We start from the raw sequence: 72,089 nt of genomic DNA, 5'->3' as shown, positions 1-72,089 counted from the left end.
CAAAATTTGAGGTTAATCGAACGTGATTTGATGGGTTTCGGCATCGAAAGTAGAAATTGAAGTTTCAAGTTCTTTAAGTTTGAATTAGAGGTTGATTCGTTATTTAGCATTGTTTGGTGTGAATTGAGGGCTCGACTAACTTCGTATGGTGTTCTAGGACTCGTTGGTATGTTTCGGTGAGGTCCTGGGGGCCTCGGGTTAATAACTTATGGTTAACGGATCAAGGTGTGGAATTGGGGAGGTGCTGAAGTTGGAGGATCGCTGGTGTAATCGCACATGCGGAATGGGCACCGCAGGTGCGAGCCAGCAGAAGCGGGAAGGAAGTCGCAGAGCGGAAAAGGACTAGAGCAGGGGGATTCATAGGAGTGGTCATTTGGGAGCACCTGCAAGTGCGAAGGTGAAGGCCGTAGAAGCAGAGAAGGGCACAAGTGCGAAGAAGACACCGCAGAAGCGGCTAATGGACCGCAAATACAAAAGTCGTCTAGGCAGAAGGGTTCTTTTAAAAATCGGGAATTGGCCATTTACCTCCCATTTTTCATTTGGTTTTGGCGATTTTGGAGAGCTTCAAGGGCATATGTTCTTCAAGTATCACAAGGTAAGTTGTTCCCACTCATTATAATTAATTACATCATTTAGATACGGATTAAAGTATGGAAATCAGTAGAAATTTGGGGTTTGAGGAAAAACCTAAAAAATTAATATTGTTGGATTTTGACCACGATTTTGGACATGAAATTGATAGTAAATTATATATTTGAGTTCGTGAGGTCGTGGGCAAACTTTATCTTTGATAAATTTCAGAATCCGGGCACGTGTGCCCGATGGCGATTTTGTCAACTTTTTGATTAGGGTTAGAAATTGTTATAAATTGGATTATTATGAGTAGTTGAGCATAAATTAATGGTTTTGCATAATTATTAGCTAGTTTTAGAGCGTTGTACATCGATTTGAGTCATCGGAAGGGCGTGGAATGCCGGTTATGGAACTTCGAAGCAAGGTGAGTCTTATTTCTAACCTTGTAAGAGGGAATTGTCCTCATAGGTGAATTAATTAGCTATGTGCTTCTATTTGTGGGGGTTGTGTACACACGAGGTGACTAGAGTCCATGCGTGGCTACTTTTATGCTTAAGTCCGGGTAGTCTAGGACCCAAAAGCATGTTTTACTTGAAATAATTGTAACCTTATTGACAGTTTAAATTGCTTTTATCGTATTGAAGTGGTAAATGATTTTCTAAAAGAGTTAAACTTCATTTTCTCGACTTGTAAAAGAGAAATTGACACCTCCTTGAATAATTGTTTCCCTGATGGAGACTTGATTGATTGTTTGAATGTGTGTTTCTATGTGTACCTGCGTCACATGTATGATTCACGAGCGGGGTGATTGTTTATTTATATTTGACCGCGTCGCATATATGATTCGCGAGCGAGGTAATAGATGCATCTATGGTTCGCGCATTTCGCCGCTCTGACAGTGATTTGCACATGCTTGTATTGCTTGCCTTGAGATTCATAGATGTTGATATTTGTTCTCCTTGGTCTGAGATAAATGTATAAATTATGAAAATGAATTTGAAAATTTCCTATTAATGAAAGAATTGTTTACTTTCCTCACGCTATTGAGTTACAGCCGTTTTTTTATAAAATTCCACGATTTACTATATTATCAGTATATTATTAGACCAGTAGTAAGTGTCAAAGTCGACCTCTCATCACTACTTCTTCGAGATTAGACGGAATACTTACTGGGTACACGTTGTTTTTGTACTCATACTACACTTGCTGTGCATTTTTATTGCACATGTACATGTATCTCTTGTGTCCTAGTTTGACGCAACGACATGGTTGATACGGAGACTTAGGTGAGCTGCACTCCTCGAGACGACCTGCAGCCAACAAAGTCTCCTTTAGAGTACTATATTGTATTTCCCTTTCTGTCCAAATTGTATTCCGGACAATTATTGTATTTTATTTTATTCCTTAGTAAATGCTCATGCACTTGTGACACCGGGGTTTTGGGATGATTATGGGATTATTCATATTAAGTTTATTAAAGACATCATTATTATTTTAGTGAATTTTTTTATTTATTGTTTAATGTATAAAAAAATAATTTCGATAAATACTAAAATGGGAATTTAATTAACTCCTTGATGTTGGCTTGCCTGACAGTGGTGTTCGGCGCCATCACGATTCTTAGCAAATTTTGGATCGTGACAATTCACATATGTAATATCACACGGCAAGACAAGTCCAGTAAATGACAATTAAAAGGTGTAAGTCAATTAAGGCAAATAGCAGTGAGTCGTTAAAGCATGGAAAGGTCTAACATTTTTAACAGGAGAAACAACAATTAACCGATAGCAAATAAAGTATGAGAGGCATTTAAAGCACATAACAATTAAGGCATGGAAGGAAATAATTAAGGAAAAACAGAAAATCAGGGAAACAAGTAATTCAGCAGTGTATAAGCACTCGTCACCTCGCATATACGCCGCAACACATGAAATTCATATAGCGCAAAGTCTGAGGGTTCCTAGTTCCCTCAAATCAAGGTTAAACTCAATACTTACCTCACTCTGCAGTCAACTCAGAACTCTACCGGGGCCTTTCCCTAGAATCCGCCTCCAAACCACTCGTATCTAACCACAATTCACTAAATAACGTCAAATATTACTAAAGGAATTAATAACCATGCATCAATTTTGGATTTCCACACTTTTTCCCAAAAATTCAATAATCAACCTCGGGCCCGCTTGGTCAAAACCCGCGGTTCAGACTAAAATCCATTTACCCATTTACCCCGAGCCCGGTTATGTAATTAGTTTCGGAATCTGACCTTAAGTTGAGGTCTAAATCCCTAATTTGTAGAAACCCCCTGTCACACCTCCTTTTTCGACCTACACCCCCAGAAGAGGCGTAAAGGAGTTTTTCCAATTAAAGGACAATCGGAACGGGATTTAGTTATTAATTATTCAAAGTCTCCACTTGGGATATTAATGGTGTCTCAAGTCACCGGTTGAATCCCGAGCTAAGGAAAAATATGACTCTGTTACAGTCTGCGAACCAAAAATCCGAGTAAGGAATTTTGTTAAACCGGGAGAAGGTGTTAGGCATTCCCGAGTTCCGTGGGTCTAGCACGGTCGCTTAACTATTGTATTTGATTTTATTGGACTTTGATACATGCTAGATTATGTGTCTCTTATTCGTAAACCGTTTTTTATCATTGTTTATTTTAAAAGAATTGCGACGTCGTGAAAACGCGTTTCGAACCACGTTGCAATCAATGCACCCGTGGTTGTCGACACATTTCGACTTCGTCGAGATTTGGATTTGGGTCGCATCAATGCGCACCCGAGTTTTAAGAAAGTAATTTTATTTAAAACACTCCTAAAAGGCCTAACGCATTGTTATCTTTAGGGAAAGCAGCGAAATTTACTAAACGGCTTATCCCGAAGTCTAAAATATTTTTAATCAACCAATTATTGAGGGCCCCACATTTATTTCATTTTTTGCTCGGTGAGGCTCGTCTTGTCGATTTTTGTTAAAATGGCCAACCTAAAAAATGACGACAATTTTCTACAATCTAAAAAAAACGCCACCGGTCTTGGGCCTCAAAGGGCCCAGCACAATTGGGAGGACAGTTATTGTGAATGCAAGCGTTGGGCCTGAAATGGCCCATAGTAATTGAGCTCGCAGAGGTCTGGGGATCGATACCCTGGATTGACAAACCACCAATTGGACCCATCTCCTAATTAAACCCATATTACATCCCCTCATTGAACTAACATGCTTTTAGACCACAAATGACGAACTGCGGTCAACCATTCGAGGGAAACCAATAACGGGAATGGAAAGAGGGATTCATGGGGGATCTATGGTGTTAATTTGGGATTGAACGGTGTAAGTGACGTTCACCGCCGGCGAGGGATTTAGGGGCGGTGCGGATTAGGGTTTATGAAGATGAAGGACACGGTACAAATGGGGTGAGGGGGGATTTCAGACACTTATATACCAAACATCCTAGTTAGATCCGGACCGTTGGATTGATGAGATCCAACGGTCGTGATTGAAGGCTGGGGAAACGACATCGTTTGGACTTCTTAGGAACCGGACCGGGTTGGGGAATTTGGGCTGTGTTATTTGAATGGTGCATGGCTTGGGATTGGGCCAAGCTGAGACCACAAAAATGGCCCAATTTCGAGCAGCCTTCTTTGTTTTGCCATTTTTCTTTTTCTTTTATTATCTTATTATTTCCTTTTGTTTTCCATTTTATACTATTTTTTTTACATATTTTTTCTAATTAAAATAGAGTCCTAATATTCCCAAGCTAAACTAATTAAATTCTAAAAATATTTATACCTATTTTACGCCAAATTCACGACTTAAGACAATCCAAATGTAAAAGTGAACTATTTTGTAATTTTTCATGCTTGATTCTAAAATAAACTGACCCCTAATTGATCCTAAAAGTATGAAATTATATCCTAAACAAATACGTATTTTTGTATTTTTCATATGAATTAATGCAAACAATTATCAGAGAATGACACCAAAATTCACAAACATTGCGAAAATAAAGAAAAGTCATTTTGTTTGAATTTTGGGAATAACTCATATATAGGGCAAAAATCACGTGCTCACAGCTGTCCCTCTTTGCTCGAAAACATGAAATATTTTCGGGCAAAGATAAGTGAGCAAATACGAGCGATTTTTGCCCGTTTGAAAATTCCATGTGAAGCATTTTTTGAAAAGTTTGACCGCACCCTGCTTCAGAGGTTGCCTACATATCTTAGGCTAAACAGGAACCAGGTCAATGTAGTTCGGGAGTGTCCGGTAGCTGGGACTACCGGGAGCTGTGATTTCAATGCGATTGCTGCTGCTGCTATTGCTCGCTGACCTTCCTTATTACACCGTGGCAAAATAAAAGAAGCTAGACTAAACTATGAACTATGAATTACAAAAGGTCCTATCTATAGTCAAACTTGCTCTTGTACTTCGTTGTTGCCTTGTTGTCTTGTGTTCTCCAGGTGAAATCCCTTGCTGTTATTTCAAACTGCTAACTGAGATGTTGTTCCCTCTCTTCCAAATTTCTGAACTTGAACAATCTTGGACTTGAATGTATTCCTCTGTTATCCAGGCAAGCTCCTGACTGCTGAACTTGAACTTGAATGTATTCCTCTGTTATCCAGGCGGGCTCCTGATTGCTGAACTTGAACTTGAATGTACTCCTCTATTATCCAGGTGGGCTCCTGACTTCACAAAAATAGACAAAACAAAGAAAACTTTCCTCCCCAGTTTGGAACTGGGTACATGTTACTGGATGAGAATTTAAAAACTAAAACTTGAATGGTAATACCTCCGTTCTTCAGGCGGACTCCTGACTTCGACTACAACTTGAATTGCATGTCTCTATTCTCCAGGCGGACTCCTGACTTCTGAATTTTGAATTCTGTACCTCTGTTCTCCAGGCGGGTTCCTGACTTCAAAATAAACAAAGAGATTGATGGGAAACTAAAACTTGAATTGTATCACCTCCGTTCTTCAAGCGGGCTCCTGATTGCTTAAAATTTGAATTGTGTGTCTCTGTTCTCCAGGTGGACTCCTGATTTCTGAGCTTGAAATATATTCCTCTATTATCCAGGCGGGCTCCTGACTTCTGAATTTTGAAATTGAATGTATTCCTCTGTTATCCAAGCGGGCTTCTGACTTCTGAATTTTGAAATTGAATGTATTCCTCTGTTATCCAGGCGGGCTCCTGACTTCGACTACTTAAACATTAATACCTCCATTCTCCAGGCTGGCTCCTGACTACTGAAATTTGAATGCATGTCTCTGTTCTCCAGGCGGACTCCTGATTGGTCTCTCTATGCTACTCCTCATTTTCTTGTATTTTAACCATGCCACACTTGCGATTAAACTTGATTAATACCCGCTCTTCCCTCACGACGAATCCTCCTAACAAACAATTTTTCTGCCCCTGTTTCAATCACCGAAAATTTCATTAGTTAAAAAAAATGGTGGTTAGTTGATGGCATTCTTGCTGCATCGTCCTTCCATTGCCTTGCTTTGTATTGCCTGACATCCTCTAAACTACCTGACTTTCCAACCGCCTTCCACATTCCCCAATTTCTGACCACCTGAATGCTTTTGTACCCATACTGTTGTCTCATCTTTCCGGCCCTTTTTGCCTGAACCTTCACATTTCCCATAACATTTCCCAAATATTCTGCCGATGCAACTTCCGGCGACTTCCCCTATTCCATTTTACATCATGTTGTTTTTGACATGCTCTGACCACGTTGTGCTTTACAATTTCGGAAGCTGGTAGTGAGCCTTGAAATCCTTTCCCACTTGCTTTTGAACATAACTGACATTAGAACATTTAGACAAACAATACCCCCAAAAGAGAATGAAATGCAATGGTTTTACGGGTTAAGGATAAAAAGAATCCGAAACCGGATGACTACTAAAAATGAAGTAAAGAAAAGAAACTTATCTGACCGGAACAGCTAGCATCAATTGTCATGACATGCATTTCAGATTAATCGGCCCAACCAATCCAACTAAACAACTCTCAGTTGCCATACCTCATTGCCCAGAAATTCCATCAATTGTTTGAATTACCCAAACCTTAACCTTGTTTTCCTGCGGTACCACAAAACGGTTTCCATCAACAGACCTTTCTCAGTTTGCCATTTCTCAATTCACTTTTGCCTTGAGGTGCCCGTGAAGGTTTTCACCACTAAGACTCTCTCATTTTATTATCTCTCAACTCCCGTCGCCTTACGGTGCCCGTGAGGGTTTTCACCCATAAGACTCTCTCATTTTTATCTTTTGTTCTTCTTGCTTGAACCAGAGTGTTGCCACTGCCACGAATTACCGCTACCAGCTCGACTTGGCATTTATCAAAAATTGATCAGAAGGTCTTTCTTTGGACCGTAATATAGGCTTTTGGATTGGGTTAGAAAGAAAGGTATAAAAGGCTCAAAACAATTCAAAATGGGTTCAAATTACAACTTTCGGAATCCATCTTTTCACAACAATCACAACTTCTGCCCCAGTTTCTTGCTTGGGGATTTTTTGGATTTTTATTTTGGTATGACTGAACCTCGGAGTAAGGCTGCCTACGTACCCTTTCAGGATCAAGTCAAACGTAGTTCACGTATCATAATTACCTTTGTTGTTGTGTTTTTCTTACTTTCCTTTTCTTTCTTTTTCTTTTCTTCTCTTTCTCTTTTCCTTCGCTCTCATTTTTCCTTTCTCTTCTTTTCTTCTTCTTTCTTTTTTTTTTCTTTTTCTTTTCTTTCTTTTTCTTTTTCCTTTGTTTTTCTCTTCTTTCTTTTATGTTCGGCACCTGTGTTCCCTGATAGTGTAGTTGATTCCGAAAGAGGGGTATGAAAAATAAGTAAGGCTCAAAGGGGATGACAAGGGATAAAAGTGTTTGGATAGCAGGACAAAACGCCTTTATCATTTCAATCTTTAAGATATGCCAAATACAAACAGATACATTCAGAAATAAAGAAATCATACATAATATCTCTTGACCGCATCGGAATTGATGGCCATTTCTATACATTTTCCTTCCACATCTGTCAAATACAATGCTCCATTAGACAACACTCTGGTTACTACAAATGGTCCCTGCCAGTTTGGGGCAAATTTTCCTTTTGCTTCAACCCAATGAGGCAAAATCCACCTCAGTACTAACTGCCCGACTTCGAATTTCCTTGGACGCACTTTCTTGTTTTATGCTCTTGCCATTCTTCGTTGGTACAGTTGACCATGACACACTGATGCCAATCTCTTCTCGTCAATCAAATTCAACTGCTCAATACGGCTTTTCACCCATTCATCATCATCGATCTCAGCCTCCGCAACGATTCGCAGAGACGGGATTTCCACCTCTGTAGTTATTACTGCCTCGGTGCCATACACCAATGAATAAGGAGTCGTCCCCACCGAGGTACGAACGGTGGTGCGGTATCCTAACAATGCAAAAGGTAATTTCTCATGCCACTGTCTAGATCCTTCAACCATCTTCCGGAGTATTTTCTTTATATTCTTATTGGCTGCTTCAACCGCACCATTTTCCTTGGGACGGTATGGAGTAGAATGCCTATGGGTAATCTTAAACTGCTCACATGTCTCCTTCATCAAATGACTATTAAGATTAGCCACATTATCCGTGATAATTACCTTCGGAATCCCAAACCGACAGATGATATTTGAGTGTACGAAGTCGACTATAGCTTTCTTAGTCACAGACTTGAACGTCTTAGCTTCCACCCATTTGGTAAAATAGTCTATAGCTACCAGAATAAACCTGTGCCCATTTGACGCTGCTGGATCAATTGGCCCAATAACATCCATGCCCCATGCAACAAAAGGCCATGGTGCGGACATCGTATGTAATTCTGATGGTGGAGAATGAATCAAATCTCCATGCACTTGGCACTGATGACACTTACGCACAAAACTGATACAATCCCGCTCCATCGTGAGCCAATAATAACCTGCTCGGAGAATCTTTTTTGCTAGAACGTACCCACTCATATGCGGTCCACAAACTCCAGAATGTACCTCAGTCATGATAGATGTAGCCTGTCTCGCGTCAATGCATCTCAACAACCCGAGGTCTGGAGTTCTTTTGTCCAACACTCCTCCACTAAAGAAAACCCGCTTGCCAATTGCCGAATCGTTCGTTTCTGATCACCGGTGGCTTGTATCGGATATACTCCCGCCCTAATGTACTCTTTGATATCATGGAACCACGGCTCGCCGTCAATTTCCTCTTCTATCATATTACAGTAAGCATGCTGATCACGGACCTGAATCTACAATGGATCAACATAAGCCTTATCTGGATGATGCAACATAGACACCAAAGTAGCCAAAGCGTCGGCAACCTCATTATGAATCCTTGGAATGTGCCTGAATTCTATGGCCTGAAACCGTTGACAAAGCTCATGCAGACACTGCCGATACGGTATAAGCTTCAAATCCCATGTTTCCCATTCTCCTTGAATTTGGTGTACTAGTAGGTCCGAGTCACCCATGACCAAGACTTCTCGTACACCCATATCTACAACTAATCTTAATCCCAATATACACGCCTCATATTCTGCCATGTTGTTCGTACAGTAGAAACGAAGCCGAGCTGTAACAGGGTAATGCTGACCGGTTTCAGAAATAAGTACCGCTCCTATTCCCACACCTTTCATATTTGCAGCCCCATCAAAGAAAAGTTTCCATCCCGGCTTCTCGGCTTGTTCCAATTCATCAATGTACATCACCTCTTCATCAGGGAAATAAGTTTTAAAAGGTTCATAATCTTTATCGACGGGGTTCTCAGCCAAATGATCGGCTAGTGCATGTGCTTTCATCGCAGTCCGTGTCACAAAGATAATGTTGAACTCTGTAAGCAAGATCTTCCACTTTGCAAGCCTCCCTGTGGGCATGGGCTTCTGAAAAATATACTTCAACGGGCCCAAGCGAGATATGAGGTAAGTAGTGTAGGATGACAAATAATGTTTCAACTTCTGTGCCACCCAAGTTAGAGCGCATCATGTCCTTTCCAGATGAGTATGCTTAACCTCGTAAGATGTGAACTTCTTAATGAGATAGTAGATAGCCTGCTCCTTTCTAACATCGTGCTGCCCTAGTACACAACCGAATGAATTATCCAAAACCGCCAGATATAGAATTAAGGGCCTCCCTGGTTCTGGCAGGACCAACACGGGTGGGTTCGATAAATACCCCTTTATCTTACCAAAAGCCTCTTGACATTCATCAGTCCATTTGACCGCACCGTCTTTTTTCAACAATTTGAAAATCGGCTCACAAGTTGTCGTGAGCTGAGCAATGAACCTGCTGATATAGTTAAATCTTCCCAACAAACTCATCACCTCGGTTTTGTTTCTTGGAGGTGGCAGTTCCTGAATAGCTTTGATCTTCGACGGGTCTAATTCAATACCCCGCCGACTGACTATAAACCCCAGTAACTTCCCAGATGGCACCCCGAAAGCGCACTTTACAGGATTGAGCTTAATATTGTACCTGCGAAGCCTTTGAAAGAACTTTCTCAAATCTCTGACATGGTCGGATTGCTGTCTAGATTTCACGATCACATCATCCACATACACCTCGATTTCTTTGTGTATCATATCGTGGAATATGGTTGTCATGGCCCGGATATAAGTTGCCCCAGCGTTTTTTAAACCAAACGGCATGACCCGATAACAATACGTTCCCCACGGCGTGATGAATGCCGTCTTTTCTGCATCTCCCTCGTCCATTAGAATCTGATGATAACCCGCGTAACAATCCACAAAAGAGCCAATATCATGTTTGGCACAATTGTCAATCAGTATATGGATGTTGGGCAGTGGAAAATTATCTTTTGGACTCGCCTTGTTAAGATCTCGATAATCGACACACACCCTGGTCTTGCCATTTAGCTAACCAAGTGGGGTACCGTGTAACCTGAATGAACTTTGCCTCAAACTGCTTGGTAATCTCTTCTTTGATCTTCACACTTATGTTCGTTTTGAACTTTCTCAACTTCTACTTGACAGGGAGGAGTGCCGGATCAGTGGGTAATTTATGAACCACCAAATCGGTGCTTAGACCTGGCATATCATCATATGACCATGCAAAAACATCTTTGTACTCATGCAATACTTTAATTATCTCCTCCTTGAGTTGTGGCTCCAGATGAACACTTACTTTAGTTTCCCGCACGTTGTCGTGGTCTCCTAGATTAACTGCTTCTGTGTCATTGAGGTTAGGTTTGGGTTTTTCTTCAAAATGACTTAATTCTTTACGAATTTCCTCATAAGCTTCATTGTTGTTACAATCCACCCTATCATCACACTCGATTTCTTGTATTATTACTTCCGAGCTAGATTGGCTTTTAAAACTGGGCCGAAGATTCCTCATGCATGTCACAACAACAACAACAACAACGACCCAGTATAATCCCACAAGTGGGGTCTGGGGAGGGTAATATGTACGCAGACCTTACCCCTGCCCCGAAGGGTAGAGAGGCTGTCTCCAGGAGACCCTCGGCTCAAAAAAACAATAGGAGATGATATATTAGTACCATAAAAATGCGTGATAAAAATAACCACAATATACAAGAGACATGAAATATGAAATACAGCATACGAAATACGAAATACGAAATACAAATGACATTCCTCATGCATGTCATATCATTGATATCAACATAAAAAGAACTGTACAAAAAAAAAGAAAAAATGGAAACAAAATTAGGAACGAAGAAAATTGCATTTCATTGAATGTAAAGATAATAAGATTTTAACTCATCCAAAAGGACGGAACATAGCAACTGGATTACAAACCCTGGAATAATCCAGGTGACAAAAGGAAACAAAACCCACTACCACGACTCCCTCCGAATTGGAAGAGGAGTAGCTCCCTAATTGTTGATGTTAGCATGTGGTCCGATGTACTGTATGTCTGCTCCTCTTGACCCTTCCTCGGCCTGAACCATGTTCACTTCAGCAAATAATCTCTCAAACACCTTATCCAAATTCTCTTCTGCCCCGATCAGTGGACCCGACACCTTTGCCAATGATTGCTTCTTGCTACCCGGCCTGACGAAAGACCTGGACAAGTGCGGAACCGGTTTGGGGAGAACCCAAGATTTCTTTTTCAATTTACGAGCCCTTCTAACATCTGCCGCTGTTGGTTTGAATCCCAAAGGTGTCCAGATTTTTGGGCAGAGAAACAGGTTGAATAATGCCCTGAAGTTCAGGCCCCAGACCTTTCCCTGGCACAAACCCGTTACTCAGCATTTCTGATACGACCATGACGGTCGCAGCTGCCATCCTGAGACATGGAATGCTTTTACCCTCGGGCACTCTGCTCACCGGGACCGTGTCGAAGAACTGATAAACCCATGGTCCCTTATCATCTTCGGTTTCTATAAAGGGCACAATGGCATCACTCATGGCGCATGTGGGATCTTCCCCATATAACACAATTTCTTGTCTGTCCCACTCGAACTTGACCATTTGGTGCAGTGTGGAAGGCACTGCTTTGGCCGCATGGATCCATGGTCGACCCAACAAAAGATTGTAGGACACTGCAGCATCCAACACCTGAAATTCCATAGTGAACTCGACTGGGCCAATAGTCAATTCGAGTACAATATCCCCTACTGTGTTTGTTCCCCCTCCGTCGAACCCTCGAACACAAATGCTATTTTTGCGGATTCTATCATCATCAATCATCAATTTGTTCAATGTGGACAACGTGCAAATATTCCCGAGTAACCATTGAACCTTTACACTTGACCGTCAAGTAGAGAGCTTTATTGTTTTCTGTGCCTTCCACAGGCAATTCATCATCAGAAAATGCTACCCTGTTCACTTCAAAGATCTTGTTGGCAATTGTCTCCAGATGGTTTACTGAAATTTTGTCGAGCACATGAGCTTCATTCAATATCTTCATCAAAGTTTGGCAATGCTCGTCAGAATGGATTAATAACGACAACAACGAGATTTGGGCCGGTGTTTTTCTCAATTGTTCAACAATGGAATAATCTTGCACTTTCATCTTTTTCAGAAACTCTTCTGCCTCTTCTTCCATCGCATCTTTTTTGACTAGCACTAGATTGTCTTTAATGCCCTTAGCCTTTCTCAAATATTCGGGAGCAAAACAGCGTCCCGACTGAGTTAGTCCTTGTGCTTCACAACTCTCTTCCTCAATTTCCTTTCCTTTGTATGTCACCACTACCTTGTTATATTTCCACGGTACGGCTTTGCTATCAACCACGGGTAATTAGACTACCGATTTTATGACGACTGGTTCTACGTAGGCCCCTTTCACAACAACAATGGGTGTAGATGATGACCCTGGTACCACTAACTTGACTGGCTCTAGCCTTTTTGCAGCAACAAATGATCCTTTTCCCATTACCAAGACTGGCTTATCTTTTATTGCTTTTAGCTGAACCACTGGCCTTGCGCTCACTGTCTTTTCTTTGATATTGGCTTCCGTAGAACGAATCACCATAACCACCTGCGAGGGTCTTTTAGGCTTTGTCCCCTTATGTATCAGTTCGATCATATTGGCTTCATAATGTGTTGGTAACGGATTTTGATTGATGTTTGGGGCCTCTGGAGCCTGTACTTCAATACGGCGATTATCAATGAGTTCTTGTATCGCATTTTTCAACTTCCAACATTTTTCAGTATCGTGCCTCGGCATCCTTGAGCAATACTCACAGCTAACAGAGTGGTGCAGGTTTCTGGGAAGGGGGTTTGGTGCTTTGGACTCAATTGGGGTCAACATTCCTAACTGTTTCAATCTATGGAAGAGAGCGGTGTAAGATTCTCCCAGCGGAGTAAATGTTTTTCTATTTGGGGCCTTCTCACTTCTAAAAGCTTGGTTTGGGCGGAAGCCGGTTCCTGGTCTGTTTGCCCTGGGAGGTGGATAGGTGTTTTGTGGGGGTGGATGTGCATTTTGAGGATTCGGTGTGCGCTATTGCGAGTGCACCGGAGGCTGAGTGTAGGTCTGGGCGTGGTGGATAGAAAAGTGTGGTTCTGATGGTGGATAGTAGTGTTGCGGTGGGCCATATGGGGTATATTGGTAGTTTGGGTGGTGGGGTCTGGGTTGGTTTTAGTAGAGTGGAGGGTTATTGGGCCTGGACCAAGCACTAGCTTCAACCGTAGCAACTTCCTCCTTCTTCTTCTTTCCAAGCACACCACCAGTACCACTTTGGATGGCCTGGGTGGTTGCTTTCAATGCCGAGTAGCTCAAGATCTTGTTAGATTTCAATCCCTCTTCAATCATGGCTCCCATCTTTACCACTTCATTAAACGACTTTCCGACAGATGTCACCAGATGACCAAAATAGGTAGGTTCCAATGTTTGCAAGAAGTAATCTACCATCTCACTCTCCCTCATTGGAGGATCAACCCTTGCTGCTTGTTCCCTCCAGCGGAAACCAAACTCTCTAAAACTTTCCCCAGGCTTCTTTTCCAGTTTCAACAATGACAGATGGTCGGGGACTATCTCAAGGTTATATTGAAAATGGCCAATGAATGCCTGTGCCAAATCATCCCATGTATACCATCGGCCGGGGTCCTGTCTCGTGTACCATTCTAGTGCGGATCCGCTCAGGCTTTGACCGAAATATGCTATCAACAATTCATCCTTCCCCTCAGCACCTCTCATTTTGCTACAAAAGCCACGCAGATGGGCTACTGGGTCACCGTGCCCCTCATACAAGTCAAACTTCGGCATTTTATACCCTGCAGGCAACTGAACATCAGGGAAAGGGCACAAATCTTTGTATGCGACGCTGACTTGGTTACCTAAACCATGCATGTTCCTGAAGGATTGCTCCAGGCTTTTGACTTTACGAATCACTTCCTCCTGTTCTGTATTCTTAACCAGTTTCTCAACCTCTCCCGAGATTTCAAAATGGGGAGAATAGGTATATGGCTCAGGCGCTTTGAAAGTGGGTTCGGGAGGGTAATATTGGGGGCCGTGAGCTTGGAATAGTGGCTCACTGGACGATCTATGTAGTGGGGCTGGGGGAGGTGCCACAAAGACTGGAACCATGGGTGGGGGAGGGTTCTGTTAGGGGGGTGGAGCTGGGGGAGCATATTAAGTGGTACCATAGCCTTGGGCGTGATAGGGGAAGGCTAAAGATGCGTGGGGAGTGGTAGGCTCCTGAACCTGAGCCAGGGGTGGGATGTAAGATGGATTAGCGGGATATAGTGGTGCCGGATGTCCCTGAGACCATGCCCGATGCATTTCAGCCATTTGTACTTTTAGTTTCCTCATCTCTTCTTTCATAGCACCCACATCTGTTTCCTTAACTTCATTCGAAGGGTCTACGATGCTGATTTCTGAGTCCTGCCCTGTCATTTTTACTTTACCTTTCGACCGGGTGTTATATGGGTGAGTTGCTAGAATTTCCAATCAACTAACCACCTGCCTGGACTAACACATTTAGACCACCACTTTGTTAGCGATTAAGTTTTAACAGATTTGACAACTGCACGTTGGCATGAATGCACTTATACAGTTAGTCATTTCTATTATGCGTTTGCTCGATTACATGCGTCATCCCGACACTTCGTTCATTGTTTCTTTTTACCTTTCTTTCAAATTTCATCACCTCATCCCTCTCTTGTGCTCTTCTCTCTCTTTTATTTCTTTCTCTTTTGTGTTCTCGCTCATTTCTCTTTTTTGTTTTTCCGCTCTTTTCTTTCTTTCTCTCTTTCTTTGGTTTTTCTTCTTTTTCTTCTTTGTTGTTTTTTTTCTAACGATTACGATCGAATCCTATGGATATTGCCTACGTATCATGACCCCGCACGAATCAGACCAAGCGTAGTTCATGAAAATAATTGCAAAAATGAAGGGTGAAAATAAGTTTTTTTTTTTTTTGAAATTTTCAATTTTCATTACTAAAACAAACTATTACAAACTAAACACTTTTCGGAATGAAGCTATTAGACGCAAATTAAAAGCAAATACAAACTCTAAGACTGCAGACATACTTGACCTGGAAAGATAACAGACTTACAAAAGACTGACTCACAATGGTAGAAAATTACAGACACGGACTATGCATACTCTAGTGCTTCAAACTTAGGTGTCCGCGGGGCGTCGTTCGGCCTCGCCGCCGGCCTAGGATCCAAATCCCTTTCAAGCTGCTCTAATTCATTCATGGTTCGCTTCACATAGATCATTACTGCTAAGACAAAAGTAGTATAGGTCATGTCTTCACAAACTCGGCATCTCCTGAAAATGGCATGAGCAATGGCTCTAATCCTGTCTTTTGTTTGCTTCTTTTCTATAAGCAAGCGTCTTATCTGATCGCTGCACGTCTTTAAAGATCGAGAGTCCTGCAGGTGTTGATCTTGCAACTGCTGCACTTCTACTTCCATTTGGGCCAACAAGTCGTAGCAGTGTCCACTTTCAATTCCAAAATCTCTAGCCTGCCTAACCGCTTTACCCTCAAGGGCAACCACTTTTCTCTTTAAATTGGCAACAATTTTCTCATGGTCCCTTTTCAACTGATTCAAGTACTGGCGACGCTCCTCTGTTCTTGTAGCCCACTGCGCTTTAAGCTCTGCCATGATATTCTCAGATTTTTCTAATTCATCCCGCCATTCCCTGACTTCGTTTTCCAATCTTTTTATCAATTGCTCATCGGATCGGCTCCTCGGTTGCTTATCGGCGGTTATCTTCAATTGCCGGATTTGGGCCCTAAGTGCTTTATTTTCTCAAGCCAGTCTATTCTTTTCACCTTGATCCGCGGCAACCTGTACACTGTTCTCGAATTTCAGACTCTCAACTTGCTGCTTCAGTTTACCAATCTCAACTCGATAGCCTTCTTCCTTTGCTAACCAGTCCTACTGCTCTTGGGATGACTTGGCGAAATCTTCGAGATGAGGTCGTTTAGCCGGTCTCCCACATGCCACGTCACCTCTGAACCACTCATAATACCATGAGGCAACTTCCCCTTTAACCCTATCAGACACACAGGTGTTCGCCATCAAATGTTGACACTCACTCCAGATTTGGCGAACCTCTTCCTCGGGGAACCGACCGTCAGGACTAATTTTTACCACTTGGGTACTCAGATTTTCATCTCTCGGTACTACTTGATACCTCCCAAGTTGCCTCAGAACCCGATATGGTGCATAGGGCTGGATGCTTTTGAGTCCCATCAACAAAAAATGTGACCGGGCTGCTGGCATATATATGACTTCTTCAATAGGCAACCATCCAAGCACCCACTTTATCTGGTTGGCATTGAGGTTCCGAAATAATGATGTCCAGGCCGTGACTCCTTCGGGTAGACTAGCCCCTTTGATTCTTGTGTAAAATTCTCATATACAAGTTTTCTCAACCGAACCATAACTCAATAGCTGAGAGCGAGGGCACAAATGCTCAGTCATCCACATTTGTAATAACAAGTTACATCCCTCAAAAAATTTGCCTCCGGCTTTGCAAGACGTGAGAGCCCGGAAGATGTCAGCCACGATCATAGGTGCTAAAGTGCTTTTCCCCATGGTTTGCAAGGTACTGACGACCCCCGCTACTTTCAAATCAATATTATCATCTTTCCTTGGGAATATTATGAGGCCCAAAAAGGCTATCATAAAAGCCACCCGTCTGTGTTCCTCCCATTTTTGTCGGTTACTTCTACTGCATAGCTTAAAGTCTGGATTATTGAACCCGCCCACGTGGCCATATCTATCATATATGAAGCGGAAACTGCAGAAACCCTTTGCAAAATCTGGATGATGAACTGTTCGGGGTATTTTCAAGGAATCCAAGAACCGGTGTATGGTAATGGCCCTAGGAGCAATTAAGTATTTGAACCTCAACGGAGCTTGATCACTTCCGATGTACCCCGATATCTCTTCCAATGTCGGGGTGAGCTCAAAGTCTGAGAAATGAAATACATTATGTGCCGAATCCCAATAGGCGACCAATGCCCTGATAATATCCCCCCGAGGCTGAATGTTTAATAAATCCGGAAGATCTTTCAAATATTGTTTCACATCGTCTTTCCCCTCTTTGCCTAAATCATTCCACCATAATTGCAGTTCAAAAGGGATTTTGGTCATTATTAAAAAGGGCTCATTTATCATCGTGCTCATCCTGCACATTTATTAAAGCGTTTAAGCAAAAAGAAAAACTTTTATTCGACTCAAAAAAACTATCTATATTTCGACTCAAAATTACCTATATATTTTCAAATGAAGAAATCAATTCTCAGACGTGGCCTTTCAGCACTTTGGGAACAAAAATATTAAGGCTATTTATGACAAGACGGCTCTACTTAGCTTATTCACAATTCTTACTTGTTTTTATTTAAGATAAAAAAGACCCGGTATTGCAACACGGTCTTTCAACACCTCGAGGACGAAAACTTAAGGCTGTAAGGGTCGAAAAAAAATGAAAACATGACCAAAGGTGGCTATTTATGCAAGGTCAGCCTTCCGGCGTTCCGTTTGGGAACATCTGGCTATTTTTGACAAAACAGCATCACCTAATTTGTTATAACTAAAAATTAAAATTTTGATATTTTTTGGTTATTTTTGCAAAGGGGGGGTTGGACCCGACGAGGGTTGCCTACGTATCTCACGCCCTGTGAGAATCAAACCATGCGTAGTTCGGGCGAATTAACCGAACTATTTTAAAACATGACTCTTTTCCATTTTTATTTTTGGCATTTCATAAGCGAATAAAAACTATTTTTAGAAACAAGACACTCTTTTTTCTTTTTCTTTTCAACAAATAAAACAGCCTATTTTTCCAAGCTAAAAATAAGAGACTCTTTTTCTTTTTCATTTTCCACAGACAATAAAACAACCTATTTTTCCAAACTAAAAATAAAAGACTCTTTTTTCCTTTCCTTTTTCAACAAATAATGAAGCAACTTACGTTTTTCAAACTAAAACAAAGACTCTTTTTATCCTTTTCGTTTTCAACAACCAACTTTCCAAAATTAAAAGACTCTTTTTTTGCTATTTTTCTTTGCCTTTTTTTAGTAAAATAAAATAAAACATTTTCCTTTTTTTTATTTCCTCAAAATTTCGGCAGAGTTTCGCCAGTAATTGGTCATTGATTTTTATTTCTAAAATAATCAATTAACTCCCTAACTGATATTTCTTTTTTTTTCTCTTTTCTCTTTTTTTTTCTCAATTTTCCAACATTCCCGAGATTCAGAAACCGGTTAGCATGCAGGTTCAAAACAAATATATGTACAGAGCAAGTAGGATGTATCAGGATGATTTTTTCATTTCAGGTTGCTAGTCCTAGACGGACCCAACCCCTGTGTTGAGTCCCCTAAGTCAAATGCAACATGATGCAAATAATCGTTCCTACTAGGGATCCGGCATGAAGTCACGTTATTCTATATTCAAAACCTGGGTCGGTGTTCTAGACTGTGTACCCGAGCGGACAACTCAAGTCGAGGAGGGGGCAACTTACCGGGAACCAAAAGGCCATCCGGCTTCGTAACTTGTCCGACCTTTTTTCTTATTTCAAGATATGACATTAACAGAATAGGGAGTCTCAACCAGTAAGCACATCCCTGGAGGTGAAGAGAGAAGGGTGTCGGCACAGTTTATATACAGTTCAGATAATATCAAAGAGGTAACATTTAGCACATTCAGCACAAAACATGTAGGAAAATCAGATACAATCAAATACAACAATTTATTTAAGCTCAAATTCTGAACCCTGAACCAGAGATTCTGGGTTTGAGTCCCCACCAGAGTCGCCAGAGCTGTCACACCTCCTTTTTCGACCTACACCCCCAGAAGAGGCGTAAAGGAGTTTTTCCAATTAAAGGGCAATCGGAACGGGATTTAGTTATTAATTATTCAGAGTCGCCACTTGGGATATTAATGGTGTCTCAAGTCACCGGTTGAATCCCGAACCGAGGAAAAATATGACTCTGTTATAGTCTGCGAACCAGAAATCCGAGTAAGGAATTCTGTTAACCCGGGAGAAGGTGTTAGGCATTCCCGAGTTCCGTGGTTCTAGCACGGTCGCTTAACTGTTGTATTTGATTTTATTGGACTTTGATACATGCTAGCTTATGTGTCTCTTATTCGTAAACCGCTTTTTATCATTGTTTATTTTAAAAGAATTGCGACGTCGTGAAAACGCGTTTCGAACCACGTTGCAATCAATGCTCCCGTGGTTGTCGACACATTTCGACTTCGTCGAGATTTGGATTTGGGTCGCATCAATGCACACCCGATTTTTAAGAAAGTAATTTTATTTAAAACACTCCTAAAAGGCCTAACGCGTTGTTATCTTTAGGGAAAGCCGCGAAATTTACTAAACGGCTTATCCTGAAGTCTAAAATATTTTTAATCAACCAATTATTGAGGACCCCACATTTATTTCATTTTTTGCTCGGTGAGGCTCGTCTCGTCGATTTTTGTTAAAAGGGCCAACCTAAAAAATGAAAACAATTTTCTACAATCTAAAAAAAAACGCCACCGGTCTTGGGCCTCAAAGGGCCCAGCACAATTGGGAGGACAGTTATTGTGAATGCAAGCGTTGGGCCTGAAATGGCCCATAGCAATTGAGCTCGCAGAGGTCTGGGGATCGATCGCCTGGATTGACAAACCACCAATTGGACCCATCTCCTAATTAAACCCATATTACATCCCCTCATTGAACTAACAGGCTTTTAGACCACAAATGACGAACTGCGGGCAACCATTCGAGGGAAACCAATAACGGGAATGGAAAGAGGGATTCATGGGGGATCTATAGTGTTAATTTGGGTTTGAACGGTGTAAGTGACGTTCACCGCCGGCGAGGGATTTAGGGGCGGCGCAGATTAGGGTTCATGAAGATGAAGGACACGGTACGAATGGGGTGAGGGGAGGATTTCAGATACTTATATACCAAACATCCTAGTTAGATCCGGACCGTTGGTTTGATGAGATCCAACGGTCGTGATTGAAGGCTGGGGAAACGATGTCGTTTGGACTTGTTAGGAACCGGACCGGGTTGGGGAATTTGGGCTGTGTTATTTGAACGGTGCATGGCTTGGGATTGGGCCAAGCTGAGACCACAAAAATGGCCCAATTTCGGGCAGCCTTCTTTGTTTTGCCATTTTTCTTTTTCTTTTATTATCTTATTATTTCCTTTTGTTTTCCATTTTATACTATTTTTTATATATATTTTTTCTAATTAAAATAGAGTCCTAATATTCCCAAGCTAAACTAATTAAATTCTAAAACTATCTAAACCTATTTTACACCAAATTCACGACTTAAGACAATCCAAATGCAAAAGTGAACTATTTTGTAATTTTTCATGCTTGATTCTAAAATAAACCGACCCCTAATTGATCCTAAAAGTATGAAATTATATCCTAAACAAATACGTATTTTTGTATTTTTCATATGAATTAATGCAAACAATTATCAGAGAATGACACCAAAATTCACAAACATTACGAAAATAAAGAAAAGTCATTTTGTTTGAATTTTGGGAATAACTCATATATAGGGCAAAAATCACGTGCTCACAGCTCCCCCTCCCAATTCTTACTAAATCTTTAGTTTTCTCCCATGGAAGAACAAAGATTAGGGCTAGAAATTACTGAATGATGTTAGAAATGGAAGAAAAGGAGTTAAAGGGTACAAACCTATGAATTAGTGTTGCGTTTTCTCTTCAAAATCGCCTCTAGGCCGAGCTCTAATGGAAGGTTTATGATAAATGGGAGAAATCCCGTTTTTGAAACATTTAAATCACCGGGCATCAGGCCTTCTTCACGTTCGCGAAGAGCCTAACACGATCGCGAAGTAGCAGCTTAATTAGCCTATGCGTTTGCGAGATACCCTTCACATTCGCGAAGGCTTACTCCCACCTGCTTATGCATTCGCGAGCCTTGTGCCACGTTCGCGAAGAGTAACGGTCGATCCCCCCTCCCCCAAGTCCCAAGCCTACGCGTTCGCGAGAAGCTTATCGCATTCACGGAGGGTAAAACCCCTAACACTCCGCGGTCACGACCCAACTACCGCGTTCGTGAAGAACATGACACCAGATAGAGAAGTAGCTCAAGAAACCAGAAATTTTCTAAGTTTAAACCATTTGTAACCTATCCGATACTCACCCGAGCCCTCGGGGATCCAAAATAAATATGCACACAAGTCCAAAAATAATATTCGAAGTTGCTTGCGCGATCAAAACACCAAAATAATAACTAAAACTACAAATCGGACACCAAACCAAATGAAATTTTTAATGAAACTTTAGAATTTCTTTTTTAACAATCGGACGTCTGAATCACGACAAACTAACTCCCGTTTTCACAAACTTTGGCAGACAAGTCATAAATATAGAAGTGGACCTATACGGAGTTTCGAAACCAAATTACGGACACGGTATCAACAAAGTCAAGCATTGGTCAAATCTTTAAATTCATTAAACCTTTAAACTTCCAATTTCGACAAAAAGCGATAACTCGAGCTAGAGACCTCTGAATTTAATTCCAGGCACACGTCCAGATCCCAAATCACGATACGGACCCACCAGGATCGTCAAAACACTGATTCGGGTGTGTTTGCTCAAAACTATGACCGAAGTCAACTCAAATAGATTTTTAAGGCATAATTTCACATTTTATTAATTTTTACCATAAAAGCCTTCCAAAAAAAGACACAGACTGCATATGCAAATCGAGAAAGGCTAAAATGAGATATTTGAGGTTTCGAAATACGGAATTAAGGTTTAAAACTCCAGATGACCTATCGGGTCATCAAAATTTCTTTCCTTTTAATTTATTTTCTTTATAATTTTTTGTTTCCATTATTTTAATTTCTTTCTATTTTATTTTTAAATTTTAAAATATATTTTCTTTGAAAATTATTTATCCTTTATTTTTCTACATTTACTTCTTGTAATTCCATGTAATTGCTCGTATATTTTATTTTTAATTATTTTGTTTTCTTTATTTTGCGTAACTGCGTTATTATTCTAGTTTTTGAAACTACACCTCTTAATATTAGAAATAATGAGTCATTAACAACTATGACATATAATGAGTGATGTTACTAAAGTAGAATTTCGTTGTTGGATGAGGTTATAAACTTATTATGTCTCCTAATCTTAAGTTGTATTGGAACTTATTTTTATTATGTTAGAATCTGACATATGTTAAAGTATTTTTTTTTGGGATTATGAGATTGTATTATATTTATGATTCTAATTACTTATTTTAGCTTGTTATTTCACATTGCATGTTGTTTATTTTTTAGTTAGAATTGATAGATTAGTTTTGTCAAACAGTTGCATAATTTTATGACATTGTATTTATATATTGTTGTTATTTTATTACGCATTTTTATGGTACTAATAAATTATCTCCTATTGCTTTTTTTGAGCCGAGGGTCTCCTGGAAACAGCCTCTCTACCCTTCGGGGTAGGGGTAAGGTCTGCGTACATATTTCCCTCCCCAGACCCCACTTGTGGGATTATACTGGGTCGTTGTTGTTGTTGTTGTTGTTGTGTATTTATAAATATTAATTTATTTTATCAAACATGCATTCCATGTTGTTCTTACAAAACATATGTTTTTAGTTTTTATAATTAATTAAACTAGATGTTATTGATTTAAAAATCATATATCAATTATTTTTACCATATTAGTTATAAATATATGATTACTAATTAGTGTATATTCAAGAAAAAAAAAATTGCATCTTAAATACCAAATCTAATATCATTTATGCTTATAAGAATTATTAATAGGCATATATTTATTATCTTAACTTTTAAGTTTTGATAATTACTTTATTTAAAATTTTCATTTAACTATTTAATTACACTTGTACAACCAAACAACACGCTTGTAATTACACTATAATTAAATTATGACAAACAAACAGGTCATCATAATTACTAGACTGTGTAATTATTACCCTAGTAATTATATCAGTTTCAATTATCGGGTGATTTTCCAAACATACCCTAAAGGGATCATTTTATCTGTTGGCAATGTGATGACCCATATTAAAAGTCAATTTTGTGTTCCTAGTCCTTAAAAACCTCCTTTCTCACATCGATTTGTGTTCGCAGTCCGGGCATATATCCGAAAAGCTTTTATGTGAAAATTTGAGAAAAATGCTAATTTTGCCTTTAAAATTAAATTTAAGTTGACTTCGGTTAATATTTTGGGTAAACAAACTCAGACTCATGATTTGATGGTCCTGGAGGGTCCGTAGAAAAATATAGGACTTGGCCATATGTCCGGAATTGAATTCCGAGGTCCCAAGCTCGAGAAATAAATTTTTGAAAGTAATTGCTTAACTGTAATTATAAGAGTTTTTGGAAATTTAAAGATGTTTGAATCTGATGGTATCGGGCCCATATTTTGGTTCCGGATTCCGGTACAGGTTTAACATGGTATTTAAGTTATGCTTGTAAAATTTGGTAAGAACAGAATTCATATGCGTGAATCGGACCCTCGGTTGTGAAAATGGAAATTTAAGAGTTCTTGAGATTTTTTTTGATTTTGATGCTAAACTGTAGTTCTAGGTATTATTTTGGCAATTTGATCGGACGAGTTAGTTCTATAATATTTTTAGGTTTGTGTGCATGTTTGGTTTGGAGCCCCGAGGGCTCGGGTGAGTTTCAGATAGGTTTTAGGATATGTTGAGACTTAGAGATTCTGTTGTCTTAGCTGTTGCAGGTGCATAAGGGTTTTCTTCTTCGCGTTCACGAAGGAACTCTCGCGAACGCGAAGAGTAAAATTTGTCTGAAGGAAATTCCTTCTCCGCGAATGCGAGGCACAGGTCACGAACGTGGAGCGTTGGGGGCGTTACCCTTCACGAACATGACCTGGCTATCGCGAACACGAAGGCCATTAAGGCAGGGACCTGGTGGAGGGACGAAATACTTTTCGCGAACGCATCACTTGGATTGCGAATGTGGAGGTTGGGGGGAGAATACCTTCGCGAACGCGGTGGGTATCTCGCGAATGCGAAGGCTTTTGGCCGATGCGTCTTGTAAACGCGACAAGCTTCTCGCCAACGCGAAGAAGGCCTGTCCAGCGATTTAAAAATAGAGGCAAAACAGGATTAAACCTAAAATTTCATATCTCATTCCCTATAATTAGACCTTGGGCGATTTTTGAAGGGGGGTTTCATCACCAAACCATAGGTATGTGTTCTTAGACTCATTTCTTTCATTTTTAATAAACACCCATTAGATTTCTAGGCATAAATCTTGTTCTTTAAGGGTAGAAATTAGGGATTTTAAGAGAATTGGAAATTTTATAAATTTGGGGATTTAGACCTCGATTTGAAGTCGGATTCCGAAACTAGTTGCATATTTGGGCTCATGGGTGAATGGGTATTCGGGTTTTGGTTCGAACCTCGAGTTTTGGCCAAGCGGGCACGGGGTCGATTTTTGGATTTTTGGGGAAAATGTTGGGAAAGCTATAATTAAGCATTGGGTATGAGTTCTTTAGCATTTGTTAATGTTAGTAAGTTAATATTGGCTAGATACAATTGAATTGGAAGTGGAATCAAGAGGGAAAGTGATAGTTGAGGCTTTATTCATGGTCGTGGAATCGATGTACGTGTTTGGTCTAACCTTAGCTTGAGGGAAAAGGTGTTGTGCCTTATTTGCTATGTGCTAGTGTAGTGTACGACGTATAGGTGTGGTGACAAGTATCTATACATTGGTGTCAAGCATGCCGTGAGTCTTAAATTGTAATCATTGTGATTCTTGATAAGTACTATAAATGCCTAAGTTGTTGATTACCCATGTTGAGTAAGACTTATGATCATTTTTCGTAGTATTTGTCGATTGTTGAGCATTGGCTCCGGATGAGGTTTATTTGTGAAGTTAATTGTTGGAACAAGATTGGTTATAGCTGATTTCCTTGGTTATTGCCGAGACTTATTTAATCTTATTGTTGATTCCCTTGTTGGGATATTGATTGTTGCTATTGTTTGGGTGAGGAAAGAGTGATAAAGCACGAAGGGTGATGTCATGCACATTTACATTGATATTGATGTATATTGTGAGGAAGAGATATAAAGCACGAAGGGTGATGTCGTGCACATTTCTAATATTTATATGGTGAGGAAGAGAGATAAAGCACATATAATGATGTCATGCACATTTTCATTATTGATTGCATGGTGAGGATTGAGAGTAAAAGCACGAAGGGTGATGCCGTGCATTTACTGCCAATTTTTTGTGATTTCTTGTTGTTATCGGTTCAAGTACCTTAATTATTTCATTCCGTTATTTCCGTGATTCTTTATATTGGTATCCCCCATAGCATGTTACCCTCCCTATTACTTTTGATTTGCTTATATTACTATTATTATGTTAGGTATTGTTAACTGCAAGTTATCTTGTTGGTTGTGTCCTAGCCCCGCCACTACTTCACCGAGGTTAGGCTCGACACTTACTCAGTACATGGGGTCAGTTGTACTGATACTACACTCTGCACTCTTTTGTGCAGATCCCAGTACTAGAGCATACTGACCATAGTTAGAGGTTGATGTCTTCAGTTCAGCGGAGACTCGAGGTAGTCATGCAGGCGTTCGCAGGCCTTGGCGTCCCCTTCTATCCTGTTTCTTTCTGTTCTTTTCTATTTTAGAGACAGACATGTATTTTCTTTATTCAGACCCTATTTGTAGTATTTGTAGATAGTCCCTCAGATTGTGACACCAATTATGGGTGGAGTATTGTCATGGATTTTGTATTGGTATTAGCTAAATTGTTAAATTATGTTCTTCCATATTTCTAATTCTATTGTATGCTTAAATTAACTTGGTAAATCGTTAAAGATGAAGGTAATAAGGTAAAATAATCAGTAATGTTAGCTTGCCTAGCGGGTTCCATGTTAGGTGCCATCACAATTCCGACGGTGGGAAATTCGGGCCGTGACAAGTGGGTATCAGAGCTCTAGGTTGCTTAGGTCTCACAATTCATGGACAAGCTTAGTAGAGTCTAAGGGATCAGTACGGAGACGTCTGTGCTTATCTCATAGAGGCTACGGAGTTTAGGAATGACTTCACATCTATTCTTCTCTATCGTGCGATTTGGTTTCTCAATGCTAATTGAACTTCTACTCTGTTCTTTTGAAGATGGCGAGAACACGTGCTTCTTTATCCGCTGATCAGCAGTCGAGCCCCCAGCAACATCTCCCACGAGGGGTAAAGGATGAGGTAGAGGCCATGCTAGGGGCCGAGGCAGGGGCAGAGCTCAGCCCAAAGCAGCAGCACTAGCGGCAGAGCCTCAGGTAGAGTATGATGTTGAGGTTCCAGCCCAGACAATTCCAGCGGGCCCAGCTTAGGTCCTAGAGGGGTTCATCGCTACCCCGGTACTCCAAGATGCTCTGGTCCGTCTAGTTGGCCTTATGGAAAGTGTCACCCCAAGAAGGCTTACTTCCTGTAGCACCAGTTGTCTCTCAGGCTGGGGGAGGAGCACAGACTCCCGCTACCCACATTCCGGAGCATATGGTTCCCTAGTTTTAGACTCCAACAGCTCAACCAGTTGGAGAAGTTTAGCCGGGTGTAGTAGCTCAGACTGGTGATGGAGCAGCTATGTCTGCCAATGCTTTGTGGAGGTTGGACAGGTTCACCAAGCTCTTCACTACTACCTATGGTGGTACATCTTCAGAGGATCCCCAGGATTATTTAGATAGATGTCATGAGGTTCTTAGGAACATGGGGATAGTGGAGACCAATGGGGTCAACTTTGCTACTTTCCATTTGTTAGGTTCTGCCAAGAAATGGTGTAGAGATTATTGTTTGGCCAGACTAGCTGGATCACCAGATCTCACTTGGGACCAGTTCTCGCGGCTATTTCTCGAGAAGTTTCTTCCCGTTAATTAATGAGAGGAGTACCGTAGGCGGGTCGAGCGTCTCCAGTAGGGTTCTATGATTGATACCCAGTACAAGATGAGGTTTATTATTTTGGATCGTCATGCTCTTCTGATACTCCCGACCAAGAGAGAGAGAGAGGGTGAGGAGGTTTATTGAGGGACTCGCTCAGCCTATTAGACTACAGATGACTAAGGAGACAAGTAGCGAGATTTCTTTGCAGGATGCGGTTAATGTGGCCAGCCGAGTTGAGATGGTTTTAGCTCAGGGGAGTGGTTGGGGGTCTCATAAGAGGCCTCATCATTCTGGCATATTTAGTAGTGCCTCGTCTGGAGGCATGGATTCTTTTGGTAGAGTCCATCCCCCTAGGCCATTTCAGTCAGCACTTCAGGCTTCTCACAGTGCTCCAAGTAGTCGTGGTTCTTATATGCAGTATTCTGATCAGTTGCCCTACAGGGCACCACCAGTTCCTATCAGTGCACCTCCGCTCTAGAGTTTTCAGGGTGGTTATCCAGGCCGTCACGGTCAATTTCATGGTCAGCGGTCTCAGCAGCCGAAGTCTTGCTATACTTGTGGCGATACGAGGCACATTGCTAGGTTTTTCAATCGAGCCTCGAGCAGTTCTCAGCACCAGGGTTCTCGTGCTATGGTTCCAGCACCTGGTGCTCCATCGCCCGCTCAGCCAGCTAGAGGTAGGGGTAGAGGTGTTAGAGGTTGAGGTCAGGCCGTTAGTGGTAGGGCCATGCAACTAAAGGTGGAGGCCAGCCAACAAGAGGCCATCCTAGGGATGTAGTTCAGAGTTGTGGGGCCCAACCTCGATGTTATGTTATTCCAGCCAGACCTGAGGCTTAGGCCTCCGACTCATTTATCACAGGTACGGTTTCAGTTTGCAGTAGAGATGCCTTAGTTCTATTTGATCCAGGGTCTACATATTCTTGTGTATCATCTTATTTTGCCCCTTACCTGGTTGTGCCTCGTGATTCTTTGAGTGCTCCTGTATATGTGTCTACACCAGTGGGTAATTCTATTTTGGTAGATCATGTTTATCGTACTTGTGTGGTCGTTATTAGGGGTCTTAAGACCCGTGTAGATCTTCTACTCCTCAATATGGTGGGTTTCGATGTCATTTTGGGGATGGATTGGTTATCCCCTTATCATGCTATATTGGATTGTCATGCCAAGATCGTGACCTTAGCATTGTCGGGGTTGCCTCGTTTAGAGTGGAGAGGGACACTTGGTCATTCTACCAGCAGGGTTATCTCATATATGAAGCCTCAGCGTATGGTTGATAAGGGATGTTTGGCCTAGTTGGCATATGTTTGGGATTCTAGTGCTGAGGTTTCTTCTATAGATTTTGTGCCCGTTGTTCGTGAGTTTTTAGAGGTATTTCCTTCAGACCTGCCGGGGATACCACATGACAGGGATATTGACTTTTGCATTGATTTAGCTCCGGGCACTCAGCTCATTTCTATTCCGCCATATTGTATGGCTCCGCCAGAGTTGAAAGAATTAAAAGAACAATTGCAGGACTTGCTAGATAAAGGCTTTATTAAACCGATTGTCTCTCCTTGGAGTGCGCCGGTGTTTTTTGTTAAGAAGAAGGATGGGTCCATGAGGATGTGCATAGATTACCGGTAGTTGAACAAAGTCACCATCAAGAACAAGTATCCATTGCCTAGGATTGACGATTTCATTTATCAGCTTCCGGGTGACAAGGTATTTTCAAAGATTGATTTGAGATCTCGCTACCATCAGTTGAAGATTAGGGCATCCGATGTCCCTAAGACAGCTTTCCGCACTCGATACAGGCATTTTAAGTTCTTAGTGACATCGTTCGCGTTGACCAATGCCCCAGCAGCTTTCATGGATTTGATGAACCGAGTGTTCAAGCCTTATTTGGATTCCTTTGTGATTGTCTTCATTGATGATATTTTGATCTATTCCCGTATCTGGGAGGAGTTGGAGAAGCATCTTCGAGTCGTTCTTCAGACTCTGAGGGATAGTCAGTTGTATGCTATGTTTTCGAAGTGTGTGTTTTGGTTGAGTTCAATAGCATTCCTGGGTCACATTGTATCAGCAAAGGGTATTCAGGTGGATCCTAAAAAGATTGTGGCAGTCAAGGACTAGCCTAGACCCATATTAGCCACGAAGGTCTGGAGTTTCTTGGGTTTGGCTGGTTATTATCGTCAGTTTGTGGAGGGGTTTTCATCTATTGCATCCCCGATGACCAGGTTGACCCAGAAGGGTGCCCAGTTCAGGTAGTCGGATGAGTGTGAGGAGTGCTTTTAGAAGCTCAAGGCAGCTTTGACTATGGCGTGAGTGTTGGTTTTTCCCACAGGTTCAGGGCCATATACTGTATAATGTAATGCATATCGTATTGACTTGGTGACGCACATGATGCAGATTGGCAAGGTTATTGCATATGCTTTGTGGTAGTTAAAGATTTGCAAGAAGAATTATTCAGTTCATGATTTGGAGCTAGCAGCCATTATTCACGCGCTGAAGATTTGGAGGCATTATTTATATGGCATGTCATGTGAGGTGTTCCCTGATCACAAGAGTTTGTAATACTTGTTCAAGCAGAAGGAGTTAAATTTGAGACAGAGGAGGTGGTTGGAGCAATTGAAAGACTATGATATCACCATCTTGTACCATCCGGGGAAGGCCAATGTATTGGTCGATGCTTTGAGTAGCAAGTCAGCCAGTATGGGAAGCCTTGCGTATATTTTGGTTGGTGAGAGGCCCCTTGCTTTGGATGTTCAGCCTTGTGCACGGTGAAATCGGAGGAACCAATTTCCTCGTCATTATGATGCCCCGCGAACATACTTTTTAAGGCTCGAAACTAGGGTCGAATTTCGCCTTCGAGGGTTGTCTAGGATCAACCTCGGGACAATGTAGACCAACGGCTATATTGGAAAAGAGGGGAGTTCACAAGAGGTGCAACCAGAGTCGGTAAAGTCTGTCAGGCTAGACTGAGGCTAGTTTGAGCCCGCATCATGACATCAGCTAGTTGTCCCATCCCCCTTATTTTCTTTGTAATCAATGCATTTTGTACTATGTTGGGATTCCCCTCCTATATAAAGGGGGTCCTTATAATTTTGTAGATTCTGTTGTTTCAGTTGCTCCACACGAAATATACAAGAACATTCCACTTGCTCTCTAACACACTATTGGTATTATTGCTTTCATTTATTATCTTCATAGTTGTTCTTCATTTATTGTTTATCATTGATCATAAAGAGCCTCTGTTAATTTTACTATAACTGTTAGTCGCACTTCGACCCCTCTCGATAGCTCACAACCGAGATTCGGAATCGACCCCGAGGCCCCCAGAATCGACAAGCTCGAGGCCTCGATTATTGACCCATCGGTTCGGTTATCCCCCTATCTTTAACTCTCATTTCGTTTCCAAGTCTCACACACATAGCATCAAGTGCTTAACAACTAGCATAAAAATAGATCACGTATTTTTAGAGTCCCATAATCAAATTTAATTGTTATTACCATTTTCATGGTAAATAGTTTGGCATCCACTGTGGGGCTAAAAATAATAGTGATTATTTTCTTGCTGGTTTCGTCACGTAAAACAAGTTATTTTCACACCTGTTCTTGTCAGAGATCTTCAAATTTTAGTTTGAAATGCCTAACTCAGTGGATAGAGATGAAAATAATTACCTGGAGAACCGGGGAGAAAAGGGCGTGGTTGTTCCAACCCGAACACAAAATGAGATCCCTCTTCATGACGTTCATATGATTATTTGAGGGATAGACATTCCCCAGGGGCCCATGATCAAGCGGGCAAAAATATTCGCCACAATAGAAGAGCCGATCCAAGAACGCATGGCCGAAGACACCCTCGAGTTCAGCGAAGAAGACCTCGAGACCTTGACCGAACCACACAACGACACGTTGGTAAATTCATTTCTTTTAAACAACGTTCAAGTTAAACGTGTACTCGTGGATCCAGGCAGCTCGACCAACGTAATCAGGTCAGGGGTAGTAGAATAGATCGAGTTACTCGACCAGATCATACCCGCCTCCTGGGTCCTCTACAGCTTCAACATGACCGACGAAGTAACAAAACAAGAAATCACCCTCTCAATCGACATATCCAGCACGGTTCAGAACACAAAGTTTCAAGTCATCAATGGCGACATAAGGTATAATGCATTGCTTGGCAGGCCGTGGATACACAGCATGAGGGCAGTACCATTGACTCTGCACCAGATGATTAAATTTCCGATGAAGGATGGCATAACAACCATATATGGAGAACAACACACGAAAGAAATGTTCGCGGTTTGCCAGGAAGAGTTGACCCCTGTACTCCCAACCTCGAATGTGTTTAGGAGCATACATACCCCCAAGGATGACGAAGAAGATTTCCTTGCTCCCCGAACTTTTGTTGCCCTCGAGGAGTCGGACGCAACGAAATCAACAATCAAAGATATGGAGCAAGTTGTTTTGATCGAACACCTCCCCGATCGTATGGTATACATGGGAATGGGATTAACCCCTGAACTCAGGAAAAAATTCATTCAATTTATTATCGATAAATCAATTGTTTCGCATGGTCCCACTTAGATATGACAGGTATCCCACCGAAAATAACCTCCCGCCGATTGAGTGTCGACCCTAGGTTTAAACCAGTGAAGCAAAAAAGAAGACCCCAGTCCGAGGTAAAACACGCATTCATCAAGGATGAGGTAACTGAACTTCTTAAAATATGGTCCATTAGGGAAATAAAGTACCCCGAATGGCTGGGCAACATAGTGGTGGTACCCAAAAAGGGAAATAAGCTAAGAATGTGCTTAGACTATAAAGACTTAAATAAGGCGTGTCCCAAGGATTCATTCCCATTGCCTAACATCGATCGTCTGATCGATGCTACTGCCGGCCAAGAGACCCTTACCTTTCTCGATGCTTATTCGAGGTACAATCAAATTCAGATGAACCCCGAAGACAGGGAGAAGACCTCGTTCATCACAAAGTATGGTACCTACTGTTACAATGTAATACCTTTGGGACTAAAAAACGTAGGGGCTATATACCAGCTTCTAGTTAATAAAATGTTCGAGAGTCAAATATGTAAATCCATGGAAGTTTATATTAACGACATGCTAGTTAAGTCCCTGCATGCAGAGGACTATTTAACTCATTTGCAGGACACATTCGACATCCTCAGAAGTTACAATATGAAGCTTAACCCCGAGAAATATGCCTTCGGAGTGGGTTTGGGCAAATTCTTAGGCTTCATGGTATCAAACAAAGGGATCCAGATTAACCCTGATAAAATCAAGGCCATCGAAGAAATCACAGTGGTAAACAATGTAAAGTCCGTGCAACGGCTAACAGGTCGGATAGCGGCTCTAGGTAGATTCATATCCAGGTCATCCGACAGGAGCCATTGTTTCTTCTCTTTACTCAAAAGAAAGAACAACTTCGAATGGACTTTAGAATGCCACCACGCCTTATAAGAGCTGAAGCGATATCTGACTAGCCCACCTCTGCTCCACACGCCAAAAGAGGATGAAACACTATATCTATACTTGGTTGTATCCGAGATAGCGGTAAGCGGCGTGCTAGTTCGAGAAGAGCAAGGTACGCAATTATCTATTTATTATGTAAGCCAGACTCTAGGGGATGCCGAAACTAGGTACCCACACCTCGAAAAATTGGCTCTTGCGTTAATAAGTGCATCGCAAAAATTGAAACCCTATTTTCAATGCCATCATATTTGTATTCTGTCGACGTACCCCCTTCGGAGCATACTTCACAAACCAGAGCTATCGGGCCGATTGGCCAAATGGGCCATCGAATTCGGAGGGTATGATATCAAGTATCAACCCCGAACAACCATCAAGTCCCAAATTTTGGCAGACTTCATGGTCAATTTTTTGCCCTTCCTCGTACCCGAGGTAGAGAGGAAACTTTTATTAAAATCAGGCATGTCTTTCGGGGTATGGACCCTGTTCATAGACGGCGCCACAAACATAAGAGGATCCAGGCTTGGTATAGTGCTTAAGCCACCCGTTGGCAGCGTAATCATACAATCCATAAAAATCGCAAAATTGACTAACAATGAATCCGAGTACGAGGCTATGATTGCAGGTTTAGAACTGGACAAAAGCTTAGGAGCCGAGACCGTCGAGGCGAAATTCGATTCACTCCTGGTAGTGAACCAGGTGAATGGGATCTACAAGGTCCGAGAAGACAGGATGCAGAGGTATTTGGACAAGATCCAAGTCACACTACGTCGTTTCAAAGAATGGAATTTAGTCCATGTACCTCGAGAGCAGAATAGTGAGGTCGATGCCCTCACAAACCTAGGATCGTCTGTTGAAGAAGATGACCTACTCCCTGGGGCTGTTATTCAGCTATCTAAATCAGTGATCGAGGAAGGTCAGGCGGAGGTTAATTCCACCAGCCTAACATGGGATTAGAGAAATAAATATATTGATTATCTGAAAGACGAAAAATTGCCCGCGGATCCAAAGGAATTAAAGGCCTTGCAAACCAAAGCAGTCTGGTTCTCGTTTGATGATAATAAGACTCTGTATAGAACTTTGGACGTCCCCCTAGTTGTATGTCTTGGGTCGGGGGATACAAATTACGTACTCCGAGAAATAATGAGGGTATTTGCGGAAATCACTCAGACGCCAACTCCTTGGTCCAAAAAATAATTAGGACAGGCTACTATCGGGACAGCATGGAAAATGACACCAAAGAATTCATCAGTAAGTGCGACAAATGCCAAAGATTTTCCCCGATGATTCACCAACTCAGTGAACAACTACATTCGGTCTTGTTACCATGGCCGTTCATGAAGTGGGGGATGGACATTGTCGGACCCCTGCCAACGACACCAGTTAAGGCTAGGTTTATTTTATTTATGACAGACTATTTCTTCAAATGGGTGGAAGCGCAGGCCTTCGAAAAGATAAAAGAAAAAAAGTCATCAACTTCATCTGGGACCACATCATGTGTCGATTCGTGATTCCTTCCGAGATAACATGTGATAGTAGGATGCAATTCATCGGGAGCAAGGTAACACGATTCCTTGAGGATCATAAAATCAAGAGAATCCTATCGACACCCTACCACTCGTGTGCAAACTGCCAGGCTGAGTCCATAATACCATCATCCAAAACTTAAAAAAGAAACTAGAAATTGCCAAATGGAAAGTGGAGAGAAATATTGCCAGAGGTGCTGCGGGCACACCGAATAACTTCAAAATAAAGCATAGGGGAAACACCTTTCTCTCTATTGTACGACGCCAAAGCTTTAATACCAGTGGAGGTCGGGGAGCCGAGCGCCATATTCCAACACACCACTAAAAGCTTGAACAACGAGTCCATGACAACGGCCCTTGAACTACTAGATGAAAAACGAGAAGCCTCGCTGGTCTGGATGGCCGCCCAAAAGCAAAGGATCGAAAGATATTATAATAGGAGAACAAACCTCCGGCATTTCGGAGTCTGGGACTTGGTTCTAAGGAAAGTCACACTTAACACCCGAAACCCTAATGAAGGAAAGCTAGGCCAAAATTGGGAAGGACCGTACCGCATCCTCGGAATAGTCGGCAAAGGGTCTTACAAGCTCGGTACCATAGAGGGCAAACAACTTCCAAGCAACTGGAACATATCAATACTAAAATGATATTATTGCTAGGGAATCCGATGGAAAATTCCAAGAACATCCTCGAGCATCCATTGCACTCTTTTCCTTCGACCGAATTTTGTCCCTAGAAGGGTTTTACCGGCAAGGTTTTTAACGAGGAAACGGCCATACAACACCTAAGGAGACTCAGCAAGTATCCAAGATTTCTTTTACAATCCACCTCGAATACTAGGGGGGATCCCCCAGAAGGTCACCCACTCGGGAAAGCCAAGGCACCCCAAATGTGACATAGATAGGAAAAGTAATGTATCGGGCCAAACGGTCGAGCGAGCCACGCTCATATAGAGCAGCCAAGCTTTTAATGGCGAAAACATGTGTACTTTCATCAAAGCATTGAATGTGATTACTTTTAATTTAAGTACTAATGTTAACATGCATACATAAGTATTACTTTTAAATACTAATGTTTATATTTTAATTTCAGAAAAAACCATTAAAAAGTACAAAATAATAATAATAATAATGACACAGTCATAGCACCCTGGCGCAAAAAGAAAATAAAGAAGAAAAAATACAAAAAAGAAATCATACAGAAAGCTTGAATGTGATTTCAAGCTTAGCTGGCAAGCCCGTGACCATCAAATACAAAAGAAAAGAAATCAAAGATTTGCAAATCAGATGAAAACATGATTTACCAAAAGCTTTCAAGTGAAGCTATAAAATGGGAACTTGGAGCTAGTTGGAAGAGGCGTGGAAGAGGAGGAGCAAAAACTTTATATATCTTACTTTCTAATTATAAATTTTCGATATCAATTTCTTCAGTTATTCAGTGTAGGAAATTACTCTAGTTCTCATTTTTAATTAAATAGTGGGAATTATTCTCCTTGAATATTTCTATCTATTTTCTTATTTAATGGGCAAGAATATTTTCGTTGTCATTACTAACTCCATTATGGAGTAACTTTTCTTGTGTTGGGAGAATGAAAGATCTTAATATTTCTATATAATAGTAGATATTATTCCTCAATTTCACATACTTGAGCTGAAGGTTTTCATTTAAATTTTATCTTCTTTATAGTTAAGTGTTATTTAATTTGTTAACATCTATCTATCTCGTACTATATATTAACTTCTTACGAATTCTGTAATCGAAAGAGGTGGAAGAAGTAACATAGTAAATTTTAATATTGATAGATGTTAACTTTTATTTTGTTACATCTAGCTCTTATATGTTAAAATTGACTCTACAGTTATTTGTAATTAAAAGAGGCGAATATTGTAGTAATAAATTATAACAAGTAGGGTAACCGAGAGGGACCTACTAAAAAGAGCATTTTTAGTTCAAGTATATATTTCTGGTTATTTAATATTACCATTTTAACGATTAATTCGTATAACCGAGAGGAGTGCAATTAATTGTTCAATAATAGTAATAATATATAAATGTAATCATGAAAGGCATTTATACATTTTTGAGAAATAGGAATTGAAGAATAATAATTCTGCTATATAATAGAAATATTAAGTGAAGTCAAGAACCCAACACCTTTTATTATATTTGTGAAAAGTAAAATATTTTTTACCACTCTATTCATGCGCTTTTAGTTAGTTAATTTATAACTCAACTCTTTCTGATTTTCTCAAATAGTAATTAAAACAAGAAACTTCTGTAGAATAGATAAATCAATCTCTGGGTTCGACATCTTTCTATGTTATAATTTGACATAGTACGAGTTTAATTTATACACACGCCAGACACCCGTAAAAAAATTTGACGCCATTGTCGGGGATTGGCAACATCTACTTCAGATTAATTATTTTGTTACTAATTTGAGAACTTACTATTATAAATATTATTATTATCTTGTTTTTTGGTTACTACTATAACTATTAATACTAGTAACGTTTTTAGTTTTCTCTTATTAACAATAATACTACTTACTGTTTTCGTATCATTTTCTTTCTTCATCGTTTTAATGTATATTTTACTCTAAAATATCATACTATTATTTATAGGATCAAATAGCTCTTTTCATTATAAAAAAACCTTTATTTTCTTTTTTTAATTAGTATCCCTAGTTATATTAAGTACTACTACTATTTTAATTTTTATATACTTCTTTTTCTTTTTGGTGTCACCACTACTATTTTAGGAACTAAGTTTGATTTTATTTTAAAAAAATCTTTGCTATAAGGATTTCAGGTAGTTTATGACCCGCTCTACAACAAAAGAGTTGGCGAATTACGACCCAGAAATTGAAAAATCTCTTCGATTGACCAGGAAAGGACAAACATCATCTCCTCAAAGTATAGCTCGTGAAGAAATAGAGAATGAAGAACTTAACAACAACCAACTCCCGCCACATCAAGTAGAAGAACAGTTTGATGAGGTAGCTCCACGATGTGACAGAATGCTTAGAGATTATGCAAGACCAGATCATTTTGAAGGAGAATCAAGTATGAGGAGACCACCAATTGCAGCACACAACTTTGAAATACGCACAGGCTTGATTCAAACCATTCAACAATCGTGTCAGTTTACTGGTGATGCGAGTGAAGATCCTCACACCCATTTAATTGATTTTCTTGAATTAGTTGAAACTTGCATGTATAATGGAGTCACAACAGATGTTATTAGGTTGCGGCTTTTTTCTTTTTCATTAAAAGGTGAATCCAAAACATGGTTGCGAAGTCTACCAAGAGGTTCCATTACAACATGAGACCAAATTACCCAAAAATTTCTTAATAAATATTTTTCACCTGCAAAAACATTTAAAATGAAGCAAGAAATCAATAATTTTATGCAGACAGATTCTGAATCTGTATACCAGGCATAGGAAAGATTACAACAATGTTAAGAAAATGCCCACATCATGGTATCCAAGACCCTGACATTTTATATATTTTATATCACGGTCTTAAACCCTCTACTAGAAATGTAATTGATGCAGTATCAGGAGGATCAATAATGGGAAAAACTATTGTAGAAGCAATGCAATTGCTTAATGAGATTTCGGAAAATGTTGTTCAATGGCCCTCAGACAGAATTATTATCAAGAAAACAGCAGGAGTAAATCAAGTTGAAGTTTTGAATTCATTGACACAACAAATTGCGACCTTCACATAAAAATTTGAGGCTTTTCAGGTAGGTGCTCACACATCATCCCATTTTGAGAATTGTGATGTTTGTCAAGGTAATCATCCAAATCATGAATGTCAAGCTTCAACAAAAATGAGGAACAAGTAAATGTGATTGGTTATAAAAATAATTACTCATTCAGTAGTCCCATGGCACAAAAACATCCAGGATTTCAATGGAGTAATCCTAATGGTGCTGAAAATCCTCAAAGATTTTTTAATCAAAAGCAGCAGGTATAGGGACCACCTGGTTTTCAAAATCAAAATAGAGGTCAACAAAGTTTTCAACAATATCAACAGCAGCCTCAAAGAGCTCATCGACAAAGCCTGAAGACCTGATGTACAAATTCATTAAAGCTACTGACGAGAAGGTTGAAAGTCAACATTCAGCTATCAAGAATTTGGAAATTCAGGTAAGCCAATTAGCAACCCTCATGTCTAGACAAATTCAAGGTGCTCTACCAAGCAACACTGAGAAAAACCCAAAAGAACATCTCAAAGACATCTCTCTAAGATCAGGTAAATTTCTTGATGATCCATATGCAAATAGAGAAGGAAAGCCACAAGAAGTGGAAAAGGTAAATGAAGGTGAGAATAAAATATAATCTAAGTTTCCAAAAGAACAAAAGAATAAAGGAAAAAATGTACAAGAAAATGAATTTATAATAAATCCTCACTCTATACCTCTCCCCTTTCCCCAAAAGCTAAAAAGAGAAAAGCTTGACAAATAATTTTCAAAGTTTCTAGAAATCTTAAAACAACTTTACATTAACATACCTTTTATAGATGCTTTGAAGCAAATGCCGACATATGCTAAATTGTTTAAAGAAATTTTGTCAAGTAAAAGAAAATTGGAAGAGGTTTCAGTAGTTAAGCTTACAGAAAAATGTACTGCTATACTTCAAAATAAGCTTCCACAGAAACTTGGTGATCTTGGAAGTTTTACAATTTCTTGTACTTTGGGATGTGCTCACTTTGAAAAAGCGTTATGTGATTCAGGTGCTTCAACAAAAATAATACCTTTTTCAATTTTCAAGAAATTAGAACTTGGTGAAATGAAAGACACTGGTGTGTCCCTTCAATTGGCTGATCAAAGCACTAAAAAGCCGAAAGGAATCATTGAAAATGTTCTTGTAAGAGTTGACAAATTTATTTTCCCTGTAGATTTTATAGTACTTGGAATTGAAGAAAATACCAAGGCACCATTAATTTTAAGTAGACCATTTCTCGCAATAGGAAGAACAATCATTGATGTCCATTAAGGACAATTAATATCGCGCGTTAATGGAGAAAGGGTAATTTTGATATGCACAAAATAATAAAATTCCCTGAATGAGTCATCATCTTCTTGTTTTCAAATAGATTTGCTAAATGACCTTGTAGATGAATATAAAGACGGTCAATTGATTATTGATGCATTAGAAAGATATTTGGCCAAATCCGGTACCATATATGATGATGATCCCATGATCAGGCAAGAAGCTGAAATAATAGAAAAAGAATCAGAAATTGAGGAAGTCTCACAAGAAAAAGTTCAATAAAAAATTGAACTCAAAACTCTTCCTTCTCATTTGGAATATATTTTTCTTGAACCTGAATTATTTCCAGTAATTATTTCATCTTCATTGACTGCAGAACAGGAAAACAAACTCATCAGAGTATTAAGAGAACATAAAAAGCCTTAGGATGGACTATAGCTGCCATTAAAGGAATCAGTCCAGCTATATGTATGCATAGGATTCTCATGGAAAATAATTATAAGCCAATAGTCCAACCGCAGAGGAGACTAAATCCTGCAATATAAGAAGTTATCAAAAAAGAAATAGTTAAACTTCTAGCAGAAAGTATTATTTATCCAATATCTGACAGTCCTTGGGTAAGTCCTATACAAGTTGTACCAAAGAAAGGAGGTATAACAGTAATAAAAAATGAAAATAACAAACTCATACCTACCAGAACAGTCACAGAATAGAGAGTATGTATTGATTATAGATGACTTAATGGTGCCACAAGGAAAAATCATTTTCTTTTGCCTTTTATTGATCAAATGCTTGAAAGAGTTGCAGGCCATATTTTTTATTGTTTTCTTAACGGATATTCTGGGTATAATCAGATACCAATTGCTCTAGAAGATCAAGAGAAAACCACATTCACATGCCCCCAAGGTACGTATGCTTATCGAAGAATGTCATTTGGACTATGCAACGCTCCTGCTACATTTCAGCGTTGCATGTCAGCCATTTTCTCAGATATGACTGAAAAGTTCCTAGAATCTTTATGGATGATTTTACACTCTTTGGTAAAATATTTGAAGATTGTCTCTATTATTTAACTGTAGTACTTAAAAGATGCGAAGAAACAAATTTAGTTCTTAATTTTGAAAAATGTCATTTTATGGTAACCGAGGGAATTGTTTTAGGACATATAATTACTACTAAAGGAATTGAAGTTGATAGAGCTAAAATAGATCTTATAGCGGGACTACCCCCTCTTATCACTGTCAAAGGCATTAGAAGTTTCTTAGGGCATGTTGGTTTTTATAGAAGGTTCATTAAAGATTTTTCAAAAATTTCAAAACATTTGACTAACCTACTGATGAAACATGTGAAGTTTGAATTTTCAGATAATTGCAGGAAAGCATTTGAGGTTCACAAAAAACCATTGGCTAGTTCTCCAATTATTGTTTCTCCTGATTGGAGCGAACCATTTGAAATAATGTGTGATGCAAGTGATACGGTAGTTGGAGCTATATTAGGACAAAAGAAAGATAATATTTTTAGGCCAATCTATTACGCCAGTAGAACCTTAAACGAAGCTCAAAAAAATTACGCCACTACTAAAAATGAACTACTGTCGGTAGTTTTTGCATTCGACAAATTCCGTTCTTATTTAATAGGAACAAAGGTTATAGTATTCACAAATCATGCAGCTTTAAAGTATCTCTTAGCAAAGAAAGATGCTAAACCTAGATTGCTAAGATGGATACTTCTTTTGCTAGAATTTGAACTTGAAATAAAAGATCGAAAAGGTTCAGAAAATCAAGTAACTGACCATTTGTCTCATTTGGAAAATCCTCCTACTGAAACATCAATTATCAAGGAAGAATTTCCTGATGAACATGTTGTCACACCTCCCTTTTCCGTACCCGAGGGGGCGCAGGGGGAGTTTTTTCCAATTAAAGGACAATCGAAACGGGATTGGTTTAATTATTTCAGAGTCGCCACTTGGGAGATTTAGGGTGTCCCAAGTCACCAATTTTAATCCCGAATGGAGGAAAAGAATGACTCTATATTACAGTCTGCGTACCAGAAATCCGGATAAGGAATTCTGTTAACCCGGGAGAAGGTGTTAGGCATTCCCGAGTTCCGTGGTTCTAGCACGGTCGCTCAATTGTTATATTCGGCTTGATTATCTGATTTTATACAAGTATGAACTTATGTGCAAATTTATCTTTTAACCGCTTTACTATTATTGTTTTTAAAAGAAATGTGAACATCATTTAAAACACGTCTTTGGACTACGTCACATGAAATGCACCCATAATCCGGAACACATTTTATTTGATGTTTTGGGATCGGATTTGGGTCGCATGAAATGCACACCCGAGCTTAAGAAAGTAAACTATTAAACACGCGCCTAAAGAGACTATCGCGTTATTATTTTGCGGAGGCCGTGAAATCCGCTAAACGACCCTCCTGAATTCTAAGTAATTTTAAACAAGTATTTACTGAGGGCCCCGCAATTTGTATTTTTATTCGGCGAGGCTCATCTCATTTTTATTTTTATTTTTTTAAGAATTTGCAACGTCATGGAAATGCATCTCGGACCTCGTCACAGTCAATGTACCCGTGATTAGAGACACATTTCGATTTCGTTGAGATTTGGATTTGGGTCACATAAATGTGCACCCGAGTTTAGGGAGATAACATTATTAAAGGCGCGCCTAAAGCAACTAGCGCATTATTATTTTTTGGTAGGGCCGTGAAATTTGCTAAACGGCCCGTCCTGGAATCTAAGTATTTAATACATATATTTTGTGAGGGCCCCGCAATTTGTCCCTTTTATTCGGCGAGGCTCGTCTCATTTTATTCTTTATTATTACTATTATATATTTTTTTTAAAAGGATGCCATTTTTATGTCTTTAACAATACTAAACTTACGGCCTCTTTACAACTAAAATCCCATGACTTGTTAAAAGTTTAATAAAAGGAGTTGAGTGAATGAGTGTTTCGGTAGTAGTAACAGTATGCACTAATACTATTTTTTCGAACGACCTAACCGAAGGAAAGGACGAACAAATTAATGTCAAACTTGTGTCGTAGAACTACTAGTCCAACTTAATTAAATGACATCAAATAAACAAGAATAACATAACATGAAAATGAACCAAAATGCAGACAATGAAACATAGGCAGAAAATTTCCATACTAATTTTTTATATTACATCTCAAACATTCAACGTAAGTTTATTTATCTAATACATCGAAGTTTACTAACCTTAGCACCTCGACCAACTCAGAGCGACAAACACGACTCCGACGGAACTTAAGCCGGACCTTTCTGAACGAAGAACAACGACGGAACCTCGGACAGCGCCTCGACGTACCGGACCTCGACTCAACCTTTGGACCTTGGACTGGAACTCGACCTCAACACAAGGTCGAGCAGCTCACCTCCATGAACTCCGGCTCAACTAGTGGCGTGAAGCTGACGGACTGTTTAGTCGACGATTGTGGGGGTCGACGGGCAGTGTTTAATGGTGACGGGGTGATGGTTGTCGACTGGAAAATGACGAGGGCGTTGGTTGCGACAGTAGGGTGGGTTGTTTGGGCAGTGGTTAATGGCTGGAGCTCGGACGTGAGAGAGTGGTTGGTTTTGGGTTATGGTCGCCGGACATGGTGGAGAGCTCGACAACGCAGCAACAGCTGCTCGAGTTTCGGCGAGGGGGCAGCGACGATGCGATGGAAACGTAGCAGCAGTCGCTGCTTGACGGGGGCTAGACGCGGTGGGTCGTTGACGGAGTGGTTTTGGGTGGAACGAGGGTGGTCGTTTGAGAGGCTTGGTGGTTGACGGACTGGGCTGTAGTTTTGGACGCTGGGGAGGTCGTCGTGGGTTTTTGGACGTGAGGGGTGGTGGTTATGGCGTCGGGGTGGTGTTTGGGAGGAGGAGGTTGGTCCGTTGATGGAGTGTTGGTGGTGTTGGATGGTTTTGGAGTGGTGGCCGACTATGGCGGGTAGCGGGCAACAAGCAATGGTGGCGTTTGGACTGGTGGTTTCCGGCGAGGAGGAAGTGGGGAATGGAGTTTGTGGTCGTGAGGGTGTGAGGAAAGGTGAGGGGTTGTTTGGTGAGTTGAAGAAGAAGCCGATGGTTAGGGTGTGCAGTAGGGTTTTCGACTCTTCTTTCTTCAGGAAGAAGACGAGTACCGTCTGTTTTCAAAAAATCCCCAGTCCTTCCCTTTCCCAAAATTTTTAAAGTCCTCTCCCTCGTTCCAGTCCAAGTCTCGTGCATTTGTATGGGTTTGCCCCAAAAAATGAGCCCCACGCGTGGTGGGGTTCGAGACTCATGTCCCCCACGCGTGGTGGGGTTCCCCATGTGTCCTGGACACGGTTTATTGTGGGCTAGGTCCGAAAATTAGGCCTAAAACCGGGTAATTTGAACCCGAATATTATTCTTTTGCCCGAACCCGAGAAATAGGAACACGTTGCTTAACTAGTCTCATGTAAGCAAAATAACTACCAAAAATAAGACTAGCATTTAAACAAAACTATATCTTTTAAAATATTTTTCAAGGTTTTAAAATAGCTACAAACTATTAATAAAACTATTTTTTATAATTTTCGTTTTTAAATATTAAGATAAAATATGAGGTAATATTTTTGTATTTTTTCAAAGTTAAAAATGACTATAGAATATTAATAAAACTATTTTTTTTGTAATTTTCGTTCTTTAATAAAGACAAAAATAAGAAGTAATATTTTTTGTATTTTTCAAAAATTATAATGACTACAAACATTAATAGAACTATATTTTTTTTGTAATTTTCGAATTTATATAAAGTACCAAAATAAAGTACAATTTTTATTTTTCAAGTTTATGAGAGATACATAAACTAAAATTTATATATATATTTTTTTTGAAATTTTCTTTTTGCAACGAAATAAAGTAAAAATAGTTAAAATAGTTATACTAGTCCTAAATTAGATATTTAAGCTTAAGAACGTAAAAATTCCCGGGGAGGGTCAAAAATCACGTGCTTACAGCTGCCCCTCTTTGACTGGAAACACGAAGAGTTTTCCGACAAAGAACGACTAGACGTGTTTTTGACCCGACCATTACTTGGACGGACTACACTTGAGGAAAGGGAGGGAATGTGACCGAGCCCTGGTATCCGAGCTGCCTACATATCCTTGGTTATACAGGAATCAGGCCACGTGTAGTTCGGAAATGAGAGAGATAGTGAAGTTGTACCGAGGTGGAGAGCCGATCGAGGTGCCGTTCCGTTGAGGTTCCGGTCCGCGGTCCTGTCATTACAACAAAAATGAAAACTGAAAAAGACTAACTAAGCCTATCAGCTACTAGTTACAAGGATTCCTATCTCTTAAGTCTTCTGAAATTTGGTCTTGAGTCTTGAATGGTGCTTCATGCAGACTTTGGATTTGAACCTTGATACTTGCTAGTTGTAGGCGCTAGTTCTTGAGCAGATCACATCTGTTCTCCACTTCCGTGCTTTGGATTCATTCATTTTTCTTCTTTTTTCTTCTTTTTTTTTGTGACTAGCTTTTGTTGACCCTCTCAGACTGTTGACTCGCATTCTTGGGGCGAGATTCTTGTTGCTTCTATCTTGGATTGAGTGCTGGGGATTTTTGTTGTGGCTTTCTGCCTTCCAATGGGTTACGGCTTGACTTTGAACGATCCCGCTGTTCTACAGGCGGACCCCTAACTTCTTCAATCTTTGACATATAACAATCTTTTGCTCTACAGGCAGGTCCCTGAAAATCAAAACAAACAAAACAAACAAAATTTCCTAACCAGTTTGTACTGGGAAGATTTGTGAGTCGTTAGCAAAATCTTAACTCACTTACACTACTGATGCAATGATGAGAGTAAACTAAAGACTAGGCTAGGATGTGCATCTCCTATGAGTAAAACCAAAACTCTTGCTAGCAAATGTGTCTGCTAAAATAAAAACCTCAATGGCTCAAACTAGAAAGTGTGTCTTCTATGGTTGAATCGGAATGAGCTAAACTAGGAAGTGCGTCTCCTAAGGGTGAAAACTTCAGTGACTAGAACTAGGAAGTGCGTCTACTATGAATAAAATCTCGATTAGGAAGTGCGTCTCCTACGGGTAAACTTCAAAAACTGGACTAGGAATGGTGTCTCCTATGGTCGAACTTAAAATGAATCAAATTAGGAAGTGCGTCTCCTACTAGTGAAGCTTGCTTAGGAAGTGCGTCTCCTATTGGGAAAAACTGTTCTTAGGAAGTGCGTCTCCTATTGGTGAAATAAACTTAGGAAGTGCGTCTCCTATCGGTGAAATTAACTTAGGAAGTGCGTCTCCTATTGGTGAAACTTGCTTAGGAAGTGCGTCTCCTATTGGTGAAACTGACTTAGGAAGTGCGTCTCCTACTGGTGAAATAAACTTAGGAAGTGCGTCTCCTATGGTGAAACTGAACTTTAGGAAGTGCGTCTCCTATGGTGAAACTGAACTTTAGGAAGTGCGTCTCCTATGGTGAAACATATCTTAGGAAGTGCGTCTCCTATTGGTGAAACTGAAACTTAGGAAGTGCGTCTCCTATGGTGAAACTGATCTTAGGAAGTGCGTCTCCTACTGGTGAAACTGAACTTTAGGAAGTGCGTCTCCTATGGTGAAACATATCTTAGGAAGTGCGTCTCCTATGGGTGAAATGAACTTAGGAAGTGCGTCTCCTATGGTGAAACTGAACTTTAGGAAGTGCGTCTCCTATGGTGAAACTGACTTAGGAAGTGCGTCTCCTATTGATGAAACTTGCTTTAGGAAGTGCGTCTCCTATGGTGAAACTGAACTTTAGGAAGTGCGTCTCCTATGGTGAAACTGACTTAGGAAGTGCGTCTCCTATTGATGAAACTTGCTTAGGAAGTGCGTCTCCTACTGGTGAAACTTATCTTAGGAAGTGCGTCTCCTACTGATAAAACTTGCTTAGGAAGTGCGTCTCCTACTTGTGAAACATTTTAGGAAGTGCGTCTCCTACTTGTGAAACTTTTTAGGAAGTGCGTCTCCTACTTGTGAAACTTTTTAGGAAGTGCGTCTCCTATTGGTACAATGGACTTAGGAAGTGCGTCTCCTATTGGTAAAACTGAACTTAGGAAGTGCGTCTCCTACTGGTGAATGGATTTAGGAAGTGCGTCTCCTATTGGTAGAACTGAATTTAGGAAGTGCGTCTCCTATGGTAAAACTGAACTTAGGAGGAAATGCATCTCCTATGGGTAAAACTAAAACTTAGGAGGAAATGCATCTCCTATGGGTAAAGACGTGGAATGTATGCCTCTGTTATCTGGGCGGGCTCCCAATTTCAACATTTAAAAGTAAAGACTGAATGTATTCCTCTGTTATTATGGGCGGGCTCCCAACTTCAACACTTAAAAGTAAAAAAACTGAATGTATGCCTCTGTTATCTGGGCGGGCTCCCAATTTCAACACTTGAAAGTAAAGACTGAATGTATGCCTCTATTATCTGGGCGGGCTCCCAATTTCAACACTTGAAAATAAAAAGACTGAATTTATGCCTCTGTTATCTAGGCGGGCTCCCAATTTCAACACTTGAAAAGTAAAGACTGAATTTATGCCTCTCATTATACAGGTGGGCGCCTGGCTTCAACACTTAAAAGTAAAGACTGAATGTATTCCTCTCATTATACAGGTGGGCGCCTGGCCGAACTAAAACATAAAAGCATTCCTCTCGTTATTCAGGTGGGCGCCTGGTTGTAAAGATATTAAAAATGATATGCCCGCATTATACTGGTGGGTGACCTAGAATATGAAATGAACAGACACAAGCGTATTCCCGCATTATACTGGTGGGTGACCTAGAACAGAAATGAAAAGACAGAAATGTATTCCTCTCGTTATTCAGGTGGGTTCCTATTGGTAAAGATATGAAAAATGATATGCCCGCATTATACTGGTGGGTGACCTAGAATATGAAATGAACAGACACAAGTGTATTCCCGCATTATACTGGTGGGTGACCTAGAACAGAAATGAAAAGACAAAAATGTATTCCCCTCGTTATTCAGGTGGGCGCCTGTCGGTAAAGATATGAAAAATGATATGCCCGCATTATACTGGTGGGTGACCTAGAATATGAAATGAACAGACACAAGTGTATTCCCGCATTATACTGGTGGGTGACCTAGAACAGAAATGAAAAGACAGAAATGTATTCCTCTCGTTATTCAGGTGGGCGCCTGTCTGTAAAACCTGAAATAAAAAGACTGAAACCAACATATCCTATTTGAGGGCGGATGAACCCGACAGATCCTATTTGAGGGCGGATGAACCCAACATATCCTATTTGAGGGCGGATGAACCCGACATATCCTATTTGAGGGCGGATGAACCCAACAGATCCTATTTGAGGGCGGATGAACCCAACAGATCCTATTTGAGGGCGGATGAACCCGACATATCCTATTTGAGGGTGGATGAACCCAACAGATCCTATTTGAGGGCGGATGAACCCAACAGATCCTATTTGAGGGCGGATGAACCCGACATATCCTATTTGAGGGCGGATGAACCCAACATATCCTATTTGAGGGCGGATGAACCCGAAATATCCTTAAGACTTGAAAATGTCTTACCTAGAATACTTGCTGGGGATTGGGATGAATTTTCTTTTTCTACCTCCCCCATTTTTTATTATTATTCTTTTTTTTTATTCTTTTTTTTGTTTTGTTTTTGCATAGCTTCTTCCTTCAAAGACTACCTTCCTTGATTTACTTACCTGTTTGGGGGTAAAATATTATCAGCTGGGGGTACCTGACTTCCAGAAAATTTTCTAAATGGAAGGAAAATTTTCTGCCCCAGTTTGATAATATCCCTTGTGGCATGCAGTTCTGGCATCAATGCCATTTCCTTTACCTGTTTCAAATCAAACAAAATTGTTAGTTTAAAACATGGTGGTTGGTTGTGACTCCTGCTGGGATGATATTATGTGCTGGGGATAGTCCCTTCCTGCCGGGGATATCCATCTTCTTTTGTGGTATAGCTCGGAAACTGGCATTTTCCCGACCTTTTAGTCTAGTATGGATTTCGCCAAATCATGCTCACTGCTCTCCTTGCTCTGTTCACGGGCCTTGTCTTTGAGGTTTATAACCTTGGTTTTGGCAAGGATATCCCTCTTGATGCTCGTCAATCATTTTGTCAATTCCCTTTGGGGATATCTTTTTTGACACTGACCTCGCGCTTGTTCCTTGCTGACTATACCATTCGGATATACTGGTCAGATCTCATCTTGGAAAGCTGATGGGCTATTTGAAGTCATTTCATACTTGTTCTGACCGGACAGACTCTATTGGGGAAATTTTTGTGAAAGGAGAAAAACAACAGAAACAAAATAAAAGACAAAGGACACGATGACTCTTTTATAAAAGAAACTATAAATAAAAACCTATCAAACGCAGATACCGACTCTAATGGCCATGACATGCGTATGTGGTCTATCCTCTACCGTTAATCATCTTTCAAGATCTTCCATTGGCGATTCCCCCTCTGATTCTCAATCTTATTCGACTTGTAGTGCCCGAAGGGTTTTCACTATCAAGTCTCTCTCATTTTGGTTTTCTCTCAGCTTTCATCGCCTTATGGTGCCTGTGAAGGTTTTCACCGATAAGACTCTCTCATTTGTATCACTTTCCAGCTGGGGATTTGGAGTGTCGCCGGTACGACTCTTTCTGCTGGAGATTAGAGTCCTTTCTGCTGTGGAATAGAATGTTATGTTCGCCGGTAAGATTCTTCATTTGTCTGACTTGGCATCTTTTGAAGACTGATCGGAAGGTCTTTTTTTGGACCGTAACGTGGGTTTTGGATAGGGCTAGAAAAAATGGTATTAAAGGCTCAAAAATGCATTAATTTTGGGTTATTAATTACAACCTTCAGAATTAGATTTATTTACAACAAACGCAACTTTTGCCCCAGCTTCTTGCTTGGGGATATCTTAATTGTTTTTTTTTTCATTTTTCAAAACTATGACCGAGCCGTGAAGCGCCTACGTATCCTCTTTGAGGAATCAGGTCAAACGTAGTTCCCAATTCCTCTTTTCTATTTGACTTTCTTCTTCTTCTTCTTCTTTTTTTTTGTTATCACTTTTCTTTTCTTTCTTCTTTTCCTTTCTCATTTCTCCTTTTTGTCGTTTTTTTTCTCTTTCTCTCTTTTTCTTTTATTCTTCTTTTTCCATTTTGTTGTTTTCTTTTCTTTCTTTTCTCTTACCTGCCATGCTTGCGTATTTTATTCGTTGCTACTAATTCCGAACGAGGGGTATGAAAGAAAATAAATAAGGCGCAAAGGGCTAACGAAGGATAAAGTGTTTGGGTAGCAGAACAAAATGCCTTCGTCATTCCAGTCTTCAAAATATGCCAAATGCAAACAACACGATTTAAATTTGTAGTCTCTTCTGATGGTGCTGGACTTGACAATTAGATTCAACATCTGTTTGTTCATTTGTCACTTCTAAAGCACCGTTGGGCGACACTCTGATTCTCATTATTATGAACGACCCTCATGCCAATTTAGGCGAATCTTTCTTTAACGGTTTTCTTTGTGTTTAACTCGCCCCAGTTCCACATGACTCGGGCTCTGAATAATCTCAAACCGTCCTTATTTTCTTTAAATGGTCTGATCGCCTTTCTGGGGTTTTATGATTAACTTTAAAGACTAGGCCCAAACTGTGTGCTCATGTCATGTCACTAGAATCGGTGCTGAATAAGAATGACATAATGACTAAACAGAAAGATGACTGGGAATAATCAAAGACTGAATTTTTTGCATTGGACTGAACAAATGGTTTTAAAAAACAAAGCAAACCGGAATAAAATCCTAAACAACTTGGACAAAACTTAAACAAACCGCTATGACAAAACGGAAAGATACGCGGAAAGACATTGACACAAAACAAATCCGAATTACAATCCTAATAATCCGAACAACGAAAATGACAACAAAATAGACCATCAAAGATCCTCTCCGGTTGACCCAAAATGGAGTGTCTTTCCAACTATCCAAGCACGGCATCTCCGGCTGACCCAAAATGGAGTATCTTCCAACTGCAAATCATGACATTTTAGCCATTGAGCTCTATATCAACATTGCCAAGACCATCCCCAACTTCAGTATTATCAACATCAATCAACAAGTTCTCAAGATGATTCGCCTGCTCCCTGTCACTGTCGTCGATCACAATTGCCCCTTCCTGAATCATTCTTTCGATTTCCTTTTTCAAAGAACGACAATCTTCAATGCTATGTCCTTGGACATTAGAGTGGTACATGCATCGTACAGCAGGATTGAACCCTTTTGCATATGGATCTGGAGTATAGCCAAGGAGCGGCTCAATCAGTCCTGAAAGCTTTAGCTTTTCAAACAAACTCGCGTAGGACTCCCCAATTGGCGTGAAATTGTTTCCTTGCCTTTGTTTTCCCCCATGCCCCTGTTTTCTAGGGTCGTTGGGTGCTTGAAAACGTTGTGAAGGCAAGAATGCATTACGTGGTGCTGGCTCTCGCCAGCGGGGGTGACTTGATGGTTGACCCTGCGACCGGATCTTGTTCGGAGGATAATATTGAGGCGGATTATATGGAGCTCGGGGGCAGGCTTGGGCATGATGGTCTGAAAAGAGTGGCTCTGATGGTGGATAGTAGGGTTGTGGAAGGTTGTATGGAGTGTGGGGCCTGGGCTGGTAGTGAGGGGAAGGACCTCTGAATTTGGACCCAGTACCTGCTTCGACTTTTTCGACCTCGAGCACACCTCCCGCGCCGCTCTGAAGAGCTTGGGTCGTTGCCTTGAGCGCTGAGTAATTTAGGATTTTGTCAGACCTTAGGCCCTCCTCTATCATGACCCCTATCTTTACCACTTCATTGAAGGATTTCCCAACCGTTGTCACCAAGTGACCAAAGTAAGTTGGATCAAGTGTTTGCAAGAAGTAGTCCACCATTTCTCCCTCTTTCATGGGAGGATCAACTCTGGCCGCTTGTTCTCTCCAGCGGAAACCAAACTCACGAAAACTTTCCCCGGGCTTCTTTTCAGTCCTTAGCAATGTGAGACGGTCAGGGACTATCTCGAGATTGTACTGGAAATGACCTGCGAAAGCCTGCGCCAGATCATCCCAAGTATACCACCTACTGGAATCCTGCCTGGTATACCATTCTAGCGCAGATCCGCTCAGACTCTGGCCGAAATAAGCTATTAGCAGCTCATCCTTGTCGCCTGCCCCTCTCATTTTGCTACAGAATCCCCGCAAATGTGCCATGGGATCACCGTGCCCTTCATATAAATCAAACTTAGGCATCTTGAACCCAGCCGGGAGTTGGACGTCTGGGAAAGGGCATAGATCTTTGTATGCTACGCTGACCTGGTTGCCCAAACCGTGCAGGTTCCTGAAGGACTGCTCCAGGCTTTTGAACTTTCTCAACACCTCATCCTGTTCAGGGGCTTTAACCGGCTTTTCGATCTCTGTCGGTACCTCCAAGTGTGGATTGTAAGCATGTGGTTCGGGGGCATGGAATGTAGGCTCAGGGGGATAGTATTGCGTATCGTGAGCCTGAAACAATGGCTCACTGGTCGTTCTGTGCAAAGGGGCTGATGTGGGTCCCACAAAAGTGGGGATATCGGGTGTGGGGAGAGGTTGATGGGGTGGTGGAGCCTGGGAATCATGAGGGCTTCTTTCTTGATGGTAATGGGGATTTGGGAGGCTTGTTGAAGGGCCGGAGTGAGGGTATTCCGGCATGTGCCCCAATGGCTCAGGGCTCTTTTGTGCTTTGGCTAAAGCTAGCTGCATTGCATTCATCTCTAGTCCCATCCTTTCTATCTTTCCCATCGCTTCCTTTAACAACTGGCTCATCGGCCTTTCTTCCTCGGTACTATTCTCTGAAGTAGTCATGCTCGTTGTTATCGGTCCTTTGGATCTAGTTTGGTAAGGGTGTGTTGCCAGAATTCTTTAACAACTAACTGTTTGAGATTCGGAAAACAACAAACTTGTTAGCGTTTAAAGTTTAAAAGATTTGATAACAACACATTGAGGATGCAATGCCCCTAGGCAGTTAACGGTTCCTAACATGCTTTGCTTCAAAAAACATGCGTCATCCCGGCTTGCTTATTCGCCCCTTTGAAGTACTTTGGGAACCCCTGTATTTTATTATATTTTGTATTTTCTTTTTCTTTAGATTTTTCAAATATTTTTTTTTTCTCTTTTTCGATTTTTTTCTTTTTTTTCCTTTTCATTTCTCTTTTTTTCTTTCGCTTTTTCCTTCTTTTTTCATTCTCTTTTTCATTCTTTTTTTTCATTTTTTTCATTTCATTTTTTTTTCATTTCTTTTTCCCATTTCTTTTTTTTTCATTTCTTTTTTTGTTGTGGTCGAATCTTATGGAGATTGCCTACGTATCATGACCCCGCATGAATCAGACCTTGCGTAGTTCGGACCAATAAAAGATAAACAATAATGAACATTTTTTCAATTTTCATATTGAAACAAACTGGGTTTCAAAGGTTTATAGATGACCTGCAAACTTGAAAATCAAACAACCCGCCTATTTTAATCAAAAGGTTTATAAACTTCACAAACAAAAGGCTAGCTCCCTTTCTCTGTTCGACAAATGCGCAACCAAACGGTTATTTTTGCAAATGTGGCCCCTTCCAAATTTCACATAAATTTGAGGCCGGGGAGGATTATTTTATGACACTTTTACAAACTTGTCCGTTCTTTTACGAAAATAACCCTTCGACAACTGAAAGATACTCTAAGGCTATTTCAGCAAGAACGGTTTAAGACGCGGCCGAAACTGGCTCGGCTTATTTTATTTTTTCATATATTTTTTGACTAAACATCCAAACGGCAATCACCCGACCGTTGACTCTTTGTTTTTTTTTTCAAATTATGATAAAAACTTGGTGTTGCAAAACACGGCCCTTCAGCGTCTCGGGGACGAAGCTTTTTAAGGCTGTGTGGGTCCATATCTCAAAATGGCCCAAAGGTGGCTGTTTATGCCAAGTCAGCCTTCCTGCGTCCCTTTCGGGAACATTCGGCTATCTATGACAAAACAGCATCACCTGACTTATTCATAACTTTTTTTCATCATTTTTCAAATTAGAAAAGTCAATATTGCAAACACGGCCTTTCAACGTCTCGGGGACAAAGATTTTTAAGGCTGTGGGGGTCAACTGGACCAAGTCTTAAAAATGACCCAAAAGTGGCTGTTTATGCAAAGTCAGCCTTCTGGCGTCCCTTTCGGGAAAATTCGGCTATGTCTTGATAAAACAGCGTCACCTGACTTTCTTTACGACAAAATTAAAATTCGACAAATATTTTTTATTTATTTGTTTTTGGCTATTTTAGCAAAAGGTGGGTTGGACATCACCCGACTTATTTATGACAAGATTAAATTTTGTGATTTTGGCTATTTTAGCAAAAGGTGGGGTTGGACCCGATGAGGGTTGCCTACGTATCTCACATCCGGTGAGAATCAAACCCGCGTAGTTCGGGCAAATAAACTGTTTTTGAGAGGACCCTTTCCATTTTCTATATTTTTTTTATTATTATTTTCACAACAATCAAATAGACTATTATTCTATTATTTTTATTTATAACAAACAAACGAATTAACGAAAAACATAAAACATTCCTTCTTTTTTGAGAAGGTGGGGTTGGACCCGATGAGGGTTGCCTACGTATCTCAAATCCGGTGAGAATCAAACCCGCGTAGTTCGGTCCAATGAACTACTTTAAAAGAAGAAAGGAAGCATTTTTTTTGATTGATTTTCTTTTTAAAATAAACAGTTCTAAGATATATATTTTTTGAATTTTCATTTGCTCTTTTTTTTCTTTACTCTAAAGAAGAAGAAGAAAATATTTTTTCGGAATTTTACTTTTAATAAAAGAAGTGCTTTCTCAAAATGTTTTTTTTTTGAATTTTGAATCTTCTTTTCAATTTTGAAAAAAAGAATCAAAATATTTTCGGATTATTTTTTGAAAACAATTAGAAAGACTTCCTAGAGAAGCCAATAATGGAGAAAATATTTTTGGATTATTTTAATTTTGTCATTTTCATAAACAAATAAATAACACATATTTTTAAAACAAGACTCTTTTTTTTCATTTTTATGGCAAGACAAACAATTTTCTTTTCTATTAATGCTTTTTTTTTTAATAAAACAAACTAATAAGACATATATTTTTTTATTTTATATTCTCAAAATTTCGGCAGAGTTTCGACACTACTTGGACATTTGTTTTTTTCTTTCTAAAAATAAGTAGTTATATCTCTACACTGCCATTTCCTCATCTTTTCACGATTTTCTTATATGTGGAAAATGGTGACAACAAATTTTTTTTTTTTTTTGAATTTTCATGCTTTGTTTTTATTTGTATTTTTATTTTTTTATATTTATTATTTCTTTCAAAAAATGTGGCATGGTAGACATAATGATTTCCAAGACTTCTTGGATTCCGCAAATGCTCCCCATGCGCTTTTCCCAACATATGAAGCGTGGGGGACATGTGGGAATTCCAAGACTTCTTGGATTCCACAAATGTTCCTCATGTGCTTTCCCAAAAAGCAAGTGTGGGGGACATAGGGAATTCCAAGGCTTCTTGGATTCCACAAATGTTCCTCATGCTTTGATTAAAATAACATCATGCTGGAAATGACCAAATGACCCATACACACTTGACTAAATACAACATGTAGCACGTAGGATGCCGAAAGATTGTCTATTATTTTCAGGTTGCTTGTCCTAGACGGACCCAACCCCTATGTTGAGTCCCCTAAGTCAAATGCACATGATGCAAATAAACGTTCCTACTAGGGATCCGGCATGTGGCTTTGTTATACTAGGTTCAAAAACCTGGGTCGGTGTTCTAGACAGTGTACCCGAGCGGACAACTCGAGCTGAGGAAGGAGCTCCTTTCCGGGAACCAAAAGGCCAGCCGGCTTAGAAACTTTCCGAGCCTCTTTTATTTAGGGTATGATACTAACAGAATAGGGAGTCTCAACCAGTAAGCACATCCCCGGAGGTAAGAAGAGAAAGGTTTCGGCACAGTTTATATACAGTTCAAATAATATCAAAGCGGTAAAAGCAGCATTTAGCACATTAGGCTCAAAACATGTAATAATCAGATAATAAATAAAGCCAAATAATAACAATTATTCTAAGCTCGAATTCTTAACCCTGAACCAGTGGTTCTGGGTAGAATCCCCATCAGAGTCGCCAGAGCTGTCACACCTCCCTTTTCCGTACCCGAGGGGGCGCAGGGGGAGTTTTTCCAATTAAAGGACAATCAAAACGGGATTGGTTTAATTATTTCAGAGTCGCCACTTGGGAGATTTAGGGTGTCCCAAGTCACCAATTTTAATCCCGAATGGAGGAAAAGAATGACTCTATATTACAGTCTGCGTACCAGAAATCCGGATAAGGAATTCTGTTAACCCGGGAGAAGGTGTTAGGCATTCCCGAGTTCCGTGGTTCTAGCACGGTCGCTCAATTGTTATATTCGGCTTGATTATCTGATTTTATACAAGTATGAACTTATGTGCAAATTTATCTTTTAACCGCTTTACTATTATTGTTTTTAAAAGAAATGTGAACATCATTTAAAACACGTCTTTGGACTACGTCACATGAAATGCACCCATAATCCGGAACACATTTTATTTGATGTTTTGGGATCGGATTTGGGTCGCATGAAATGCACACCCGAGCTTAAGAAAGTAAACTATTAAACACGCGCCTAAAGAGACTATCACGTTATTATTTTGCGGAGGCCGTGAAATCCGCTAAACGACCCTCCTGAATTCTAAGTAATTTTAAACAAGTATTTACTGAGGGCCCCGCAATTTGTATTTTTATTCGGCGAGGCTCATCTCATTTTTATTTTTATTTTTTTAAGAATTTGCAACGTCATGGAAATGCATCTCGGACCTCGTCACAGTCAATGTACCCGTGATTAGAGACACATTTCGATTTCGTTGAGATTTGGATTTGGGTCACATAAATGTGCACCCGAGTTTAGGGAGATAACATTATTAAAGGCGCGCCTAAAGCAACTAGCGCATTATTATTTTTTGGTAGGGCCGTGAAATTTGCTAAACGGCCCGTCCTGGAATCTAAGTATTTAATACATATATTTTGTGAGGGCCCCGCAATTTGTCCCTTTTATTCGGCGAGGCTCGTCTCATTTTATTCTTTATTATTACTATTATATATTTTTTTTAAAAGGATGCCATTTTTATGTCTTTAACAATACTAAACTTACGGCCTCTTTACAACTAAAATCCCATGACTTGTTAAAAGTTTAATAAAAGGAGTTGAGTGAATGAGTGTTTCGGTAGTAGTAACAGTATGCACTAATACTATTTTTTCGAACGACCTAACCGAAGGAAAGGACGAACAAATTAATGTCAAACTTGTGTCGTAGAACTACTAGTCCAACTTAATTAAATGACATCAAATAAACAAGAATAACATAACATGAAAATGAACCAAAATGCAGACAATAAAACATAGGCAGAAAATTTCCATACTAATTTTTTATATTACATCTCAAACATTCAACGTAAGTTTATTTATCTAATACATCGAAGTTTACTAACCTTAGCACCTCGACCAACTCAGAGCGACAAACACGACTCCGACGGAACTTAAGCCGGACCTTTCTGAACGAAGAACAACGACGGAACCTCGGACAGCGCCTCGACGTACCGGACCTCGACTCAACCTTTGGACCTTGGACTGGAACTCGACCTCAACACAAGGTCGAGCAGCTCACCTCCATGAACTCCGGCTCAACTAGTGGCGTGAAGCTGACGGACTGTTTAGTCGACGATTGTGGGGGTCGACGGGCAGTGTTTAATGGTGACGGGGTGATGGTTGTCGACTGGAAAATGACGAGGGCGTTGGTTGCGACAGTAGGGTGGGTTGTTTGGGCAGTGGTTAATGGCTGGAGCTCGGACGTGAGAGAGTGGTTGGTTTTGGGTTATGGTCGCCGGACATGGTGGAGAGCTCGACAACGCAGCAACAGCTGCTCGAGTTTCGGCGAGGGGGCAGCGACGATGCGATGGAAACGTAGCAGCAGTCGCTGCTTGACGGGGGCTAGACGCGGTGGGTCGTTGACGGAGTGGTTTTGGGTGGAACGAGGGTGGTCGTTTGAGAGGCTTGGTGGTTGACGGACTGGGCTGTAGTTTTGGACGCTGGGGAGGTCGTCGTGGGTTTTTGGACGTGAGGGGTGGTGGTTATGGCGTCGGGGTGGTGTTTGGGAGGAGGAGGTTGGTCCGTTGATGGAGTGTTGGTGGTGTTGGATGGTTTTGGAGTGGTGGCCGACTATGGCGGGTAGCGGGCAACAAGCAATGGTGGCGTTTGGACTGGTGGTTTCCGGCGAGGAGGAAGTGGGGAATGGAGTTTGTGGTCGTGAGGGTGTGAGGAAAGGTGAGGGGTTGTTTGGTGAGTTGAAGAAGAAGCCGATGTTAGGGTGTGCAGTAGGGTTTTCGACTCTTCTTTCTTCAGGAAGAAGACGAGTACCGTCTGTTTTCAAAAAATCCCCAGTCCTTCCCTTTCCCAAAATTTTTAAAGTCCTCTCCCTCGTTCCAGTCCAAGTCTCGTGCATTTGTATGGGTTTGCCCCAAAAAATGAGCCCCACGCGTGGTGGGGTTCGAGACTCATGTCCCCCACGCGTGGTGGGGTTCCCCATGTGTCCTGGACACGGTTTATTGTGGGCTAGGTCCGAAAATTAGGCCTAAAACCGGGTAATTTGAACCCGAATATTATTCTTTTGCCCGAACCCGAGAAATAGGAACACGTTGCTTAACTAGTCTCATGTAAGCAAAATAACTACCAAAAATAAGACTAGCATTTAAACAAAACTATATCTTTTAAAATATTTTTCAAGGTTTTAAAATAGCTACAAACTATTAATAAAACTATTTTTTATAATTTTCGTTTTTAAATATTAAGATAAAATATGAGGTAATATTTTTGTATTTTTTCAAAGTTAAAAATGACTATAGAATATTAATAAAACTATTTTTTTTGTAATTTTCGTTCTTTAATAAAGACAAAAATAAGAAGTAATATTTTTTGTATTTTTCAAAAATTATAATGACTACAAACATTAATAGAACTATATTTTTTTTGTAATTTTCGAATTTATATAAAGTACCAAAATAAAGTACAATTTTTATTTTTCAAGTTTATGAGAGATACATAAACTAAAATTTATATATATATTTTTTTTAAATTTTCTTTTTGCAACGAAATAAAGTAAAAATAGTTAAAATAGTTATACTAGTCCTAAATTAGATATTTAAGCTTAAGAACGTAAAAATTCCCGGGGAGGGTCAAAAATCACGTGCTTACACATGTCTATACAATCTCAACAGTCATAAATCAACCACCTTGGTTTGCTGACATTGCCAATTATTTGGTTGGAGGATGGATCCCAAAAGATTTTTCTTATGAACAAAGGAAAAAGCTCAAGAAAGAAATAAGATATTATTTTTGGGAAGATCCTTACTTGTTTAAAATTTGTGCAGATGGAATGATCAGGAGATGTGTAGCCGAAATAGAAATGAACAATATCATAAACCACTGTCATGATGAAGCTGTAGGAGGTTATTATGGAGGGAGAAGAACAGCTGCCAAAGTACTTGAAGCTGGATTTTTTTGGCCCACTCTATTCAAAGATGCAAGAAATTATTTTGCCACTTGCGACAAATGTCAGAAACACGGACAAGGTAATTTTCAACCACAAGTAAATCACTTCTTTCAAGGAGAAGGAGCAGCCAAAGTACAACCACAGACACATGTTTATGGACACTATACAGCTGAACCTGAATTTGATAATCCAGGTTATCCAGTTGATGGAATGTTGACATGGATTTTGAGTTGTTTCGGGGGATGGTAATCGGAGAAGGCTCTAACAGTGAAATGGAAGAATCGAGGGATCTTTATCAAAAGGTTGGTGGAGATAGTTACTACAATGAAAATTCGGATGACGAGTAGTGTACTGGCTCCCCTCCAGCTTGAATCCTACATTTGGGACAATGTAAGATCTTAAGTGTGGGGGAGGTAACATCTTTTTGTACTCCTTATCTGGTTTAAAGTATATTTTGAAGTCGTTGGATGCTAGTTTCTGTTTGTTTGTTTATTTGGTGTTGGTCTACGCTTGAAAAAGAAATATGGATTGTATAGAGAAGGAGTAAAGGGATTTTTTTTGTTTTTGTCCTGGCTATTTCATAGAGAGCCTATAAGCAGTCCATAAGCTAGTTGCAGATAATCGAATACTGCATATGTTAATGTACTGATGCACGTTTTGTTAATATAATGACGTATATTATTATTATTTCTTATCCATACATGAATGCTAATCATGTTTGGTTGGATTCCTATAGATTTGATTTTGAAATTGTTGTTCGGAACTTCTTATTGAGCGAAATAGTTTCCTGCTAAGCACGAGCTGCTATAAGTTTATCATATAATTCAAGATTCTTCCTCTATTGAAACATGTTTGAACTCATTTATGAGATTTATTTTCTTATAAGAATGTTTAGTGGAATTGAATCCTTACAGAATGCTTACTGATCCAAGCTCTACGAAAGTCATTTGACGTGCTGTAAAATTGCTAAATCAGGTATGGTTCAAACAGGGAGTATTATTTTTATTGCTACAGGCACAGTCAAATCTAGAGCTATGTTTATACAGATCAAAATGGAAAAATCAAGTCTTTGTACAAGGGTATGGATCATCAGGCATATAAAATTTTGTGGTAAAATGTGTTGTTAATCGGTGACAAAAAATAATAAAAAAAGAGAAAAGTGTCTTAAGCATATTTGAGTGGTTCTTAGGGAATGTGATTTTTTTCTTCAAGATACAATGCCATTCAGCTTATTATCTTGGGAATATATGAATGTCACAACCCTAAACCCAGATCCGGTCATGATGGCGCCTCTCATGAAGATAAGGCCAGCCAACCAGTCCCAATTAAATTTTTAAATAGTTAAACATTAATAAACAGTCTAAGCACGAGTAAATAAACCAAAGACTAAGCAAAAGATTTTATAATGTGCGGAATACAGCCCAAACAGCCCAATACCGGGGTGTCACAAGTCACGAGCATCTATTAGGGTATAAATACAACTGAAAAGTCTGAAATGTACAAAAACACAGAATAATGAAATGAAGAGGGAGAAAAGTTGTGCTGCGAATGCCGGCATGTACCTTGCTAAACTTCGATGACTCTGCCTCCAATCAGCCAATACCCGCTACCAGGTTCAGACATACTTGAATCTGCACACAAGGTGCAGGGAGTAAAGTGAGTACTCCAACTCAGTGAGTAATAATCATAACTAAAGTTTGAATGGTAAGAAATCACGAAAAGTGCATCAACATGCTGTATAGAAGCAGTTCAAAAACCAGTAAAAGCAGTGAGGCTGAAAAATCACTTAAAACATCATAGCTCAGTTTAGTTTCTTTAAAAATGACTTTTCAACAGTTACACAAATGAATACCAAACATTTAGTGCAGACAACCACAGAAAATTCGCCCCTCGGGCACAAATACACAATTAAACAGGTAATGACAGGCAAATAAGAAAGATAAGCACATAAGGTTCGCCCCTTGGGCACAGTGTCAACAATCCGCCCCTCGGGCAATATCTCAGAACAGTATCAGCCCCTCGGGCACAATCACATGGAACAATACCATCACCTCAGGCTATCACATAGAACAATATCAGCCCCTCGGGCTATATCTCACATCACAATGAGTACCCGTGCTCACTGGGGGTATGCAAACTCCTAGAGGGGCCCCTTACGGCCCAAGCGCAATATCAAACCACCTCGTGGTATCATAAAAAGGCTCTCGGCCTCATATCAATATCAAGCCACCTCGTGGCGTACAATCTCAGGCCCCCGGCCTCATAATCAATATCAGTGTATCACCGCTGCGGCATGCAGCCCGATCCAGAAGATATCCTCACAACACAGGCCCTCAGCCTTACTGTCGACGCCCCCTTTTCTCTAACCGTGGGGTCAGAAATCGGGTATACGACATTGGTAGGACAACTCTATTCCCTTTCGAGAATTGGGTTTAGAAATTGAAGAGTCACCACCTAATGGTTATAGTGCATTAGGACACTTTTTAGAAGAGTTTGAGTTAAAGAGACCAGAGATTAGGGTAAGGGCTAGAAATTATCCCGAGGGAAGGTGTTAGGCACCCCTCAGGATCCCCAAGTGTGGTTCCCGGTCATGCTACAATTTTGACTTTACAAGTAAACAATCAAGGCTCAAATAAGGACTTGCATACAACATTGCAATTAGGTTGAAACTTATGAAAGTAAGTAGAAAGAGAGAAAGGATTTGAAAAGTTTAAAAAACTCTAAAGGAAGCGAATAAAGAAAAGGGGGTCCTAGGTTTGTGATTAATATAGATCATTTCAATGCAATATCTAGCAATCACTCCTCAGAAGAGGGGTCGCACGTGATATTAGCTCACCGGTCATCATATCCATATTCTACCCTTCCCACCCCGTTAAGGTATTAAAACGCGGAATGATATCGTTACTTATTGCATGCTATTACCCGTCCCAATCCTATCAATCTCGGAGGCATTGAGACTACTAATCCTGAAGGGAGGGAGTTCGGGTTTTTATGGTTTTAAAAGGATAAAATTCTAGGGCGACAAACAAAACACATAAAGCAGATATGGGAAAACACATAACAGTTGAAAGGCTCAAATAAACCTCCTCAAGTCAAAAAAACATAGAGTTTAGCATGTCTTACATGTGCTGATTAGGTCTGAATTAAACTTAAAAAAATGCGTTAGGCAGACTGATTTATTACATACTTCAGATAAGAAATCTAAATCAGACCTGCCTGCTTGTTGGAATTGTCAAAGACTGATGCACTTATGGCTTTTACCCTAAAACTTGCCTAGGTGAAACCTATAGACATGATATATAATAATGCAAAGTATACTGATTTTAAAGAAAAGCTTTACTGATTTTAGAAGAAGGGATCTATAGATTTTAAGACGGGTTTTAGATTCGAAATGAGGCTAATTCAATTAACTGATCCTATAGGCATGGTTTCTAAGTGTAGTTGATCTTAAACAGTTGCAAGAATCCGATAGACATGATATCTAGGCGTTACTGATTTTAAACGTTTATAGAATTGTAGAAGTCCTATAGGCCTGGTGTCTAAAATATTGATTGTTATTTAAACCTATATACATGTTTTCCTAATGATAGATGCATATGCAGAATACAAAAAGTCCTATAGGCATGGTGTCTATATGAGAATGCAGAAAATCTTATGGACATGGTATCTATGTGAGAATGCAGAGTTTTAATGATTTATAAAATGCAGAACTTTAAAACGTAGTAATTCCTATAGGTATGATCTCTAGATGAGATGCAGAATTTTATAAATAATAACCCCTATAGGCATGATATCTACCCCTTGCATGCATAGTTCCCCATCATTTTCCACTAGCTGACCCCAAATGTTTATTACAAGATTATTACAAACCAGAATTGATAAAAGAAAAATAAAATAAAAATTACATCAGAAAACTAAAAGTCCCAAACCAAGGAGAGCCTGATTCGTACTTTTGTCTGAAGCATGAAGTAAACCAACTCCAAAGATCAAGTTCCAAAGCCTTTCTCTTATTTGGGATGTGTCAAAGTTCCCAAGAGTCTCAAAGGGGCTCCGGGCAATGCTTACACCCCAAATATATTTCAGAATCAAGGACATAGTGCAGTGTGGAAGGGCCAGCCCTCAAATGTCCAAGTTTAGAGAGAAATCAAGGTCCCAAAGCAAGGCTCATAGGAGGGGGCAGAACTTAAAATCTAAGAGTAGCTGCAAGTGCATGGGAGGGGGAGTGATAAGCTGGTGGTCATGCCAAGCAACTTGAAGTACTGGCACACCCCTGACCAACTTGTCATTTCAAGTTGAGGAGTTAGGGCTTATTGAAAGCCAGGCTCAGGCCTGGGAAGCCATTTAAGAGGTTACCAGATCATGAGCCTTAACTCAGCATACATAGGGGGTAAAGGTAGGGGATTCATAACAGAAACAGTAGACAAAGGAAAAGTGGGCAAAGGACATGATCAGCAATAAAACATACTAACACCCTTTACTTGGGGTTAAAATTCCGTTCATGGACAACAACTCATGTTGCCATGCCTTGAATCCCCATTTACAAACTCATAGAGGGTAAAAGTATAGGGATCAAGCATTCGCAAGAAAGTAAAGCAAACAGCAGCATATGAACATGTCAAACTTTGCAGGTAATAGGCATAGATGTAAAGGTTCTAAGTAAACACATTAGGATGATTGCTAGGGACTGAATCAAGACATACCAGTAAAAGAGCAAGAGCAGGAAGCAAAGACAAAGTAGTAGTAGTAAATTTGCCTTGACTTTCACCCAGCTAATAATAAGCAGGAGCAAAGAACAGCAGTAGAGAAGAGAGCAAGAGGGAATGCAAGTTTTAAAAGTAGTAGTAGTGTGTAAGAGTATGCAATTCGAAGTGTGTTGTAAAAAGTATTAAATTGTCCCTTTTATAGTGCAGAGAAGCAAGAAAGGTAAGAAAATAGTTTACAATCAATAACATAGAATTTCCCTTCAGCTAAGGGATTTGATTTCAAACGGGTAGAAGGTAATTAAGGAAAGAATTTTATCAGAATCTTTTCCAAAGTAGTACAAGAAGGGAAAATACATAGGAACTATTTAAGGAAAGAGTTTGATAGCAACACGATTTGTGAAAATAAGGAAAGGCAATCAATGAACAGTCGGTAGAATCAGAATTTGAGTTTTGGTATGAATGAACCCAACCAGAAAAGGTGAAGAAAGGTTTAATCAAAGAAAATAAGTAACAATCAATCAAACCCCATTAGAGGATTTCAAAATCAATCAATTAGTAGTTGGCAAAACCCTTTTTGAAGAAAGAATTCCTCATATATAAAGCATACAAACATGTCAAACAAGAAAGAACTGTCATGCTAATTAGAAAGAATCTAGTATAGAAAAGTTCAGAGTTATAAACAAAGAGGCTCAAATTCAGTACATAGACTCAAACTTAGTTTGAGAAAATCCAGGGTTCCATAATAGAACCCTAGTCCGAGCACGAGATTAAATTCGCCAAAAACCCTAAATCCTAGAGTTTTCGACTCGAATCAGATGTAGAGACGAGAAGACAAATAACTGAAATAGGCTCAGAGGTCTTTTTCAGAGACTCATGAGAAAACAAACAGGTAAAATAGCAGGTTCGAAACAAACATAGTGAAAAAGCTAATTTGAAGCATAAAGAACATGTTTTAAGAAAAGCTTGAAACTTAAACAAGTTCAGAAGACAAAGAGGTAGTGTAAACTTAAGGAAACAGTAGATGAAACATGTTTAGAAAGAACAAAGTCCAGAAGAAGGCAAATAAGAACTAAGAGCTTAGAAGAAAATACAGTAAAGGAACACAGGGGTAAATGAACACATAAGATAAACGTGTGGAAGTATGATATAGAAACCAGTAGAAGAAAGAACGGAGCACAATAGAAGAACATGCAAAATAAGGCAAACATAAAGATACGAGATAAGAGCATGCTAGGTAGAAAAGAGAACATACGAACATAACATAGACAGATTCACAAAAAAAAAGAGTCAGAAAACATTTTAAGATTTTTTCAGAAACCCTAAATCGAAGAGAAACAAATTTTGAAAGAAAAGATTAGGGAAAACATTTCCAAACTCCAGTAGAACATAGATATAAGAAAACAAACAGGGAAAGAACCTCGAATAGCTTAGGGTTTCGGAGAAACCCTACAAATGAGAATGGCTTGGAAGAAAGTTCGATCTAAGTCGGATGAGGTCAGAAACAGGCTCAGAAGAACAAGATCCACCGGAGCAAGGTCGGAATCTTCGAATCGGTGAAGGTCTGAGTGAAGACCTTCGAGGTCTGGCCTCGATCCTTCGAGCATCAGGCATGCAAGAGCCGGAGGAGGTGAGTATAGGTCATCCATGGCCTGAGAGGACATGGATTTCGGTGAGTCGGAGGTTGAAGATGGGATGAGAGAGGCTAGAGTTTCAGGAACCTTCGAGAGAGTTTTAGAGATAGAGAGATGAGGAGTCTCGAAAGAATGAGACGGGGGGAAGGGGGTAGGTGAGGGTTTAATTATGGCAAGGGGGATCTGGGCCGTTGATTTTATTTGATCAATGACTCAGATTAATTCGGAACTGGACCGGGTTAATTTAAGGATTGGGCTGGGGCAGATTTGGTTGGGTATTGGGTTAATTGGGTTGGGGTTAAATTGAGGCTAAAATTGAAATCTGAATGGGCTATAATTGCAATGAAATGAGGCTAAATGTTAAATAGCCAACTTTCACTTTTTATTTTATATAAAATAGTTAAAACGATGTTAAAAGAAAATTAAAAGTACTGACCCAATTAATAATATATAAATATCAATTTAAAAATATTGGAACCAATTTTACAATTATAAAATGCTATTAATCTTAAAGTAGGCTATAATTGCAATTATATGCAATTTAGCTTCTAAAATACCAAATAAATTTGTAAAAATATACAAAATTATATTAAATGTATTTTGGTATAAATATGGGAATAAAATAAATTATTCACCAAAACTTATGATTTTGGGAATAATTATGGATTTTGCACTGCTAAAATAGACAATAAATTGATTTCAAAAATCTTAAGAATTAGGGAAAAAATACCAAAACTCTTGGGGCATGCTTATATGTGCATGTACATGCTTTTTTGAAAGTATTTTGTATAAAAATACATAAGAAAAAATCGGGTATCAACAGTTGCCCCTCTTTACCCGGGAAGGATGAAAGAGTTATCGGGTAAAGATAAGATGGCCAATTTTGACCGGAAGTGGCGATTTGAAAGGAGTTTTGACCGAGCTCTGGTTCCTGCAATACCTACATATCCCTGGTCTCACAGGAATCAAGCCATATGTAGTTCAGGATCCATTGACGGAATATGCCGATGGAGATTTTTGAAAGGAACGGACGCAATGTTTATGTTGCGAAAGGTGGTTGAAATCTAATAGACTGCAGGAACCAGAGCGGGATCACTTCTGCTGAGACAACTATTGATAGTCGGTGTACCTGCAAGTGAGCAAAACAAACATATATCGTGCATAAACTTAAACGTGATGCAATTTCCCGTTGGACCATGAATGTTGTCTTCAGACGGGTAGGATGATGTCCTCGGACCATGATGTCCTGGGCCACGAAGCGTATGATAAAGGATTCGCAGGCTGTGAAATGACGTTCTCGGGCTATGAGATTGATGCCTCTAAACTATGATGCCTTTGAATAATGATATGCAAAAGATAAAATGGGATCCTCAGGCCATGGCATGGCGTTCTCGGGCTATGCAAATGGTGCCTCCGAACAATGACGCCTTTGGACAATTTGGCGATCTTTTAGCCCATGAAATGCAGAATGATCTTTCAGCCCATGAAATGTAGGATTCGACAATATTTCAGCCGATGCAAGACGTAAATAAAAGGTGGCGATATTTCAGCCATGCGAGAAAGATAAGGTGGCGATCTTTCAACTGATGCCGGATGGAGATAGAGCTCAGTCTCGGAAGGCAGAAAGGTAGCCTTATGCAAAATGCAGAAAAATGTAGGATGGAGACAATGCTTAGTCTTGGAAGGCAGAAACGTAGCCTTATGCAAAATGCAGAAAAATGCAGGATGGAGACAATGCTTAGTCTCAGAAGGCAGAAAGGTAGCCTTATGCAAAATGCAAATGGAGACAGATCTTAGTCTCGAAAGGCAGAAAGGTAGCCTTATGTGATGCAGATGGAGGTAGAGCTTAACCTCGGAAGGCAGAAAGGTAGCCTTATGCAATGCAGAGAAATACAGATGGAGGTAGAGCTTAACCTCGGAAGGAAGAAAGGTAGCCTTATGCAAAATGCAAAAAAATGCAGGATGGAGACAATGCTTAGTCTCGGAAGGCAGAAAGGTAGCCTTATGCGATGCAGATGGAGGTAAAGCTTAACCTCGGAAGGCAGAAAGGTAGCCTTATGCAAAATGCAGAAAAATGCAGGATGGAGACAATGCTTAGTCTCGGAAGGCAGAAAGGTAGCCTTATGCAAAATGCAAATGGAGACAGAGCTTAGTCTCGAAAGGCAGAAAGATAGCCTTATGCGATGCAGATGGAGGTAGAGCTTAACCTTGGAAGGCAGAAAGGTAGCCTTATGCAATGCAGAGAAATGCAGATGGAGGTAGAGCTTAACCTCGGAAGGCATAAAGGTAGCCTTATGCAGTGCAAGAATGTAAAAGGACGATTAGTAGTATGATCTCTTAGCTGATTACAACAATATGACTGCTGGGGAAATTGTATACGGATAGCAATTGAGGATAAGTGATGATTCTGAGAAGTTGTATTCTTGAGAGTGCATAAATATACCTAATGATATTGCGAATTGAGTGTCTGCATCCAAAGAAAAATCGTGAGTTCTGTAAGGGGAAAGGTTAGTTCGTCTTCCCCGGGCCCTTGACGTTGTGTGTTATTGGGGTAGCGTCACTAAACAACAGCAATTCGGATAATAGTTATGCATGCTTTAGTAAATATAGCATAAGTATATGATAGAAAATAGCTTTCTTTAGATGAACCAATGACTGCGACGTGGTTCAAGACATTGCAACCTCTTTTTCTCCGGAATTTTGAGGGTCCTCCTCAAAATTCTGCCCCAGTTTGCTGAGCGGACATTTCTGACGGCTGTGATGAATGACTAAAAAACATCTTTGGAATTTTGAGGGTCCTCCTCAAAATTCTGCCCCATTTTACTAGGTACGCGCTTCTGGCAATGCATGAACTAAAATTAACTTCATAATTTTGAGGGTCCTCCTCAAAATTCTGCCCCAGTTCCAATAGTGGGGAAAAATGGAATTTTTATTAAATTATGACTGAACCCATAGGCCTGCCTACGTATCCCCTCTTAAACGGGAATCAGGTCAGGCGTAGTTCAAATTACATCATTAAGGAAATCATAAGTGGTTACACATAATATCGTTTTACTGCATCTGAATTGATTGGCTTCTGCCAGACTTCTCCATCCATCTCTGCAAGAATAAGGGCTCCTCCAGTTAGAACTCGGTGAACCATGTACGGACCCTGCCAATTGGGAGAGAACTTCCCCTTGGCTTCATCTTGATGTGGGAATATTTTCTTCAACACCAGCTGCCCCGGCGTAAACTTCCTTAGCTAAACCCTTTTGTTGAAGGCTCTAGACATTCTGTTCTGATACAACTGACCGTGGCAAACCGCATTCAACCTTTTCCAATCTATAAGGGCTAACTGCTCGTAGCGACCTTTTACCCATTCTGCATCATCCAACTTTACTTCTTGTATGATCCTTAAGGAGGGAATTTCTACCTTGGCGGGGATGACCGCCTCTGTACCATAAACCATCATGTAGGGAGTTGCTCTGGTCGATGTGCGGACTGTAGTGCGGTATCCCAATAAGGCGAATGATAACTTCTCATGCCATTGTTTGTGCCTTTCAACCATCTTCCTTAGTATCTTCTTGATATTCTTGTTGGCTGCTTCCACAGCTCCATTCATCTGAGGCCTGTAGGCTGTAGAGTTCTTGTGTTTGATCTTGAAAGTTTCACACATTGCTTTCATCAATTATCTATTGAGATTGGAACCATTATCGGTGATGACTGATTCCGTAACTCTGAATCGACAAACAATGTGGTCACGGACGAAACCCGCCACAACCTTCTTAGTGACTGCCTTGTATGATGTTGCTTCGACCCATTTGGTAAAATAATCGATCGCCACTAAGATGAACCTGTGCCCATTTGATGCGGCATGCTCGATAGGTCCGAAAACATCCATTTACCAAGCGGCGAATGACCATGGTGAGCTTGTTGCAGTAAGCTCGTTTGGAGGTGCCTTTATCATATCTGCATGTATCTGACAGCGATGGCATTTGCGAACATACTGGATACAGTCTGTTTCCATAGTCATCCAAAAATACCCTGCTCGGAGTATCTTCTTTGCTAAGACAAAACCATTCATGTGCGGCCCGCAGGTCACTGCATGCACTTCGTCCAATAGCCTGGATGCTTCTTTTGCTTCGACACACCTTAGTAAACCCAAATCGGGAGTCCTTATGTATAGGATTCCTCCACTGTGAAAAAAAAGTTACTGGATAGCCTACAAAGTGTATGCTTCTGAGTAGCGTTGGCAAGTCCTGGATATTCCCCTGTTGTCAAGTACTCCTTAATGTCATGGAACCATGGTTTTCCATCCGCTTCTTCCTCAACGTGGGCACAATAAGCTGGCTGATCATGAATCTTTACTAGGATGGGGTCAATGAAATTTGTATCTGGATGCTGGATCATGGACGATAAAATAGCTAATGCATCAGCAAACTCGTTCTGGACTCTGGGGACGTGCCGAAATTCTGTCTTTGTGAACCTTTTCATCAACTCCTGTATATGATACAAGTAGGTAAGTATCTTAGAGTTCTTTGTTGCCCACTCTCCTCGAACCTGATGTATGAGCAAGTCTAAATCCCCGATCACTAGCAACTCCTGAATGTTCATGTCAATGGCCATTTTGAGCCCCAAGATGCAGGCTTCATATTCGGCCATATTATTGGTGCAAGGGAACCTGAGCTTGGCGGATACCAGGTAGTGTTGGCCGGTTTCTGATAATAGGACTGATCCTATGCCAACTCCTTTGAAATTTGCAGCTCCGTTGAAAAACAACCTCCAACCATAATAGGATTCTATAATATCTTTTCTTATGAAAGATACCTCTTCATCAGGAAAATACATTTTTAGGGGCTTGTATTCTCCGTCCACGGGATTCTCGGCGAGATGGTCCGCCAAGGTTTGCCCTTTGATTGCTATCTGGGTCACGTAAACAATGTCGAATTCACTTAGCAGGATCTTCCATTTGGCGAGCTTGCCAGTGGGCATGGGCTTCTGGAAGATATACTTCAGAGGGTCCATTCTGGATATGAGATAAGTAGTGTAAGCACAGAAGTAATGCCTTAACATCTGCGCGACCCATGTCAAAGCATAGCAAGTGCGTTCTAAAAGAGAATATCGGGCCTCGTACGGTGTGAACTTCTTACTGAGATAGTAGATGGCTTGCTCCTTTCTCCCTGTTTCATCATGTTGTCCTAGAACACAACCGAATGCTCTATCCGATACCGCAAGGTAAAGCAATAGGGGTCTTCCTGGCTCAAGCGGAACCAAGACCGGCGGCGTTTACAGGTATTCCTTAATTCTGTCAAAAGCTTTCTGACAATCATTAGTCCATTTGGTAGCAGCGTCCTTCTTCAACATTTTGAAGATAGGTTCACAAATGACCGTGGATTGAGCTATGAACTGGCTGATATAGTTGAGTCTTCCCAGGAAACTCATCACGTCCTTCTTGTTCTTTGGCGGCGGCAATTCTTGGATAGCTTTGACCTTTGATGGATCCAATTCTATTCCTCGACGACTCACGATGAAATCCAATAATGTTCCAACATGAACCCCAAATGCACACTTGGCGGGATTCAGTTTCAGATTGTACCTCCTCAGTCTGTTGAAGAACTTTCTTAGGTCTTCCATGTGATCCCTGGCTTTCTTGGGTTTGATGATGATATCATCCACATATACCTCGATCTCCTTGTGTATCATGTCATGAAAGATGGTAGTCATGGTCTCATGTATGTGGCACCAGTGTTCTTCAAACCGAACGACATTATTTTGTAATAGTACATTCCCTATGGCGTGATGAAAGCCATTTTCTCTGCATCTTCCTCATCCATCCATATCTGATGATACCCAGCAAAAACAATCAACAAAAGACTGCAACTCGTGCTTGGCGCAGTTGCCGATAAGAATGTGTATATTAGGCAAGGGGAAGTCGTCTTTGGGACTGGCCCGAATGAGATCCCGGTAGTCAACACAAACTCTAACTTTCCCATCATTTTTTGGCACTAGCACGATGTTGGATAACCATGTCGGATACTCTACTACCCTGAGAACCTTGGCTTTGACTTGCTTGGTAAACTCTTCTTTGATTTTCAAACTCATGTCGGGTTTGAATTTCCTGAGCTTCTGCTTTACCGGCAGGCATGGTGGATCTATTGGCGGTTTGTGAGCTGCAATAAAGGTGCTGAGACCAGTCATATCCTCATATGACCAGGCGAATATGTCTTCATATTCCTTCAGGAACTTCGTGTACTCTTTCTTTTCTGATGGTGACAGGTGAACACTTATGCGTGTTTCTTTGACACTCCCTGTCTCCCAGATTAACGACCTCAGTTTCGTCCAAGGTAGACTTAGGCCTATTTTCAAAATTCTCAACTCTTCTGCGACATCTTCTGGTATATCATCCTCTTCTGAGTCCGTATCCATTTGTTGCGTTGTCTCATTGCAAGTCACAATCGTTGGTTCATCGTCAAGGCAAGTAATAGTAATGCTTTGTAAAATAAAGTGAATGATAGAAAAATAATAAGAGCGAGATATATAATAAACTAAAATGCTTCGATTAAGTTTGTAATTGTTTTGAGTATCAGAGCTCTTTTCAGAATTAAAGACAATGCGCAAATAAAATCAGCTAGTAAAAAGTAAAATGTGATGCATGGTGCTTTTGTTCAGCCTTGCTACCCCGAAGGTTTTCGGGCCCTGGTGGTTTTGATCGACCAATTGCTGAGGCGCTCTCCCTGGTTCACAACTTGTA

The sequence above is a fragment of the Nicotiana tabacum genome, chromosome 6, assembly GCF_000715075.1.
Source record: "Nicotiana tabacum cultivar K326 chromosome 6, ASM71507v2, whole genome shotgun sequence".
Taxonomy (NCBI): Eukaryota; Viridiplantae; Streptophyta; class Magnoliopsida; order Solanales; family Solanaceae; genus Nicotiana; species Nicotiana tabacum.
Note: the sequence above shows the minus strand (reverse complement) of the source record.